At 40.1% G+C, this 72,089-nt stretch overlaps 2 protein-coding genes across 3 annotated transcripts; one reads left to right on the top strand and one right to left on the bottom strand.

Moving 5' to 3' along the window:
- Positions 1 to 1,134: 1,134 nt before the first annotated feature.
- On the bottom strand, positions 1,135 to 9,153 carry LOC126092657 (raf homolog serine/threonine-protein kinase Raf). The gene has a single exon (XM_049908382.1). The coding sequence runs from the start codon at positions 9,151 to 9,153 to the stop codon at positions 6,949 to 6,951; it is 2,205 nt and encodes a 734-aa protein (XP_049764339.1). The 3' UTR covers positions 1,135 to 6,948.
- Positions 9,154 to 24,678: 15,525 nt separating this feature from the next.
- LOC126092639 (HMG box-containing protein 4) lies at positions 24,679 to 69,918 on the top strand. 2 transcript variants are annotated; one of them, XM_049908372.1, is made up of 3 exons: positions 24,679 to 24,809; positions 62,338 to 63,816; positions 66,583 to 69,918. In XM_049908372.1, exon 2 carries the CDS (start codon positions 62,348 to 62,350, stop codon positions 63,800 to 63,802), a length of 1,455 nt encoding a protein of 484 aa, XP_049764329.1. In that variant the 5' UTR covers positions 24,679 to 24,809; positions 62,338 to 62,347; the 3' UTR covers positions 63,803 to 63,816; positions 66,583 to 69,918. The 2 variants fall into 2 exon arrangements, with proteins under 2 accessions (XP_049764329.1, XP_049764322.1); XM_049908365.1 differs by having other exon boundaries at positions 62,338 to 63,821; positions 66,583 to 69,917.
- The last annotated feature ends 2,171 nt before the right edge of the window (positions 69,919 to 72,089 follow it).

The following is a 72,089-nucleotide window of genomic DNA, read 5'->3' as shown; positions in this document are numbered from 1 at the left end:
ATTGAAAGCAGCAAATTTATCCTTCAACAAACAGTCAATAAACTTACTCAATTACTTTAGTATCCTCCTAACAATAAAAAATTCACAGCACACAGAGATTTTACCACAAGTCAGCACTTCACTAAATACATTATTTACATTTCACTATGTACATTTTACATGAGAGTACAGGAGTACCGTGACAAGGGCCACTTAAATACTACTAAAGTCACAGAACTTGAGAGTATTTGCATTTGAATTCGCCTACCCAAAAAATAATACTAGCATTCCTGCTGCTATATACAACGTTCTTTATCACAACACCACTTCTACATCAATAGACAAATAATGTCCACAGCACACGCTAGGCATGAAGGAATGAAAGACATTTTTTCTTCTTGTAAATTGAACATTCATTAACATGTCAGTCTGTTTTCATGGCCATAAAACAATCATAGATGCTACCCATCAAAGAAATTAGGACAATACCACCAGCAAGTAAAGCATCACGTCAAAAGATAAATTACTGAATATTTCTACATAAGCATGTACCAGCTTTCCAATTCACCAGTGGTACACAATTAATAATTCCTGCACAGAAATACTTAAAAGGACACCATTTTTAACATATTTATTATTAATCATAGTTATATTTTATGTTGAAGTGGGTTGAAATACAAGATAAATCACAATGATTAATTCCTGTGACATCATTTCCAAGTTGTTTCTAAAGACTAATGAAAATAAGTAACTCCATAAATTATTACAAATTTGATGACATACAATAAAACCAACAGTTTTGTCCACAACAGAAATCAAAAGCATGCAAATTTTCTACAGTATTTTGCTCCCGCACTATACTTTCGGATTCTGTCCATGTTATACTGACTACTGCCACAGCCAAGCATCACATCTCTCTATAACATATTAAATACATAGGAATGAACAACTGATGTCTACATACTTTACAGTAAAGCAAGATTTTTGTGGTTTCAGTCTGCATACGTGCTGACCAACCTAGTTGAAACAGAAACTGGAGTTTTTGCAATAGAAAGCAAACGGTGAATAAATAATGATATGCAGACAGACCACTACACCTTTCCACCAACTGAGGTAGTGCTGTGCAGCAGACTGCCAGTATACCACTTAATGTGTATGTTGTTCTTTAACAAACTTGGTAACTACTGAGCAGACTGCTGTTCATGGGAGCAAACTTTATTGAAAATATGAATGCCAATGGCATACATTAATATTAAATAAGTAATTAACTCACTGCACAATTACTTGCATTTCTTTTATATTCTTGTACATGTAAAATTTCTGAAACACTTAATACTAAGTAATTTCAAAAACATTACAACATTCTGTCCACATCCTCATCGAAATGCTGCCTATATTGAGTGCATCATAAGCTTGACTTTTCTTGAATTGTCTCTGCAAGGAAATACTTTCAGATGCAACTGTATGATAGTTAGAGACAAATTTCTTAGCAAATTTCTGGGAAAAACTGTGTCTAGGTGTGCAAGAGGCTTGGGTTCCTTCATCTGTAGATAAAAAGAAGCAAAACAGTACAGAATGGCACTCTGTGGTAGATTCCAGTGGAAAGTGCTACTTTTTTACCAGCACTTTTTTTCTGAATAAGAAAGAATGAATGAGACACGAAGTTAAGGGTTGTGCAAGGAGGCGGGTAATACTTGGAAAGATGTATATCAAAACAATATTTCTCAACTACTGCCTCATGCAACAATCAACTTCTCTAGATATGAGAACTCTATTTTGCACATTCCTATTTGTATTGAAGTTAAATGCTATGTGACACCACTAAAACACGTTTACCCTCTCTGGCAATAAAATACATCAATAATTTGGCATTAGTTAACTTTTGTGGAAATAAATTCATAACATTACTTAGAAAGCAGCAGCTCGTGAACAATAGCAGACTTGTAACAGAGTAAACTCTTTCACTGTATAAATTAATTTCTTTCTTTTTCATGTCATACACCAAATAAAATTATTGTAACCAAGAGAAAGACAGCAATAGCAGAATCATAGACAATAGTAGATAGTAGAATCATGACAGCACACCTTCCGTCCAATTTGCCTTGAGTACTAACCACAAACTCTGCATTTGAAAGTCTAGCTGTACCTCTCATTCTTGGCTTTTTGGTTTGTTTTTCTAGTCTTACTTCATATTATGCTTCCTTCTTTATAGAGCATTTATCATGATCACAGTCCAAATCAAACTTTAATGTAAATAGTGAACACCTATAAAATTTAGTTTAAATTTTAAAGTAAAGAAAAAAATGAAAAACTGTGATGCACCCAGTGTATTGCAGTCTCTCTTCATATTCTGCATCTCTACAAATTAATCTCTTAAACAATACACAATGTCATAAGATATTTATATATGAAACTTTTATTTAAAATACGGATACAGATTCTGATTAAAACCCCTCATTTTTTCAATCTTTCAGTCAGTTAATTAACGATCGGGACCTCTGGGTGACAGATTGTAAAGCAAACTGTCAAGATTAAAATGGAAACACAATATGTGGGCCTAATCAAGATTTTGGGATGATAAAAACAAAATAAAGAAGTTTTAATTTTTTCTATACTCAATGTAATGCAGAAAGAGTGATATATCATCTTTCGGCTCTTTCTGCAAATTCTAATTGTTAATCTATCAAACATGAGACCAACTGCAACAGCAAAATTTCCCCAATTTCAAGTTTACTTGAGTCTTTCATCTAGTGCGAAAGGCAGACGCATACGTCAATAAACAAACAAAAATAATGAAAAAATCCTTTGCTGACGCAGCAGGGAGATGACTTTGCCATAAGCTGAGCTGATAAATCCTGGAAACTTTATTTCCCTTTCTTATAAGGTAAACAGAATTTAATCTGTAAGTACAGAACAGAAGACTGATTTACTCTTGTATCATACAGTCTCACTGACTATATAAAGTGTTTTCATTTAGTAGTACCCCAACCATATGCAGTAAATATTAAAATGTGCAATTCTTTATCAAATGTAGAGCATTTGTTCAGTGGTTAGTTTTCTGAATTAAAATAATTAGAAATTTTATTATTAAATGAAACAATGATTAGGGCTGTAAGAAACATTTACCTGGGCAATAATGTCTTACATGGCAAATTAGATCTAGAGAAATATTTTCCACTTCAGCTGCATTTATAAATTTGTTCTAAGAAATATTTGGCTTTGGGGCTCTCAAAATGCAAAACATGATTGAAAATTAAAGCCTTGAAGAAGCGACAAGAGTGTGTTCGGCCACACTCACAATAATCGATTTAGATTCAAAAGTACTCAGTAACAGTGACTTTAAACAGGATGGTGAATAGAAGTGTACATACATAAAGTTTTGAATGCGCATTACTGAAAGCATCACAGATATACTCCATATGCAGTTTTCAGAATTGAAATTACTGTGCCTAGACAAATACAGAACCAAAGGAACAGTGCATAAACTGAACATCTAAAACTGTACCTAAAAATTTCCCTTCATTACACAAAATAATTTGCAACTTATATAACATGAACACAACATGCTCTACTATTGAAGGTTATCAGCCGTGAGCTGCATAGAGAATGGTATTTTACTTTAAAGAGGCAATTTCACAATTTCCAGCAATCCTATAGTAACATTACATACAAAATTTGGCATTTTGCTAATAAATCTTACTCACATGCCTTTGCTCACAGCTTAAAGCACATGTCTGGACTGATATTATTCATATTTAATTATACATAACTATAAACGAAGAGTCACAGTTTCCATCTCTCATTTATATACAAATAAGAACAGTATTTAATAAATTATCCTCCTCACAAATAAATGAACCAAGCAGTGTTACTGATCAAATTCTTAAGTCTTCCTCTTTATATGGAAATACAATGATGACTGACAAAAAAGACTTGTGAGTGACAACATAATTAAAATGTGCTTTACAAGTGATCTGCAATTCTTGAAGCAAACTCGGAGCAAATTTCTTTCTATTTCATCCACTGAGACTTTGTAATGTGTTTACTGTAGAGCTGTCATGCCACATGTAACAAAAAATGTGTGTGTTACCCATTTATAAATACTATTGCACACTTGACAATGACACTGTGATAAGTAGCAGGTTACCATCCACTAAACAGGTACCAAAGACATTGGCATGTGATAAGTAGCAGGTCACTGTCCACTAAACAGATACTAGGTTTTGTGATTTAAGCAATGACCTGATGATCTCCACATTTTGAGTCCACTAAAGCAGTCGTTCCCAGTACAGGAATAAAATCAGATTCAATGCTGGTGCTTGAAATCTTTGTGCTGAAAAAGGTTTGTACTTTTTCAGTGAGAGGACACAAATAGCTTATGACAATCAAGCAAGTAGTCAATACAATGCCATATTTTTCCATTGACAGTTTACCGTAGCTTGTTCTACATCGTATCAAGAGGTCACAATTATGATATACGGAACACGCAAGTAACCAAATATCACAGTTCTTGGAAAAGCAAGAAGTATTTGTTACACCAATCCCTAAACACAAAAAGATGTATGTCCTTAAGACAGCAAAAAGCCAAAATGTTTTCTTAACTGTTTATCGGTAAAGATTTCAAGCAGAATCTGCATTTTACATCCATCTTTATACATTACACAACATTGTGTTTCAACATATTAATGAAACCTCTTCCAATTGCATAAATTAGCTATCTAAGCATTACACAGTCCTGTAACATTAGTTTCAGAGCCTGCTGAAGGTGCAATCTACATTTGCATTTTACTACACACTGAGTGCTCAAAATCATACACAGGGATCTAAACTTTACTGATAAGCAATTACAATGGAAAAAATAAAATTACCTCTATACGCAAACATATCTTGCGAAAGACAAAAATAGTATCAATACACTGTCTCAAATAAATGACATTTGGAACTGTCAGTCAATCCAGTTCACATTGAAGACTTTTTCATAATGTGCTCATAGTCTTTTAAGCTACTGTGAAAACATCCAAGTTCATATAATGAAATAGTTACAAACAACCAGAATATTTAATATTAGCATTCAATCAAAAATTCAGCACAACTGACGGAAATACAAGAGCATGAAACACAACTGCAGGTAAATATGAGCCAGGCTGCTTAAAATGAATAATCCATCACTGAGTTAAGTTCAGAAGATAAACATCTAAGTCTTCAAATGTGGCATATATTTTCTTAACTGGTAAATGTGAGAGGGAACCATAAGTGCAATTTAGCACTTGCTGTGTGACTTAGCCTCCTTTTCCCTTCTGTTTTCTGTGTATTTGGCCTAAACTGAATATGTTTTTCAACTGTATGGTACATTTTCTTTCAGCTAATCCATATCTTTTCTGTTGTTGCAAAGTGTGTCAAGGGCAGAAAAAGTTTCCATTTATGTGTTTTACCATATTATTCAGCACTTGTTTAGAAAGATTACAGGACATCATAAAAGAAGACACTATCCAAGTAATAGGAAACTCCAATAACCTGTGATATTTACAGATGAGAAAATGAAACAACCTAAATGTTCATTAAAAAAAAGTTGAAGGCTCATTTGTGGATGAACCTGCTAAATGAATGCTTTGACAGAAAAAAAGATAAATTCTATATCATAACATTTACTGCAAATATCACTTACACTATAAATAAATAACTCTTTCACATATACAACAGACTACAGAGAAATTCCTCAGCAGAACTGAATAGTGTAAGAATAGATACAGTTACAGTGAAATTCCTTTGTTCCTTATAAATATATTTCTTTATAATCAGCATAATATTATGAACATTAGGTCTATGCTGGAACACACATGCTGCCAATGCAAATGATAGCACTGGCTCTTTATTAATCCCATCATATAAATTCCTAAAGGGAGAGTTATGAGAAAAATGTGTCCTGTTTTCATTTCATATCCTGTATCTGGCATTCACTTATAAGCTGTCAAACAAGAGACCAGCTATCTGCTCTAATCTATTATGAACTCTCAGTGTAGCAGTATTTTACACCATTGTCACATAAATCAAATAATGCAACTCAAGAATGTGATCATTAAAAATGTGGGAAGATAATGGGCCCCCAGTAGTGTGATGGACACAAGTGACACACACACTATTGGTATTTTCTGCAATTATAACTACCTCTGAGCCTGAGGGAGCACTTCAGATGACCAACAAACAACAGTCTTCATATTTACTACGACTCAATGCCATTTTCTGCATTTTTATCTCTCAGTTCAGCAGTGAGAGAAGGAAAGGATTTATGAATAAAGATAGTAGTACATAATTTCATCTATTAACACACTACAATCCGCCGAACAGATTAAGATGTCCCTTCTCAACCCACATTTTAATTTTCAGTAAATAATTTTTGTCTTATTTATGAATAATAAATATAATTATGCATGCAATTTAACTTTTCAAAGTACTTGCCCTTGGATGGGCTATACTGCATTTTTACCTCCTTAAATACATTCATACAGAAATGTCTTAACTAGTGCTTTGAGAAAATGTAGCTAGCAAGCAATGAAATAGCACTGAAGAAGAGTAAAGAATTCATGCACACTACTACATACTAGGTATTTGATAAGAAAAATCCTAGCTTTATAAGTCCAACTTGCTGGCATAAATACTGAGAGATTAGAATGGCACTGGTTTTTTAGGAATTATTCAAAAGATCTATTCGTTTATCACAATTCTTTGGCAGATGAGGAAGATTGCATATATGCAAGTACTGTGCAGGCACAATTGCTAAATTCTACTCTGAACATTCTACTGTTGAAGACAATTGTGAAAAATAATTCCACAGTCATATTCAAATGATTTACGTTATTTTAGTATGGAAAGCTATGTTGTTCTACACAGCAATCGAGAAAAGTAAAAAAAAAAAAAAAAAAAAAAAGTAAAGGGGAAAAAGGAAAAGAAATTTACTACAGTCAAAGACAATTAAATGATACCACCAACAGAAAATGGAAAAGCTCCAAATTGAGAATTGATTGGGGTCTTAGGAGAGGCACACATATACAAAAAGTCATCTGACTGAAGCTGAGTACGGTTCAGGGTAGGTTCTGATGCTGATCTGTGTATTTTTGGTAATGACTGAAGAGCACTTTCTAATGAAGCAAGAATTTGTCTAAATAGAGGACGTTCATCCCTGTTCAATTTGATACAGTCCTCTGTAAGCCTACGAAGTGCTTTAGGAGTATCAGATCGCAAGTTATTGAGATCAGGTCGCAAATAGCCCCTACCAACCATGAACAAAATTTGATCTTTGTTATTTATGTTAGAGTATGGCAACTGACCAGCCAACAGTTCATACAGCACAATACCAAAGGCATAGACATCAGACTGGAAACTATAAGGGCTATCTTCTTGCATTCTGATAACTTCAGGTGCCATCCACAAAATAGAACCTGAGGGCTGTTGGAACTGTTGTGATCCAGACCACCTTGTTTTGACAGTGGCCAGTCCAAAATCACCTATTTTAACTGTGAGATCATCATGAAGGAATATATTGTTGCTCTTCAAGTCTCTGTGTATAATGTTTTTTGCATGGAGGTAGTCCATACCCTGCGCAGTTTGCCTCCCAATTTCAATAAGAGTCAATAACTCAAATTTTGTTTCTATCACATGTAAATGTTTGTACAAACTGGAACCTTCACACCACTGGGTAACTATTGCCAGCTGTGGCTTGCTCACACAACCCATAAACAGTAGGATGTTTACATGTCGAGTCTTCCGCAGGACAGCCACCTCGTTCTTGAAAGCCTGTAGTTGTGTAGGTGTGGGATCTTTCACATTGAGTGTCTTCACAGCAACTGGACCATGCCAATGTCCCTTGTATACAGTTCCAAAGGAACCCGAACCAATCCGAGGACCAATGAGAATCTCGTCCGCAGGAATCTCCCAATCCTCTATTGATTCTCGTGGAGGTCTCACCTTGTTACCACTCTCGTCGGCAGAACGTGCACGTGGTCTCCATGGTCGAAGAGTATTTGTTGGTGAAGCCTGCGCACTCTGGCTGTGGGATGGCTTTGTTGGACTGCCACCAGGACTGCATGTAGCACCTTGTCCACTGGTGCCTCCGAGGCCTTGGTGCATACCCACTGCCGACCGTGCCACACGACCTGCAAACTCATCCAGCAATGGACCTTCCACACCATGACCCACAAGGTTGTAACAAACGTTGGGGGCTGAGCTGGATCTCTCTCGAGCACCCAATGCTGGAGGGTGACGACGAGGCACTGACTGGCGTTGGGAGTGTGTTGACACATGCGAAGAACCAAAATCTGATGAAGTCTGCAAAATGCCAGCAGATGTCACAGGATTCTGGGCTAGTAAGATGCGGTAGTACGTGTCCTGCATGCGCACCTGTTGACACAATGCTGGAACACCAGTAGCGCATCGCTGATGAAAGCGGTAACCACAAGTCCTGCAGTAAAATCCTTGGAACAGCAAGCGTGTACAACACTCACAAAATGCCAGAGAAAAAAACGTTTTCCTTACAAAATTATGAGATATACTTGTCGTAATTGAAAACCTGTCTAGAATTTCAACAGTGATTTCTTCGCCCTCCAATGAGGATATGTCTGCCTCCCATGGAATGGAAATCTTACTTTGACCTCTGTACACTACGCACATTTCGGGAGTGAGCTTACGTAGTTTTAACGCTTTCGCCAATGCTTCCCTAAGAGTTTGGCCTGGTCTCACTTGCACTGTTGTTCTCTGCTGATTAGGTAGATGGGCACGCACCACTGACTTAAGAGGAGATCTTGGTACTAGTTTTGGAGAACTGTCACCACCACAACCACTGTTATTGTTACTGAAACCACTACGTTCACTTATATCCTGCGGGCTTTCACGTCCATTACTAAGTTGTTCGATTAATTCGTGTTCTTTTGCTTGGAACTCGTAAAGTTTGCTGGTCAATTCTTGGTACTCTGTCAGATACATTGACGGAGGATGCTGAAAACCTGCGAATTTTGCGTTGAGTGCGTCGATATTTTCGCGGGTCAGACGAATCATACTTTGAATGTTGTGAAGCTCGTCGTGCCTTGGGTCAACATCTTCGGCTTCTGTAGACTTCGATGGGCTATTTAACGATAATGTAGGAACTGTTCCATTAAACCTAGTCTCCCTTATGACTGCCATTTTCTCACCTATGTCACTGCCTTCTAGATAGTTTGTACTGGGCCTTCAACTGATGTAGGTAAATAACAAAGACGTTCGCTACTACAAAATAACGATGGCGAAAAGAGAACACATTTTATTTACAGTGAAATGTAACATTTGAAAGTAATGATAAATATTTCACGACGAATATACTAGTTTGTACCGCTCGTATGATTATATCTCCTGTGTCTCACAAATAAGAATACTGTATTCTGCAACCACGAAAGCAAGCTAGTTAATACTGGATTTCGTTTCCAGATACTGCATATAGTCTATATTTAAATGTAATTGCTACAGTTGAAACTGCGAAAGAGAAAGCATACACACAGGATGGGTTAAATGTTAACGGAACCAACTGGTCTAGCTACGACTCAATAATTTATTTGCACTGGGCGACTGATTGCTATGTCGTATACAGTACAGGAATGTAGGGCCTCGCACATCGATAATAAGAGTATGCAGAACACATCTAGAGTACTACTATATAACAGTGAAGGATAGCTAAACATCATCTACAGTAAAACATGACAACTCATTATTATGAGTCGATATAAACACTTATATCTTTTGTGAATAATTATATAATTTCATATTTTTTATCAACCACTTATCATGAAGACCTACAAAATATGGTGTACAATAAGAAGACAGTAGAAAATTCAGACCAGAGTAACTTCAGCGTAGTGAAACACAATGGTATCACTTTTAATAAAACTGAAGAAGTAGAAGACATTTTTAACCGCATCCCAAACTGGATGTAGTAGCTCTATTGATGAGGCCTTGGCGCTGTTTTAAAGAACGTGTCCCTCAGATGTCATGTGCAGTTTCAAATGTCACTGGTGTCACTGTAAATGAAATTGACGGGAAATAAGAGAAATAAGAACTAAAAACTCCACTGACATTGATGACAGACCTGTCAAAATTCTTAGACAGTGTTATCATCTTCTAAGTGGGAAACTTTGGTATGCTTTTAATGAATCGCAAAAACGTGGACTTAAGTATGCCACCGTTAAAACGTGTTGTAAAAACAATGATAAAATGGAAGCAACTTGTTATCATTCAGTTTCCGTTCTAATATGCTTCTGACAACTTGTTCACTGAAGGTCAGTTGACCACTTAAGAATACACAACTCACTGAACAAAATCTAATTTGATTTCCAGCGTGGTATATCAACTGAATATGGCATATTCTCATTTACCAACCAAACCTTCGAAATAATTAGAAGAATAATGTTGCATACTAGAACCTTTGGTGATCTGTCTGAAACTTTTGATGTCACACATCAGATTATTTCAAGGAAATCTGAGTTTTGTGGGTTATGTAGAATTAAATTCTATCTAAATGACAGAAAGCAGAAATTTTTGTTGAATGTCAGAAATGGAAAGCTGTATATTCAAGTGGAACGATGTCAATTATGGAGTCCCACAGGGCTCTGTGCTTCATCCCTTCCTGTTCATCACCTTTATTAACACTCATCCAGTCTGTGCTAGTTTTGGGAACCAGTTAACACATTACATTGATGACATGATTGTATGGTTATCAAACCAGTCAAAAACAATTTTGAGGCTATTATAAATAATTCTTGGAGACATTCTAAAATGGTTTGGTGCAAGTTGACTCTATAAATGCAGACATAACAAGTGCACTCATTTTCATGTGAACAAAAAATTGCGGGGAATAGGTTAACCATAAATGTAGTTGTCAAGACTTGATGAGTGTCATAACTTCTAATATCCTGGGCATATGTATTGACAGTAATTTTAAGTGGATGTATCATATTTTCCACTCCAAGAAAAGCTCAGCTGCGTTTCTCTGGGTCTAACAAGGCTGGGCCAACCAGGACAATGCATCGTTCCTCCTACGAACAAGATGCCCACAACAAAGTACGAGGGCTATCCACAAAGTACATTACGTTTTGGAATTAAAAATAAATAAAGTATTGGAAATTTTTTTATTATATACAGATGAAAGCCACACTTAAATACTACTTTTCTACATAGTTGCCATTTAAATTAAGGCACTTATCGTAGCGAAGGACGAGCTTGGAAATTCCTTCGTCGTAAAATTCGGCCGCCTGCGCCTTCAACCACGGGGTTACCTCTTCTTTTGGGACAGAAAAGGTGTGATTTTTGTGGATTTCCCAGAAAGAGGCACTACAATAAACTCTCAAAGGTATTGCCAAACTCTGCACAACCTCAGAAGAGCTATTACTCTCCTCATATACACATTTCTCATGTGATAACATAATCCAAAAGTACTATTTATCGACCGAAATACAATTAATTAGGTTATAGTTTCATAAAACACAATTTTTATGTCCATAGTATAAGTATGTTAGCATCTAAACTTATCACCAGTGTCATGTCAGTCAGAGAGGTTCGGACATTTGCCGCCCCGCTGTCTGCGCGCTTGTTCCATACCGAAAAGAGCGTCGCGGTGAAATACTGTGATTTATATTGTAGCCAATTACTCTCTTGTTATCGGACTTGACAATAAACCATTAATGTATTAGTTCTCGACAATAAATGTTCTTCTTCCCTTTACGCCATTGTTTCTTGTGTAGATGGGAGTAAAAACTGCTGTGACGAAATAATTTGCCAGCGCTCTTTCCTCTTATCGCACTCACACGTAACATGCATTTAGTTTGTAGCTGACTTGCACACAGTGATGACCCTGACGTGATCGTGTCCAAAGGAGTATGATAACAATGAAGAATATTTCCCGGCCGTGTAAAAGTGAGGGATGATGTCCTTAATATTTCGAGACACGCCGCGAGACTATTGCCCTTCTGGCCAAAGAGTTCCACCTTGCGGCTCGTGCTAGTGGAGTGAACACAGTTTCCATGAAGTTTGCACTCGTAGTGAGTCAATTGCAGCAGAAGTCCCAGACATCATTACATCCCCGCCACAGATTGTTGCATATGTCAAATTGCGAACTGAGCTCATATGCCGCGTATCTGCTTCATAAGAGGAAAGAGTACGCCAAGTACTCAAGCACTAAGGCGTCGGATATAAAAAGAGTTCGCAGCACTTACGCTACCTGCGAAGTACTGTGAATGCGAATACAGTTCCCGACGCATTGTTGCATATCTTGTGGAGCAGCAGACTGCCGGCGCAAGTCAAAGCAATAATAGCGACGCAGACGGATGTCTCCTTGGATAACGAAGCTGCCCTAGCCAACCGTATCCAAGACGCTATCTTTTCTGCCTCCGATACTGACTCGGCGGTAATTAGTGTGAGTACCTCAGTAGATGTGCGACGCGACTTCGATACACTATCCCAGAAGGTAAGGGCACTGGAGCAACAACTGAATAACGGCTTATGTAACAAAGTTGAAGCCTTGACAAAACTATTGAGCGAGCTTCTCGTCGATCGCGGTGCAAAGGACGATTGCCGACCGTGATCGCACAGCCCCTTTGCGCGCAATACTCCACGTCAGGATGACACGCCAATGCACGACATGCGTTGGCATCATCGGCGTTTAGGAGACGTATTTCTAGATTTCTGGAAAGGTTTTGACACCGTTCCTCACAAGCGACTTCTAATCAAGCTGCAGGCCTATGGGGTATCGTCTCAGTTGTGCGACTGGATTCGTGATTTCCTGTCAGGAAGGTCGCAGTTCGTAATAATAGACGGAAAATCATCGAGTAAAACTGAAGTGATATCAGGTGTTCCCCAGGGAAGCGTCCTGGGACCTCTGCCGTTCCTGATCTATATAAATGACCTGGGTGACAATCTGAGCAGTTCTCTTAGGTTGTTCGTGTGTGGCAGGTGGCAGTTGACGCTAAATAACGAAAAGTGTGAGGTGATCCACATGAGTTCCAAAAGAAATCCGTTGGAATTTGATTACTCGATAAATTCTCAAGGCTGTCAATTCAACTAAGTACCTGGGTGTTAAAATTGCGAACAACTTCAGTTGGAAAGACCACATAGATAGTATTGTGGGGAAGGCGAGCCAAAGGTTGCGTTTCATTGGCAGGACACATAGAAGATGCAACAAGTCCACTAAAAAGACAGCTTACACTACACTCGTTCGTCCTCTGTTAGAATATTGCTGCACGGTGTGAGATCCTTACCAGGTGGGATTGACGGAGGACGTCGAAAGGGTGCTAAAAAGGGCAGCTCGTTTTGTATTATCACGTAATAGGGGAGAGAGTGTGGCAGATATGATACACAAGTTGAGCTGGAAGTCATTAAAGCAAAGACGTTTTTCGTCGCGGCGAGATCTATTTACGAAATTTCATTCACCAACTTTCTCTTCCGAATGCGAAAATATTTTGTTGAGCCCAACCTACATAGGTAGGAATGATCATAAAAATGAAATAAAAGAAATCAGAGCTCGAACAGAAAGGTTTAGGTGTTCGGGAGTGGAATGGTAGAGAGATAGTATGATTGTGGTTCGATGAACCCTCTGCCAAGCACTTAAATGTGAATTGCAGAGTAATCATGTAGATGTAGATGTAGATGAAGCCCAAAAATGTAATTTACCCTGCGAGTACGGAAATACCAAACAGCAAGCAGAAATCGGTGCGCCTACCTGCGCCTCTACCCGCCTGTTCTTAACAGACCGCAAGTTGGGCCGTAAATTTTTGATAGACATCGTCTCCGATCTGAAAATTCTGCCGAGGGGTAGGATGCACAAATATAGCCCGCCCAGAACCTTCAAGCGGTCAGCAGCGAATAATTCAGACTTTCTGATTAATGGTACATAGTACGCCACGCGATATCTGTAAATTAATCGTAGCAGACGTCGCAGAACCAGTTATTGGTGCGGACCTGCACGCCCACTAATACCTGTTGCCTGACATCGACGACACCTGTCTCCGATGCGGAGTCACCGGGTTGTCAGCGACCAGTTACCGACGCCATGAGGCCAGCTCCGATGTCAAACTCATCCAGACGAACATCAGACGAGTGTGCCAGACTGCTCGACCAGTTTCCTGCACTCACAAGGCCTCCGGGGGGCCCTGATCAGGAATATCATGGCATCGTTCATTACATCAATACCACAGCAGGCGCTTTCGGTTTCGTGTGTACCTAGACGCTTAGCTCTAGACAGACACGCTATCGCCAAAGCCGAGTTTGATGCTATGCTTATACGTCCATGTAGTGGTCCCTGGTCATCCCCGCTGTATCCCGTCCCTAAGAAGAACTGCGCACGGAAACCGTGTGGCGATTACCTGAATGCTCGCATCGTTCCCGTCCGATACCCGGTTCCTCATGTCGAAGATTATAATCGTGCTCTGAGTGGAAAACGTGTGTTTAGCGTCCTTGACTGCGCCAAAGCGTACACACAGATTCCGGTAACGGAGGAAGACATGCCAAAGACAGCAATAATCACGCCTTAAGGTCTGTTTGAGAGCCTGTTTATCCTTTGTCCTCTGTAATACAGCCCAAATGTGGCAAAGGTTTATTGACTCCGCCCTACATGGCATGTCTTAGTGTTTTGCTTACCTTGAACACTTTCACATCAACTCCGACACTCCAGAATTGCACCAGCAACACCTGGCATAGGTCTTCGAGCGCCTGAGTGCGCATGATATCGTCCTGAACGTGTAAAAATGAGTGTTCGGACGACTGGAAGTGACATTTTTGGACCCGAATTTCAACGGAAAGGTCGCGTCCATTACCTGATAAAGTAGAGGCTGTGTTAAAGATTCCTCGTCCGGCAACAGCATAAGATCTGCCCTGTCCACGCTTGAATAAGGCGTTATCCTATAATTATATCCTCGCTTTTTTATGGAGAATTTTTCGCCAGCCACGACAACACGCAAACAAATGGAGTAAAAATTCAACAAATAACTCACTACAATCACATTTAATGCTCGCATTGGGTATGATGTTCACAGAAGAGCACAATTAGTGAACGCTCATTGGCTGCCAGAGGATGTGTGACATCAAGTTCGTGGAGCAAGCCCCAACTCCACTGCCTTTCTATCCGAACCCAAATATGGTTGTTCAGTCGCTCGCGATGGTCACACTTGGTGTTTATATCCAGGCTCATCTCTATGCGATGCTCGGAAAATCTGCTTCTCTGTAGATGACTCGCACATCAAGTTTCATTCCCTCTTCCTGCGTGCAACTCCCCAGCTTTGTAGTCAAGCCACTGTCACCTAGTGTAGCTATATTTACGCTGACAGTAATGGGTTTGCGGTATTGTGATGACCTGTGCAGACACAAAAGTGGCGACAGCGGATATTCTTAGAAGTGTGACGCTTTTCTTTTTCTTTCTTTTCTCATAGCGTTAATTTGTGGCTACTGTGGATCTGGCATTTTGCAATGCTGGCAGCAGCAGTTATGCCTCCAGGAGCACCAATGAAAGCTGCAGCATAAGTACATGCAGGAACTATTCAAACAGAATGCGGAATTGCTCTGTTCTTACGTTATAATGGTGGCAGGCAAAGTGCCTGCAGAGAAGCTTTCTTCCCTGCTGCCCCGCTGTTTGCCGGCTTCAACAAGTCTGCGAAAAGGTGGGAAAATTGCCTGCAATAGTTCTTGGCGCACTTCCAGATAAGGCATATCGGCAGTCCCACTGGTAAAGCTGACTTGTTGTTGTCCAACACTGTAGGGTTGTACGAAATCATGTAAAATTTGAAGTCCACGAACGAGTGTGAGAAACTTCACTTCTAGGTACTCTGTCAGTTACTGTAGCAGTATTTTCACCACCAGACCCCAGTTGCCTGGTTGCAATTTAACCAGCACAACAAGCACCCTGGGCAGTCATATGCAGCTTGGAGCGACTTGCAAGGTCTCTTGAGCAAGTGTCAGTTCGGATGTCCCTAGTGTGCTGTTATGTATGTGAACTCGCTAATTTGGGATATGTTTCTCCACATAGCACCTTATCACAGGGTCCAAACTAGGGGACTGGCCTTACCCAACTTCTGCTTAGCCAATGTTGCCCAGATTGTATGGTGGTGGCCAGTAATGTGCTTTCCTATAATTTGCAGCTGGTGAAGTTAGAAACACATGGTAAACAGCCCCCCCCCCTCCATGCCCCATAGGGCTGGCTAGTTGAACATGTGCTTCATTGAGTTGCCGTATCATCACTCCTTTGAAAATTTGCATGTGCCTTCGGCCACAGCATCATGGTGGTTACAAATAAGTCAAAGAGTTGTGGTCCTCGAGCGTGATGTTCTTTAGGGTCTCGCCATTGCTCTCCTTCTGCATGTGTTTCCGCTCAATGGGCCAGCTGGTGGTCTTGTCACAGCTGTCGTGTTATATATTAGACATGATTGCCCACAGGTAGGCGTAGTGTGTGGAGTATGTCAAGGACTGTGATATTTGACATCAGTTTGCGACAGCTGGCGAGACACTGGGCAGGCGTCAGAGGTCCCAGCGTTGGAGGCTATCTCTAACGCCCCAGAAGCATTTCCACAGCGTATTCTGCTAACACTGACTGTCGATGGGTGAGCGACGGTGTTTTAGATAGACACAGGAGCAACGATCAGCCTCACTTACTTAGACACATACAGACTCTTTGATTGCCCTGCATTGCAACAGCCACTACAATGAGTTGTGCCCTACAGTAAACAGTGTATTCCATTGAAAGGGGAACTTCTTTGCTTCAGTATATTATAAGAATGTGAAATGGCAACTTACATTGTTAGTGATTAATTCACATTGGCACCAAATATTTTTGGGTTAGATGACTTTCCTGTTTTTGGCTTCCAGATGGTAGACAAATTTAATATCTCAGTCATTCCCCTTTGTAACGCTATGCATAAGTAGGCGTGCTAATCGGCCACCTATAATTGGTATGAGGTGAGTTGAATTTGTTTGCAAACTTGTGCAGACTCAGGCATTAAAGCAAATCTGAATACATCTGTGATTCAAGAGAAATGATGTGCATCCATTGACACAATATTTTCAATATCTTTAAAACTATGTAAGTTAATATTTTACAGAGAATAAATACTTTCACAATGAACTTCTGAATTAACAACTTTTAAATGCTTCATGCTATTATAACATACGATATATCAGATGATAGCATTGCACTATAGCTATCATGTCTGAAAGCTACATATTGGTATCTTTTTTATTTACTGATTCATTATTTTTTCATATCTTCTCATTACGCAAATGTTTATCTGAATTGTATTCTCCACAATTACACAGTAAATAAACACAGCACGAATACCTCGTATATTGCCATACTCGTGTATTTATTTAATGAAGAGTTCACACACACGTGTGCACACACACACACACACACACACACACACACACACACACACACACACACACACACATACACACACACACACACACTAGTGATCTCTGGGCCATTTTCTGTACCGCAACTTCCCATTTGCTATCCTGAGAAACTGAGTCAGCACCCCTCCATAATGAATGAGATGTTGAGCTCAGAAAGAGAAAGAGGTGTTACTATTGTGTTATGCCTAGCTTGGGGGTAAGTATATGCAAAACGGGAAAAAAAGGGAAAAAAACGAAAAGTGAAGGTGTTATGTGGAATGTTGGATGTTTTATAATCATTATTGTTATTATTTATTTGATAACATTTTTTTTATCAAACAGCTACTCTCTTTTATCTAAGTAATACTTCAATGTATAAAATGTATTGCATAACAGGTAATTTTTAGCTGCCTTTTTAAATAAGTGTATTTTATTCAATTTATTTAATCTCTTTTGGTAATTTATTGTACAGTTTTATTCCTTGTTAGAAAATGCTGTTTTGAGTTTTATGTTTATTTCTTCTAAGTAAATGTAAGTTGAGTCTGTCTCTTGTTGCACGGTCACGGACAGAGCTGTTTGTGCAGTAATTACCAATGTTATTTTTGATGTGTACAATTGACTGGTAAATGTATTCACACGCATCAGTTAAAATCCCCAGTGTCTTGAACAGATCTTTACAATGAGCTCGACTAATAGTTTTGGATATTATTCTTATGGCTCTTTTCTGGAGTTTGAAAATTGTGTTCGTATTTTGTGCGTTTGTTACCCAAAAAAGAATGCCATAGCTAAGAATTGAGTGTACACATGAATAATATGTAACTGAAAGACACCGAATGTTACACACAGATGATAGGATTCTAAGGGCATAACATGCTGATGACATTCTGTTTGCAAGTTCCTTTGTGTGTTCACACCACTTCAACTGAGAATCAATATTCATATCTAGAAATTTTGCAATTTGTTACAGAGTCTACAGACGTCTTATACCATAAGGCATACTGTAAGCTGAGTAGCCTAAACGCAAAGCCCACTAACTGCATGATAAGTAACACTGAGATAATCACGAAACACTCTTCCCATCCAAACGACAGCACATTGTCAGCGAGAATGTTATTGTTGCGTATAAATTTGTTACAGCACAGCCAGTCTAAAGCTGAATAAGAAAAATACCCATTTTCGTCGTAACAGACTGAAAGGTAGCTTTGAATGTCTAGATTGGTAAGTCTGATGTCTGTTCATATGCTTTGCGCCCAGAGATGGCAGGGCAAAAGCCACGCCTATTGGGCATTTAGCGGTTGCACCCGAAGACAACATGCGGTTGGCTGCTTTTGAAACTGAACACGATTTTCGACAGCCATGTTGGTTCATGCAGTTGATATTGCATGTGTAAATGCATGAGCAGAGTACAAGAAAAACGCATCAGAATTAGATGTTCCTAAAAATAAGATACTTGATTTGCCTCGCTTTAGGGCAAGTGTGGTCAAAGTACTGACAAAAATAGATAAGCCAGCTGCCAGGAAAAGGGGTGTCCAACTAGTGAAAGTCTGTCATCTACAAGTACTTCAAAATGAGTCAATGTGAAAGTTCGTCCAGAAGCTGATGTTCATTTCGACAATGCTGGGCATCTTACAGTGTTCAGTGACAAAAAAATCATTTGACAGGTGCAAGAAACTGGATTGCAAAATCAAATTTTATTGTGTAAAATGTAACATTGACTTCTGTCTGGATAGAAAAAAGTTGTTTCTTTGATTATCATTCTCCACAAGGGTACAACCATAGTTTATGTAGATAATCGTTAAGTAAGCCTTTTGTAATTTATGTATTTTGATGAAATAAAATCAAACAAAATACTTTGAGTTTTCGACTTATACTGCACCCACTTGAACACAATGTCCTCATTTGGGGACGCATTGTACCCCTCTTGGGGGGCACCTCGGAATATTTCATACATCCGAAAAATCATAATTTAATTCGAAGAACTGGATAGCAAAGCCACGATTTTTTTTTCAAGAAAAAATAATTCGTGACCGAAAAGGTTAAATAAAGAAATGTTATAAACATTTGGTGACACTCAGACCATTCATGACAAATATAAATAAAGGTTTGTCCATAAACAAATAAGCTAGTATTCTTGTGCAAGTGCATTGAGAATAAAATTGCCAGTAAATACGCTTTACACAATTATTTAGACCTGCTTGTCAGAAACATCTTTTAGCATTCTTTTACAAAGTTGGTGTCAAGTAACACATGACTGACCATTTCTTAAATTAAGATGATTTTTTTATTATAAATTGTAATTAATATTTAAATAAAGTTACTGGCAAAATAGTTAACTCTTCATTAAATAAATACACAAGTATGACAATATATGAGGTATTCATGCTGTGTTCATTTGCTGTGAATATTAAGACCACATTCTGCCTGCCTTCACACACCAGCTGGCGAGCGTTGCTACAGCATGCATATTTGTATCGTGCCTTGTGCTATAAAAAAGGCTATGGATTTGAAAGTTCTGCGCTATGTATGTAGCTCCACGTCCCATGCACATAATCCATGATCTGTGCTCGTGACATGTATACATCGAGGTCAGTGATCACATGCACAGCTGGTGATATACAGCTGGTGGTTCATCATGCCGCTCTGGGCACCTAAAAATTTTGGATTTCTCCTTATCACTTTTAAAAGTTGTAATATTTTGTGGTCCTGTGCGAGTTTTGGATACCATAGCCTTTTACAATGGCCTGAAATTATTTGTGCGACAACCAGAAGGCAATGGAGAACGTGCTGCTCAATAATCATCAGTCCAAATCTCCATACTTCAGCTCATTGAAACTGAAATAAAAGTTCTTATACTCTAAGAATAATTCGGAGGAATCAGGAATAACAGTGATAAATAAAAAGTCTACTGTCATTTATCTCAGCAGTATATTCTGACGAAAGTTTTGAAAGTCATTAAAGCTTATTCTAACATACTCAGCACTTCACACTGCTCAGAAACGATTTCTACTCTTTGTTTCTAAATTTTAATTACTTAAATATGGAGAACTATCTCACATATTCGCCATGTGGTTTTCTATGATACAGCTGGTAGCACAAGAAACAGAACTTCGAATATGAAACATGGGCTTTCAGTTAAATTATTAAACCAAGTAAGTTTACTTTTACACAGTTTCGCAAGACATTCGACCGAAAAACAATCTGCCTGTAGTCATTAACGCCATCTGAGGAATAAGGAGACGTAGACATGGACAGAATGAGGGCACATTCTGTAACAGAGCGGAACACACTTCCAAAAGTGCTTCCATCATCTGCAACAGTGCTCATCTAGCACCCTTTATGACTACAAAATTATTTATATCGATGATAGTGAAAGACCGACAATGATTTCAGTTTTTCTCTAAGTAAGTCTATAATCTGTTTTTACTGTATAACATTATCAGCCCAATAACTTTTAAACTTTCACCTCCAGAATTTTTTCCAATGGAACTAATGGTAGATAGCGGCTATGAACTGTCTCTTCCTAATTTTCTGTTCGTTTATTACATTACAATATCATAGTAAAAGTTGGTACAGTTTCATTATTACTTCCATCAATTATGGTGCTATCATTTTAGCTTAGTAAGTTACGTTTTTCTAGTTTTTGGCACAGAAATTGATTTTTAGCTGCTATTCAAAAAGTAAAGAAAAAAGCTAAATGAAAACTTCTGCTAATGTAGCGATGGAGGGTTGGTGTGGCCTGCTTGGTGTAGTCAGAACGTTGACAATATTGGGGTTTGTTTGTTTCCATAACTAAACTTTATAGTGGAGTTGAGAGACCGTAGAGCCTCCTTGGTTGCTTTAGGTTTGTGGTTCCGGCGAGCAGAAGAAGAGGAGAAGTCTGACAAGGGTGCTAATCTGTCCCTGTGATATAAGGATTGGTAGTTTATTTAAATTTAAACTCACTTATATATGTGAGCTGTCTGACCAGTAAATCCACTAACAAATATATACATCTAGCTTCATCAGCTGGATCTCCTTTCACTTCTCTTATTACTATGAGACCAGAGCCACTTTGCTTTTGGCTCTACTCACTGTTAGATACACTATCTTCGGAACCTAATTCAAAGACAAGTACTGTTGCAGCCACTCATTCTGCCGTCTATTAACTCAGTGGACACTTGAACTATTCCACAGGAGACAAGTGCTTCTGCAGCTAGTTGTTCCTGCTAAAAACTGAAAACAAGGCACTACTATTTGAGACAAAGGCAAACTGTCTTCATTCGAGAAGATGAAAAGATGAATCAAACGTTTTCTGCATTGCTGAATTATTGCTTTCTCATATGTGAAATTCTATCGCTGCATCTACTGCTGTTGTGGCTACTACTCATAGCTGCCATCCTTTCACTGCATCCAGTTGCTGGTTGATGCTCACTGGATACACCATCTCCTGTTGTATTGGACTTCCACCTGAACTGCTTTGGTACTGCCTTCGTTGCCCCTTTTACATACCTCTCGAAGGTCTTTCTTATTTCGGTACAATGCTGTGTATATGCTTTCCCCTTGTTTCCAATTTATTTTTTGGTTTCCTGGAAGGTTCTGAGTCCGTGTGCATTCTCGTAGCCAGAGTCCCTGGTTAGAACTTTCTGACATGGAGTACTTGAAGGTTCCCGGACATACGATTCTTGTGGCTCAACCAGCTGGTCTTTACCCTTTACACTGGTGTTATTCTCAGCGCCTCATCTTCTCTCAGAGCACCTGTGTGACAGAGCGCCTGTCCGCCTCTGTCGTTAAGTAGAACAAGCAGGTGTGCTTATCTTAGGACTTTATAATACGTTTGCTTAATATCGTTAATATTCAATTAATCTATAGTCACGACACTCACTTGCAAACATGCAAATTTGCATGCATGTAATGTTATGTACAGACAGAGTCAAACCATCGCTATGACCTCTGTATAGAGGACCACGTCTAGTTGTCAAAAGAGGAAAATGTAATGGTAAAGCTACTACAGTCTCAATCGAAAGAGTAAAACCTGCATATATTGTACCGGAAGTGTCATGTACGTTCCCACAGTGAAATCAGCTTCAGCCTCAGGTAGAAGTAGAACTCTCTGAAGCAGACTCACTGGCAGAACAAAGAACACGTCTCGGATGCAGAGTGAACTTTCTTGCAAGAAGTATGGACGACGCTCCGTACCTCTCTAGTGACTGATGCAACAATCAAGATCTTCGACTGCTGCATTAACGTTTCACAACTATCAAACGATTCTTGCACCATCTACCAGACGTACTCTTGTTCGGTAGTAGTGGTTGACTTATTTTCTTTGTTTTTTTGTGACTTTCCATGAAGTGACAGAGGGAGAACTTCCGTGCGAATAGAGACAGATTTAGACTAGCACTAATCCAGAACTTAACTACTTTTAAGTTCTTTTTGAATATATTCTTCTGTGTTCTGTATTCGTTAATTACATTCAGGTGACAAAAGTCATGGGATATCTTCTAATATGGTGTCAGACCACTTTTGTCTGGCGTAGTGAAGCAATTCGAGGTGGCATGGACTCAACAAGTACTTAGAAGTCTCCTGCAGAAATATTGAGCCATGTTGTGTCTATAGCCGTCCATAAGTGCTGCCGGTGCAGGATGTTGTGTTCGAACTAATGTCTGGATTATATGCCCACCAACACCAATATTAGAATATCACTGACTGGAATCATGTTGCCTAGTCGGACGAGTTTCTAAAGCGAAACGTTTTTTTTAATATTTGTAATCTGTTTATTAGCGATGTCCAGTTTGCCTTATAATGTCGTAAAATATTTGTACTCAGGCAAATGGATGTATATGGGTATGGCCACAACCTCATAAATTCATGAACCCTGCATGTCAGCAGAGGACTGTTCAAGCTGGTGGAGGCTCAGTAATGGTGTGGAGTGTGTGCAATTGGAGTAATTGGGACTTCTGATATGTCTAGATACGAACCTGACAGCATCTTGGCTGGCCACCTGCATCCATTCATGTCCATTGTGCATTCCAACGGACTTAGGCAATTACAGGAGGACAATGCGACACACCACACATCCAGAATTGCTTGTGAGTTTAAACCCTTACACTGGCCACCAAACGCCCCAGACATGAACGTTAGTGAGCATATCTGGGATGCCTTGCAATGTGCTGTTTAGAAGAGATCTCCACCCCCTTGTACTCTTACGTATTTGTGGACAGCGCTGCAGGGTTCGTGGTACCAGTTCCCTCCAGCACTTCTTCAGATATTAGTCGAGACCGTACCACGTCATGTTACAGCACTTCTGCATACTCACGGGGGCCCTACAGGATATTAGGCGGATGTGCCAGTTTCTTTGGCTTTTCAGTGTAACATATACAGAGAAACTGTATGTAGTATTCTGACAAGATGGTGAAACCAAAGAATGGCCAACATCACCAACATGTTCCCTGAAGGGTGACTTGAGTCCTCTGGCCCCCAAGGTCCTGAGACTTGACATTGTGTGATTCTGATTAATGGGCACACTAAAAAGTAAAGTGTATGGTGACGATCCTTGCACACGGATGATTAATAGAGATATTAACAAAATCACGCCTGCAGAACTCCTGTGTGTTTGCTGGTTATGTCATCACAAGACGTCAGTGATACTGGATGGCCACTGGCCACCATTTCCAGCATCTCTTACAAACAGATAACTACATGTTTTTAACCTTACTGTTATCTATTCTTTTTTAGTTAGTTGTCTCTTACTTGAATCTCGGAGAAGACGGGTAGTGGTTGTATGTTGGGTACTGTTTATTTCTTGTGCCATTTCGGCTGATTTTCTCGGGAAAGCAAAAGAAATGTGTAGTTGATATTCGAAGTTTTCTAGAATCAAACCCAAAAAGTGTTTAATGATGTTTGACGTTTTTTATTTTAGAGAGTTATTGGAAATGTACATTCGAAATTTATATTTTCAGTCCTGGAGAACACTTTTTTTTGTTTCTAAAGCGAAACGTTTTACTTAAATATTTGTAATCGGTTTCTGAGCGATGTCCAGTTTACCTTATAATGTCGTAAAATATTTTTGAACCTGTTAAATTATATGCGAACAGACACTCACTTCCTCTGATCTAATTGCCTGGTAGTGTCGGTATGAAATATGTTTATAAAATTTTACAGATTTTGTTCTGCTCTTTCTTTGCGGTAAATCAACGTAACAGATGCACGAAGCCCTAAACAGATGTATCCTGAAAAATACTGACACAGATGGAAAGTAATTTTTTAGGGTGGTTTCGATATCATTTCATTAATGGTATTGAAATATTTTTCCTGAGGTAGTCTTTGATGAGTCGCAGTTGTGTGTTTTGAATGTAGTGGAGGCGTAGTTTCAATAACTTCGGAACTTTTTGTCATGGACACTGTGTAGTGAATGTGTTGTAATAACATATAGCAGTTTGTTGTCATTTGCTGCAACGTCGCAGGTAATTTGATTTTAAGTTCTAGTCGCAAAAACTCAGACTGCCCGTAATATGCAGTTAATAAGTGGTAATATAATATTTTCAAATGGTTTTTGGCACTAGACAGCAGGCACAAAATATATTTTCATTGAGCAACGTTTGAATATATAAATGAACCAAATACAAAGGGAACGCTGTTTCAACGTATTTGATACCTTTTTTATAATATTTGCAGTTATGCATTACCAATTTTACGATTTAACTGTCGTTCATATAAGTATTATGCTACTTCATAATGCCATAATCAAAAACAAATTATTTATTGTAGATGGGAACAATGGCAGGAGGGTGTCCACAATGAGGAAATCAAAGAAAAACTGGGAATGAACTCTATAGATGTAGCAGTCAGGGCGAACAGGCTTAGATGGTGGGGTCATGTTACACGCATGGGAGAAGCAAGGTTACCCAAGAGACTCATGGGTTCAGCAGTAGAGGGTAGGAGGAGTCGGGGCAGTCGAAGGAGAAGGTACCTGGATTCGCTTAAGAATGATTTTGAAGTAATAGGTTTAACATCAGAAGAGGCACCAATTTTAGCACTGAAGAGGGGATCATGGAGGAATTTTATAAGGGGGCTATGCTCCAGACTGAACGCTGAAAGGCATAATCAGTCTTAAATGATGATGATGATGATGATGATGATGATGATGATGATGATGATGATGATGATGATCAATAACTGTAATTTTTTAAAGTCAGTATTGATTTACATTTTGGTTCCAACATAGAAGCGAATGAATGATGAAAGGGTAATTAAAATATTGTGTGCAGACGCACGCTCTGACTTCTTCCATATTTGAAATAAGTGTTCAGTGTGTTGGACCATAAATCTCAAGGCGCGAGGTTTAAAGCTAAGTCTAGAATCTTTTTCTTTCGCCCCTGAGAGTGATTTGTATATGTTTGAAGTGCCCTGTTCTAGAGGTGCGAAAAACTGAGAAGGAAATGAATATACAACAAATAATATTGCAGCATACTCCCCCTCCTTTGTAATTATAATCGTCTACTGTACATACTTAGCCGCCTTTGCGTTTGAAAGTAGGATTTTTCAAAACTGTACATACTTGTCAGCATAGAGCGTCATTACGTTGTTATTTGTAAGGAAAATATATGAAAAAAAATTCTGTGTCTGTCACCGTTTATCATTTCAAGGTTACCAATTTCAGCCCTTGTCGACGTCATATTAGTAGTTAAGTAGTAAATCGTCTTGCAGAAATGCTAGCAATTTTTTTAGTACATAACACTTATGTAGTAGGGCCTATATACCAAAGTGAAACTGATAGTGTTTTCTTAAGAATCTTGAAATAATTAACAGCGATTGACACACCGAAAAGAGGTGCTTTTGTAGGTGATTACCTCTTCTCTCCTCTCCTCAGAGGTTTCCACTCCATGCTGTTTTTCAGTCTTTGACCCATCCAACCATAATAATAAATGATGGTAAGATAAATGTCAGGAGACATGTTATCAGTTGACGTAGCAGCCCCAAAAATTGTATACTTGACAAGAGTTTTGGTCCTTTTTGATTCATGTAACTACCTTCCTAAATGTGCTGTGGCAGTGTAATAATCATAGAGTTTTTGTTTTCAAGCTCAGTGTGGATACTGCTCAAAGCCTCCAGATATGCAGAAATATACCAGAATTTAAATCTGTTCATCACTGTGAAATTACTCATCACACATTATGCGTTGTTTGTATTGTAACTTTTTTCTACATGTGAATTTATTGAATTGAAATTTGATGCTGGTTCAAGGACCTAGTAATGGCACTTATTGAAATCCATACCTGTGCAGGATTCAAACCTGCGACCTCCACTATGGTAGTGATACCACACATGGGCAGACAGTAACCCAGTGCTGGCATTCACAAGTATTTTTGAGACACCCACAAATATTATTGCCAACTACCCTACTAGTCTTAAAACAAATTAATTATTTTGAACAGAACTTGTTTTGAAAATATTGTACCCCTTTTCATTTTAATAACCATTTTTTTTAAATTAATGGAACATTATGTACTTGTTATTACAAATACACAGTATATTGTAAGAATCTATCAATAAAGTGAAGAGCTCAATGAATTTGCCCAAATCCCTGTAAAAAAAGGTGGAGGCACAGAATGGAAACAAAATACAAAAATTTGAGACCCAAGAACAGAGGTCTCGGTTTGTGAACTGAAACGAATACTCATCTGAGACCTAAGAAGCTAGAACTGAAGACTGAGATTTAGTAAGCAGAAACTAAGAAATTTTTAAATCACTCTTTGAGTCTTCTTGGTATTCTAACTACTACTTCTCAGTACATATACTCATTGATGTTCAATGTCATTTCCAACATGTCTCTTTTTTGCTCAAAATTGTGCAAAACATGAGTATAATACTAGAACCAAAAACACTCTCTATAAGGACCATAAAAAACTTTACATTAGTACAAAAAGGAGTCAAATACATGCATACTCGTATATTCAATAACTTACCAGAGCTTATCAAAGGTATTGTAAGTGATAAAGATCGGTTTCAGTGTTAACTAAAGAGCTTCCTGTTGGCCAACTCCTTCTACTCCATCGATGAATATCTTCACAAGGATTATAGCTGGGATCCATGAAAAATGATAAATGTAATGTAGCATGAAAATGTAGTTTATTCACAGGAATAAAGAAGATGATTATGTATACCGTTTTATGCTGTTTGGTAAGTGCAGGTGGGCTGGGGAAAAGGCATTGTTGGATGCACTTTTTATGTAATTCAGTTTCCTCAGTTATGATAGATGTCTTTCAGCAGTTGTATGGTAGGATCAAAACCTTCGTCTTAGGATTTGTGGAAGGTTACTATGTGTTATCCACATTACAGAAAATGCATTGTTGTTTATGCTCACTGCACAGGTTAGCACTTCAGTTCATTAAGTTTATTCCTGGAGACAGTTATTGTCATTTGTTAGAATATAAGTTAGCCTACTGTATGACAAACATGTTCTTTATATTGTAGTCTGTGCAGTAGATGAGTCAGGCACATTGTCATAAAATTGTTTCATTGCACACATGCTCTCCCTTTGTGTATGAAAATTGTGTATCAGCACAAATTACGTCCGCCCCCAGTAGCTGAGTGGGCAGCATGACACACTGTCAGTCCTAAGGGCCGTGGTTTGATTCCCGGCTGGGTCGGAGATTTTCTCCACTGAGGGACTGTGTGTTGTGTTGTCCTAATCATCGTCATTTCATCCCCATCGACACGCAAGTCGCCGACGTGGCGTCAAATCGGAAGACTTGCACCCGGCGAACTGTCTACCCGACGGGAGGCCCTAGTCACACGAAATTTACATTTTATTTAGCGCAAATTATTCTGACAGGGGGAAAACCTTCGCAGTTTTAATCGTGGTTTGCATTATAAAATGTAGGTTGTAGCTATTTGTGTTAGCTATTGAGAAACGGTCTTTCAACTCTTACAACACTTTGAAAGGCAGCACATACGTTTTATCAGTGAAATGCTCGTAGCCTTCAATAGTAGGCTACTTCTAAAACAGAACTTAGTACTTCCTTAATTCTCTCTTCAATTCTACCCTTTTCTGAATGCCCCTCCTCTTTTCTTTCCTTTTGAGGCTTCTTGATTATACTATAAACATTTTTCATATTTTATGGCTCCACTTTTAGTTTGCCAACGATTTGTATGGTTAAATACTCTTTAAAAGCAAAGCTAAATTTTGAGAGTTCAGTTCCATATTTTCAAATGTATATGGTAAGAATTTTATTTAAACAACTGTTTAAAAAAAGTAAGAGAGGCATTTTTGTGTAACAATATGGAAAAATGTGATATAGTCTACAGATTTTCATACATTGACTATCCAGAATGATTTACCAGGATGAACTTATCATTGTGTATACAACTTTTGTCATAATTCCTATACTTAGCCACCTGGAATCTTGGTCATCTGTTGTTTGTAGTGGAATCCTATGTTGCAGTGCAAAGATTTTTAACAAGCTACTCAGACATAGGCTAAAATAGGAAATAAGGGCTCACACCAACGTCGAAAAATGAGTTGGAACAAGTTTCGTTATTTGCTTCTCATGTGTTTTCTATGAATATTTAGAATTACTTTAAAATCTTGGATGGAAAATATTGAAATTAGTGAAGATTAGCATTTATCATTTAGTACAGAGAGCTGAGTTGAGCTTAGTTGTAAAAATAAATTAAGTTCTTCAGTCTAATAGCATAACTTATGGATGTGCAATTTTCTTTGTACCACACAGAGGTGTCATTGTCTGGGCACTATGGCTCATTTTGAGTGTAGTGGGTGAAGTAAACACGGCTAACCCTGTGCCAAGTCATCCAGTCAGTCAAAAATTTTGATAAAACTTCACTTATTGGTTCTTTGTAGAGAGATAAATAATGATTCAAAATTTTAGCATATTAACTATCTCTGTCTATGTTTTATTGCACTACGAAGTTTAGAATTTTGTTGTTTTTAACATTGTGAAGGCAAAAAATGACACTTGCTAACATATTGAAAATAAGTTCCCACATTTTCATGTATCATCTGAAGAGGGTAAAATTTGGAAATTGTGCACACTATAGTAAAGTACTGTTGGGAAAAAAATCACATGCCTTTTACTTAAAGCCATCAAGACAGGAAAAAACTGCATACTTTGACTTGACTTACTTGACTTATTTCCTGTTGTTCCTGTCAGATCATAGGGCAGCAACAAAGACCTTCCATCTTGTTCTGTTGGCAGCCAAACATTTCACTTCACTCCATGTTTTACTAACTTTCAGAGCTTCTTCTTCCACCGTTCTTTTCCATGTCTTTTTCGGACAGCCACATCTACATGTTCCTTGTGGGTTCCAATCCATTGCTGCCTTTTCAACAGCTCCTTGTTGTTTGCATATAATGTGACCAATCTACCTCCATTTTCTTTCCTTTATTTGTTCACGGATTGGTCGCTGAATTGTCATCTCCCACAATTCATCATTTGATATAACGTCTGGCCACCTCACATTTATAATTTGCCGAAGACACTGGTTTATGAAAACTTGAGACTGGTTTACAATCATGTTTGTTACCTCCCATGTTTCGCAACTATACAGGAGGACTGACTTTACATTGCTTTTGGACAAGCGCAGCTTGGTTCATCTTGAGATGTTCTTATTACGCCAGACAGGGTACAGTTGTACAAAGGCTCCATTTGCCTTCCGTATCCGGCCCTTTACATCCTCCTCGGCCCCTCCATCTTTACAGACGGTGCTTCCTAGATACACAAAGGAGTCTACTTGTTCCAATTCCTTTCCATACACTGTTAGCTTTGCTTGTTTTCAGATTGTGTTCTCATTTCCTTAGTTTTCTGAACATTTATTTTAAGTCCTGCAATTTCTGCTTCCTCTTTTAGTTTTTCCGACTTTTCTTCCATGTCACACAATCTTTGCAAGAGCTGACAGATATTGTCAGCAAAGTCGAGGTCTTCAAGCCTGTCTTGCATTCCCCACTGAATACCTCTTCTCCTGCCATCAACTCTTTTCATTATGCTGTCCAGTGCCAACAAGAACAAGGTAGGTGATCGAATACATCCCTGCCCCACCCCAGCATTTGTTTGGATAGATTTAGTAAGTTTCCCATTGTGTAGCACCCTAAATTCATATCCATCATACATATTATATTTGATGGTATTCCATATTCTTCCAAGGTATGCCACTTATCTCTCCTATTAAGAGTGTCAAATGCCTTTTCAAAACCAATAAATGTAAGGTAGAGTGTGTTCTGCACTCTGCTCAAGTATTATACGCAGTGTTTTGATGAGATCGACACAGTTTCTGTGGTCTATAAACCCAGCATGGTCTTTTCTCAGTCAGGGTGTATATGACTCGGGACAACCGGGAGATCTGGGAAAAACCCGGGAATTTTTTCATCCGGGACAAAATCGGGAAAAACCCGGGAATTTTTTAGAATTCCGGGAATTTTTCATTGTTTTAGTTTTCAGTTAAATTTTTGTGATTTTGAGTGGTAAGAACCAATACTCTATCAAAGAATATTACTGTATCCCGCTTCTGCAGAATAATACTGCAGCAACAAAACATGAACGAGAGAAAAAAACGGAAATAAAACTTAAGTCGCAAAGGAAATGCACCATATACAACAACAAAATAGTCATACAATAGTCTGCCAAGAGCAAAGCGTGCCAAAGGCTTGAGGAAGACTATGCAGTGCTTCTTAACAACAAACTGCCTCCGATGAGCGTGACGTGTGAGCTGTTTACATTAGATTCGTTTTAATGCAAAATCTTTTAATGTTTTACACGTACGAAAATACGGGCTTCCTGCGTCATCGTAGCTGAGCAAGCGCAGTGACGCCTGTTATCTGGCACTCTCTGGAAACTGCTGAAACGAACTTATTTCTAACTGGTCACGGGAAAATAGTGCGAATAGTGGTTTGAAAATCTGTATTTTCAAAGAAAATTTCCTTTTATGCAAGATGAAATATGTGCAAGAATGTGCGACGAATTTCTTAAATCACAGAGCGACTCTCATTTAAAAATCAACTCTTTGGGAACGACCATCTAGAAGAATTTTGAACCGATATCAGACATTTATGTCATTAAAAATTTTACTGCCACAGTTATGTGATGTATCTTAAAGTGTAACACGCGCAAAAAAGGTTAACATTATATGTGGAAGCTTAACTTCTGTTGCAGCTTATTAATCTTAGAGACCAATATTATATGTGAAAGCTTTGCTTTTCTTGTAGCAACAATGTGTATATTAATTTAAAGCATTAACTTTTCTTATTTGTGTTCGCGCTACTTAAGAGTGATCTTGCTATTGGGTGACTACATCACGTGTCTTATGCTGTCATAAGCTGGGCGAGATCACGTGACACGAGCTGTGCATGGCTTACAAAAGGACGTCGTAATCTCGATTTCAATGCTTCGGAAAGTAACATGCGGTGTTCGGTGGAATTCGAATTTATACCTTTGTAACACGAAAACATGTAGCGTACATGTTGCTGCACATTAAAGATCATTCCAAAATGTGTTTTTCCCCCTGAATTTCATTTTCTAAAGTGCCGGTGTGTAAAACCATAAACCATCAAAGGACTGATAAGTTTTACAGTGCCGAGGAAAAGTATACTGTCACTTAACACGGAAAAAAATGTATTTTCACTTGGGAGAAAGTGTATTTTCGACCGGGAAATCCGGGAAATTTTTTTCCTACTCCATGTATACACCCTGTCAGTCGTGTCTCGACTGAGTCCTTGATATGATTTAGCATCAATCTACAGAGTACTTTACTTGGTACACGTAGGAGGGTGATGCTGCGCTGGTTATTACAGTTGTTAATATCCCCTTTCTTTGGCAACTTAATAATCAATCAGCCCATCTTTCCAATCCTTTGATATTTTCTTTTCTGACCATACTGTCTCAAACAGTGGATGCAGTAGATTTACAGTGGTGTCAATGCCTGCTTATTTTGAGAGCTATTTTAATTTCAGTCTTAGTTGGTGTGTTTACATTGATTCTGTCACTGGCATCTGGAAAATTCCATTGCCTCTCCCTCTCATCAGGTTGCTCTCTGTTTAAGACTTCAGAAAGATGTTCTCTCCACCTTCTAAGATGGTCTTCTTCTGTCATCAACAGTCGACCCTCCTTGCTTTTCACAGGTCTGTTCTTGTTGAAACCTTTTTTGGACAACATTCTAGTGATGTGGTACAGTTCTTTTGCATCATCCCTTGCTGCGGCTGTCTCTGCTCTTAGAGTTGCTCATCCATCCACTTTCTCTTATCATTCCTCACACTCCTCTTTATTTGAGAGTCAGAAGCTGCATACTAAGTTTGCATTCGAGTTTTCTGCTGTCTTGTTTTACTCATATTTAATTTTGCCTTAATCTCCTTCCTACAGCTGATCAAATTTCATGTACGCTTAGACATCCAATCTTTTTTCAGATGGTTTTTAACGCCAAGGACCTGTTTGCTCACATTGCAGTAGACGTCCTTAATCTGAGTCCATGTATCATCAATACTATTTTCATAATTTTCCTGTGCTTCTTGGAGTGTCTTGTAGCGGTTCCTTAGCTCAATACAGAAACCTTCTTGTCTGCTGTTATTGTAAGTTTTCCCACATCTTATTTTTTGTTTCGTTGTTCGAACTTTCTATTTGAAGCCATTATTTTTAGTCTAAAATTTGCAACAATAAGGTGGTGATCACTGCCAACATCAGCCCCACGTTTATTTCTTACATTCATCAGCGACCTTCTAAATTTTTTGCTTAGCGCTATGTCATCAATTTGGTTTTCCATTCTGTGATCAGGGGATATCCATGTAACCTTATGGCAATTCTTGTGTGGGGATAATGTACCTCCAATCACCAAATTGTGACTGGCACAGAAATTTGTAAACATATCCCCATTTTCATTCATTTCTCCGATACTATGGACTCCCTTTACATGCTCTAGGCATTCATTGTTCTTTCCTACTTTTGCATTTAGGTCTCCCATAATAATCAAGATGTCTTTCTTGCTGGTACTTTTAATGGTGTCGCTTAAGGAGAGGTAAAATGCTCTTTTTCTTTGCAGTGTCTGAGGATTCTGTAGGAGCATAGCATTGGATGACAGTGACATTTTGAATGTTTGTCTTAAAATGTGCTGTCAGTAGTCTTTCTGAAACCGGTTTCCATTCCATAAGGCTCTTTTTCGGTCCTTTGGTTAACAAAAGTCCAACTCCATTTCTGCATCCTCTCCAGCGGGTCCAGAGTATAAAAAGGTGTATCCATTTTGTGTTTGGATTTCTCCAAAATCTAGCCATCTCACCTCACTAAGTCCGAGAATGTCCATCCTGTAACTCATCATCTCCTTTGTAACCTGTTTCAGTCTGCTGGCTTCTCTCAATGTTCTAATATTCCAGAAACTTATTTTCATTGTCCTTTTCATACCAAAAATCGTCATCCTTGGTTTTGGGAGTGCTGGTGATTGGCCCACAGCTCCCTAGTCTGGTGGTGGGGCTGCCACCTAAGAGCCTCCAGACTTGCCCGATTTTCTTTTAAGGGTTTACTCCCCTAGCACGGCTGGCTTCCCTATGCCTAAGAGTACCCCCTTATGCTTTGTTATGATTTGAGGTGACAGGACAAGGATAGGCTTGAGATAGGTGAAAAGGCCCAGTGGGCCGTTGTGGGACACACTTTGTCTGGCTCCTCTCCCTCGGCCAATCCGGCATGGGTGACCCTGCTGGTAGCTAAGCTACCGTCGGCATAGCCCTCAGGATCCAGAGCACGCAAATCCCCTCACCTGCATGGTCAGTGCTACTGTAAGGCGGTGTCCACTGAGGAGAGCATACTTTCACTTTTGTATTTTATTTTGCAAAACACAGGATTGACCATTACATCAAATATCACATAAAGAGAAAGGTATAATCCCTGATTATTATTATTATTATTATTATTATTATTATTTCAAAATAATCCTCAAAACACAGGCTCTCACTTGAGAAAAGTATTGTAATTAATGAAGTTTTTGTTCCTTTGTTGTTTTTTGTTTTTGTAACACACAATAGTTTTTAATTTTTTTCTAAGGACATAAAATAAACCATTGAAATTTCAAGGATCTCGATAATATACTTATGACGTACCGGTAACTGAAATTTTAAGTTATTAAACTTATTAAAGGTCAAATGAATGTCTTTTTAAATAGCAGTACATAGAACGACATAATTGACAAGAGTAACTTTTTTCTGAGTAGAGCACTTACACTCATCTGAAAATTAAATTCTTCCAGTTTTTTCAACAACAGCAAACACCTGAAGAATGGGAACAGGCCAAATATCCTCTTGTAGCAGCATACATCAGCACACATCGTCAACAAGCTTCAGCTGATTTGTTCTTCGTAGCTGTCAAACGAGTTCACACACCAGCCATCAGGATTGCTGTGATTATTCTCTCTCTGCTGCAATGCAATGCCTTATGACTATTGATTTTCTGATGTAGAACTGCAGTTAGTTACTGTTCGATCTTGAGTTTCTGAATATTGGTTTCTGCCCTTATTCCAATTTACATTCAAATTACAGCTCAACATGACTATTTAGTGACTGTGTAAAAGTTTCTGTAGTTTGCTCTACTTAAATGATTTGATCAAAGTACACTGGAACTGATATTTCATGTCTGTGCCTGGCTAAGTTTATGAACACTTATAACATTTGGCTCAGACGTCGGTGACGCCAATGTGATGTAGTCAGTGTGAATAAGCCTGTGTTACCAGATTCAAAATTTTCTGAGATTATGGAAATACCCACCATATCACAATTTGCAGTGTGGCTACTCCCATTTTGGCCACACAGTCCCGCCCTACATTTGCTCAAGTCAAGGAAAGTTTTCTCTGCGCTGTAGTAACAACAGACTCCACAAAATTTGCTCTAGTGGTTAGCGAACAAGATCGTCGCTGCAGAAGTCCATGATATAATAACTACACCACCTGCAGCAGCTTGAGGCAGAGTTGATGCATAAGGTGTCCAACTTTTAGGAACAGTGTGAGATGCAATTACTTACTCAGGAAGACATCGGAGACAGAAAACCATCTCAGTATCTCTGACATCTGCATGGCAGGTTCAATGTGAGTATGGTACTGAATGCACTGCTGTGCATTTGTGGAGCAGCCGGCTGCTGGCTCAAGTAAGGTTCTTGTAACATCCCAGACAGAGATGCCACTAGATGCTATAGTGGGTCTGGCTGATAGAATTCAGGATGCAATTGTGCCATCCCCATTCAATATAGCTGCGCTGGTGGGCAACAGCGACAGCGTATCGACAGCTACAATGATGTGTGCACCTTATGACTAGCTTGCGAACAAGGTTGACGCCCTGAACAAACAAACCAGCAAGCTATTCTCTAGCCGGAATGCTAGAGGATGCTTTCATAGAAGGTAGAGAAGTCGTTCCTCCACAAACTTCTTAGCAGCGTATGGCACAGCACAGAGGTCATTTGACATTTGTTACTGTCTTCCGAAGTTTAATTAGGTGTGTAAATGCACTTCACCTCACACCTTCCCAAATAGCAATGACAATCTGATGTAGGTGCACCCGATTGCCAGTTCCCGTCCCTGCATCTGTTCATAACAGATCAGAAGACAGGACAGTAGTATGTGGTGCTCACGGGATATGATTTATGTATATACCCATATACACTGTTGAATAAGTATCTGCAGCTGATTTCGTAGTACATCTACGGCCAACAACTTGACCATAGAGACACACAGCATGCAACACACAGATTTGGGTTTAGGATTATGCTGCACTTATGTTTGCAACTTGATCATAGCAGATGTGACTGAACCCATCATCAGGGCTGACTTCCGGCGCAATACTGTCTGCAGCTGGACATTACCAATTCATGTCTCATCCATAGCATCACTGGCCTAGCTGGTGCTGGGTTTTGACACAGTGCAACGAAGCACAGCACCAAGCTTATTCACTTGGCAGGTAGCAGATACACTCCTGGAAATGGAAAACAGAACACATTGACACCGGTGTGTCAGACCCACCATACTTGCTCCGGACACTGCGAGAGGGCTGTACAAGCAATGATCACACGCACGGCACAGCGGACGCACCAGGAACCGCGGTGTTGGCCGTCAAATGGCGCTAGCTGCGCAGCATTTGTGCACCGCCGCCGTCAGTGTCAGCCAGTTTGCCGTGGCATACAGAGCTCCATCGCAGTCTTTAACACTGGTAGCATGCCGCGACAGCGTGGACGTGAACCGTATGTGCAGTTGACGGACTTTGAGCGAGGGCGTATAGTGGGCATGCGGGAGGCCGGGTGGACATACCGCCGAATTGCTCAACACGTGGGGCGTGAGGTCTCCACAGTACATCAATGTTGTCGCCAGTGGTCGGCGGAAGGTGCACGTGCCCGTCGACCTGGGACCGGACCGCAGCGACGCACGGATGCACGCCAAGACCGTAGGATCCTACGCAGTGCCGTAGGGGACCGCACCGCCACTTCCCAGCAAATTAGAGACACTGTTGCTCCTGGGGTATCGGCGAGGACCATTCGCAACCGTCTCCATGAAGCTGGGCTACGGTCCCGCACACCGTTAGGCCGTCTTCCGCTCCCGCCCCAACATCGTGCAGCCCGCCTCCAGTGGTGTCGCGACAGGCGTGAATGGAGGGACGAATGGAGACGTGTCGTCTTCAGCGATGAGAGTCGCTTCTGCCTTGGTGCCAATGATGGTCGTATGCGTGTTTGGCGCCGTGCAGGTGAGCGCCACAATCAGGACTGCATACGACCGAGGCATACAGGGCCAACACCCGGCATCATGGTGTGGGGAGCGATCTCCTACACTGGCCGTACACCACTGGTGATCGTCGAGGGGACACTGAATAGGGCACGGTACATCCAAACCGTCATCGAACCCATCGTTCTACCATTCCTAGACCGGCAAGGGAACTTGCTGTTCCAACAGGACAATGCACGTCCGCATGTATCCCGTGCCACCCAACGTGCTCTAGAAGGTGTAAGTCAACTACCCTGGCCAGCAAGATCTCCGGATCTGTCCCCCATTGAGCATGTTTGGGACTGGATGAAGCGTCGTCTCACGCGGTCTGCACGTCCAGCACGAACAATGGTCCAACTGAGGCGCCAGGTGGAAATGGCATGGCAAGCCGTTCCACAGGACTACATCCAGCATCTCTACGATCGTCTCCATGGGAGAATAGCAGCCTGCATTGCTGCGAAAGGTGGATATACACTGTACTAGTGCCGACATTGTGCATGCTCTGTTGCCTGTGTCTATGTGCCTGTGGTTCTGTCAGTGTGATCATGTGATGTATCTGACCCCAGGAATGTGTCAATGAAGTTTCCCCTTCCTGGGACAATGAATTCACGGTGTTCTTATTTCAATTTCCAGGAGTGTACATTGAGCTGCTGGGGCAGCTGCCAGGTATTACATAACCTCCAGACGCTCCAAAAGAGGTAGGCCACAGCAGTGTGTACTACATTTAGACTGCTGTGGGTGCACCAATATCCTGTAGGCTGAGATGCCTTACCTTGGACTGTCGTTATTCCCAAGGCAGAATTCAATTTTCTGCTGAAGGAAGGCATCATTCGATTTTCTAGTAATCCACGGTCGTTGCCTGTACAGTTAGGGCCCACGAAGCATGGCATCCACATGGAGATTACCACATCCTTAATGCTAGAATGATACCAGATCATTATCCAGGACCACTGATGATACACCATAATTGTGCCTCACATGGCGCAACTAAAATTACTGTGCTAGACTGTATCAAGGCCCACACACACACACACACACACACACACACACACACACACAAATTCCTATGGCTTATGTGGACATACTGAAGACAGCTATAATAACCCCATTTGACCTCTTCAAGAGTCAGTTCATGACATTCAGCTTAAGCAGTCCTGCCCAGACCTGGCAGAGAATTATAGGCTCAGTGCTGCAAGGTTTGTTTTTTGTTTTGCTTACCATGAGATGACATTGTTGTCTTTTCAGCCATGGCAGAGCAACACCAACAACACCTGCCAAAATCTTTAAACATATGGACCAGTATGGGGTTGAATTAAATCTTCCAAGTGTGCTTTTGGCCAATGTGAAATTATCTTTTTAGGCCATCTTATCTCTCCAGCAGGGTCATTTCCACTTCCTGGAAAGCTATGAACAGTATTGAGGATTTCACTGTGAGAAGCCGCAAAAGGAACCATTAACTGCAGTATTGTCTGGTCCTAAAACCGCGGGGAAAATGCAAACCCAGTGGACGGAAGCTATGAGCTCTGATTTTGAAGCAGCTGAACAAAGTATAGCAAATGCAGCACATCCCGTGTTAGAAGCACCCCTTGTGCTGATGATGGATGCAAGCCAAACCACAATCGGTGCAACATTGCAACAGCATGTAATTGGTGCATACCAGCCACTGGCGTTTTATTAACACAAGCTTTCTCCATCACAACAGAAGTGGAGGGCATTTGATTGTAAACTTCTTGCTGTATATGAAGCTATCAAATACTTTTGCTCACGGTTGGAGACAAGGGTGTTTACAATTTTTGCTGACCTCAAACCATTCATCTGTGCTTTCCGACAGAATACAATAAATGCTCACAACAACGACATAATCAGATGGAATTTATTGCTTCATTATTCAGCACTGGTGTATGCCACATATGAGGAATTGATAACATATAAGACATATCCCACATAAATAACATAATGAATGTGATAGATTTTGCTCAACTCGACAAATCACGAGAGTCGGAGTAGGAGCATCAGGACGTTCTGAAAGATGCTTCCTCCAGCCTTCAGCTAAAACTGTTCATTGTTCCTGCCACAAACGTAGAGCTTTATTGTGAAGTCTCAGACGAGAGATCTCATCTGATCCTACATTCCTCATTCTGCAGACAGGTTTTTGAGAGCCTTCACAAGTTATGCAACTCTGGCATCAGATCTTCAGTTCAACTGTCAAGCTTGAGCTCATGCACGTGTTCAGTATCAACGTAGTAATGTGCCTCACCACATAAATACACCTATGGGAAATCTCCCTGACACAACACAAGATATACACATTTTCACATTGACATAGTAGGACCACTGCCTTCATTGAATGGTAAATGATACCTGTTAACAGCAACTGACTATATTACACCCTGGCCTGGAGCCATATCGTTTGACAATATTTCAGTAGAAACACTGTTCTCCACCTTTGTTTCACACTGGATTTCACTATTTGTTTGTCCACTACATATCACAACAGACCATGGCTGAACAATTTGCCCAGCTGAGCAAATTCTGTGGTACCATACAGCAGAAGACCATAAGCTATCACCCAATTAGTGATGGCATGATAGAACGCTGGTGCTGTTCATTAGAAGTCACACTCACGTCACTTGATTCAAATTGGACAACAGCTTTACCATTGGTCTTGCTTGGTCTGTGAAGCACTTACAAACCCGACCTCTACTGTTCATTGGCTGAACTCATTTATAGTGAAACACTGTGACTGCTTGACAAGTTTATTGATCCAAGTGCAGTTGAGATGGGTGACACCAATCAAACAGATTGTATTTCCTGCCTGAAGGAACGGATGACTCAAAACCAGCCTTATCAAGCCTGGAACTTCACACAACAATGTGCTCTATGAGTTACAATCGTGCAGACGTTATGCTACATGGGCCCTCAGTGTGTCGTTGGCAGAGGTGAAAGAACCATTGAGATTTTGAATAACAGCAAACTCTGTACTGTTTCAGTTGACCAGGTTAAGCCAGCCTTTTTGTTACCAGAATTACTACAAACACTTGCACATTGTAACCAGCCATAGTCTGCCCATCGAGTACAGCAACCTCCACTGGAAGATGAAACTCAGCTAGAGCACTGAGTTCATTCTGGACGGTGCATATGCTTCCTGTTGCAATTCATGAATAACCCTCCATTTTCTCCGAGGGGGCTGGTGTAGTGGCATACATCATCATCTAGCCGTCAGGTGATTTATTCTTTGTAGCTATCAAACGAGTTCACACAATGGTCACCAGCAGTGCTGTGATTATTCTCTCTCTGATGCAGCCGACACGGTAGCTCAGCGTGTTCGGTCAGAGAGCTGGTTGGCCTCTGTAATAAAAACACTGAGTGGAAGGATCAATAAATGAACTTGAATGGATGTCATGTGATGTCCGCAACGACCAAAGACAACGAACAAAATGAAAAAAGAAGGAAAAAAAAGATGCAGTGCGACACTTTATTTGCTGCTCGAGCTTGGACTTCCACAGCAATTGTATCTGCCCTCGTTCAAATACATGTCATATTACAACTCAGTGCAACTATTTAGCGTGTCTACTTAAGTTTCTGTGGTTTGTTTTAAATAAATGTTTTGATAAAAGTGCACCAGAATTGATATTTTGTGTCTGTGCTTGGCTGAGTTTATGAACACTTATAACATTTTGTTCAGAAGACTATCAACTAGTCTTGTGACACACTCTCTTGGGCAAATGGAATGATGTAGAAGGATCCATCAATTGTGCAATAACATTATATTCTGTTGTGTTCAGTTCAATGACTATCCAAAAGCCGGCCGGTGTGGCCGTGCCGTTCTAGGCGCTACAGTCTGGAACCGCGTGACTGCTACAGTCGCAGGTTCGAATCCTGCCTCGGGCATGGATGTGTGTGATGTCTTTATGTTAGTTAGGTTTAAGTAGCTCTAAGTTCTAGGGGACTGATGACCACAGAAGTTAAGTCCCATAGTGCTCAGAGCCATTTGAACCATTTGACTATCCAAAAGTACCACAGAGTGGTTAGTGTATTTAAGATCTACAAGTCTTTATGGCGTATGTCCTTGATGATTGATTACATAAGAGACAATTCGCATCAAGGTGCAATAAAGGGACAGGTTCAGTTGCTGACAGTATGTGATACTGAACTAGTCTCAGTACAAAATTCAAAATAGTTTCAAAGTTTGTGAAAATTTGGCAAAGTTTGTGAAAATTTGGCACAGCAAGCACGGAATTGTTTTAAAGATAAAGATTTCTCAGCAGAACCAAGTCTGAAAAGAGGGTACAAACTGATTCTAAAGCAGCTGATTTAGTAATAAATTTTTACCATTGTGATGAACGGTCTGAAAAAAATGTCAAAATCACAGGGAAAAAGCAATTTGAAAGAAAATTGTTGAATTTAGGCAGTTTACATGAAATTTATTCAAATTTTAAAAGCGAATAACCAGAAACTATAGTTCCACCAGGGGGCTCACCACTCCACCCGCCTTTGCAGTGCTACTTCCCTTTCCGCATTGCATGTCTATCATCTTGCTATCCTTTTCCCCTCCCTTGGTGACCAAGTTGTTCCTGGTAAAACTGTGTATGAATTCATCCTGTCCACCCATCTTCCTTTCCCCATCCTTCCTTTTCTTACCCTTCCGCCGCTTAGGTATTTGATGTCTCTCTTTTGCCTTTTCTTCTTCTTCTTCTTCTTCTTCTTCTTCTTCTTCTTCTTCCTCTTCCTTCCTCCTTCCTGTGCATTCATGAAGGCTGGCCCAAGGTTTGATACTTAAAAGGTGACTGGGTAACGCGTAATTCCCAGCGCCAGGTTGACAGGTAAATTCCCAGCGCTAGGTTGACAGGTAGGGCTCGTACATACCCGCTAGTACAGGCCAGGCCCAGGAAGGATTGATTGCTTGAGCTGGTCCCTCTGTCTGGAGTTAAGGAGGTGTGGTCAATCACCTAAAGTGGGTGAGGCCCTGCCCCCTGAAGGGGGGGGGGGGGGGGTGTCAGCAGGCAGCAGGAAAGAGTGCCCATGGTGAGTTCCTTATCTCAGAAACATAAATGAGTTGTGTTAAAAGAATCAGTGCCTCTCTCAGCTGCACACCGATACCTCATGGTGTCACACATTGAAGATGATCACAGTTTCACAACAGTTAATCGATTTCTTATTCAGAAGGGTGTAGATGTCGTTACCAATCCTGTGTAGTTGTGATCTCAGTTGCCTAATGGGTCCTTGCCTTTGGAGATGGATAGAGCTTTTCAAGTGTAGAAACTGCTTAATGCTACTCTCCTGTCAAAGTAGGGGCCCACCACACTCTAAATTCCTCTCATGGTTTCATATACATTCAGCTGCTGCTTGATGTCTTGACTGAGCCTGAAATAACAGTCTGTCTCACTGACCAGGGAGTGACTGCAGTTCACTGCATCATAAGAAGGGTTGTTGAAGAAATACTGCCAACCTGCACTCTATACCTCACATTTGACCATGTGGTACTTCTGTCAAAAATTAAGCTATTACTGTTAAACCATGTATCCCGAATCCCACGCGTTGCTATAAATGTCAGTGCTACTACCAAACACGTGAATCTTGTAAAAATTCAGCCAAATGCCTAACCTGCAGCAGGGAAGCTCGCGAGGGTGAGTGACCACCTCCTTCTCCTCACTGTATCAGCTGCAATGGTGATCATGCTGCTTCCTCCATGATTGTCCAATCTACCTCAGTGAGAGAGCCATTCAGGAGATTCGGATGAAGGAGTAGGTTCCCACTCACATTGCTCAGAAAATGTTGGCTAGCCGCATACCTTGTACACCACCCTCTGCCAATTATATTACAGTCTCACTATACCCTGACCTATGAAGGATATGGCAGTGCAGACTTGCAACTTCCAGTTCAGTGTCATGGCTGTGAAATCGTCCAGCTCCAAGGTCACACTCTCATCACCCCCTGCTACGGGTGCACACCACACCAACAAACCTTTGCCTTAGCCTGCAAAATTGCATGCCTCACAAACAGAAGCATGTAAATCCAAAAAGATGTACTGTCTTGATGACTTTCTGCTCACATCTAGCCAGTCATCATGTGGGTCTGCACCTGACAAACGCCAAGGTTCTAAGCAGTCAAAACAGGCAAACACTGTTCCCCTTCTCAACCTCGGAGTTCTTCTTCAGTGGTGTCACCATGCGATATACTCACCCAGCAGTCCTCCGTTTCACTGGGATGCACCAACAACAACCAGTATGCTAGGCAGCCAAAGGCAAATACCGACACCTCTGTCGAACTAATGGACCAGGATCCTCCAGCCTCTGAACCTGGTCGCTGTGTTTGTTTGAATTCTGGCATTTGGAAGCCGCCACAGTGACTAACCCCCCCCCCCCCCCCCTATTTGACTTACCTTCTGTCCATCATTGGATATGGTGATTCTTCGATCGAACATTTGTGGCATCGGCTCCAGTAGGGTTGAATTACAGCTCCACTATCGTACTGTCCAGTTATTTTCTGCCTCCAGGAAACAAAACCCTCACAATCACTTTCACCTTCCACACTTCAGTTCGTTTTGTCCTTCCCATCTGAGGCACGGCCTCTGGCTCATGGGGAGTCATGTTGCTCATTCGAGAAGATATAGTCACATCATTTCCTTGCACACCCAGCTTTGAGCCGTTGCTGTCCATATTTCCCTTCAAGTTCTCTCTTTGCAATGCCTACTCACCCTCATCTTCTGCTGTCACCAGGACAGATATTTTGTAACTTATTGCTCAATTTCCTCCTCCCTTTTTGCTGCTCGGTGACTTCAGTGCCCACCATCCCCTTCTGGGCCACCCATCAAAGAGGTACTCTCCTTATAGATGTCTTCAGCCAGCTCAATCTAATCTGTTTGAACACAGGTACACCCACATTTCTTTCTGATTCCATGCACTCCTTTTGCCACTTGGGTCTTTCGATCGGTACTGCTCAGCTTGCTTGTCATCTTGAGTGGTCCATTCTTTCCAACACATACTCGAGTGACCATTTCCTGTGTGTCATTCATTTGCTAATGCCTATCCCATATGTGTGTCCAGCCAACTGGCAGCTTGCCAAAACTGATTGGCAGCTGTACTCATCACTGGCCACTTTCAATGAACACCATTTTCCCTGCATTGATGACGAGGTAGAGCACCTTACAGATGCTGTCCTTACTGTTGCGGAATGTTCCGTACCTTGCACGTCTTCCTTGCACAACATGCCTAATCCACTGGTGGACCGAGGTATGCCATGATGCAGTCTGCGCACGGAGATGAGCTCTTCATGTTTTTAAGTGCAATCCCATGATTGCAAACTGCGTCCATTATAAACAGATACTTGCAAGTTGTCGCCACATTTTGCGGGATAGAAGAAAGCTAGTAGGCTTTCTTTTCACAGCTCTTTTAACACTTATATCACTTTTCTGTTGTTTGGGGTAACCTCTGTTGGCTTTCAGGAACTGTGGTTAATTTCCCAGTTATTCGTCTGACCCTAGTGAACAACGTCACTGTAGATCCTCTTGGTATCTCCAACACTTTAAGCAATGTTTTGCAGACATTTCAACTTCCCCCCACTACCATCCTCCCTCTGAAACAGGTGGCAGAGGCAAGGACAATATGTCTCTCCTCCCAGAACCGTGAATGTTACAATTCTGCATTCAATATCAGGGAGCTTAAACATGCACTCTCTTCATCCTGGTCATCCACTCCTGGAGCAGGTGATGTTCTGATATTGCAACACCTGTCTCCCGAGGGCCAACGCTTTCTCCACCATACATATAACCGTATTTGGAAAGGTGACACATTTCCTAGTCGCTGGCCACAGGCCATTGTCATTCCCATACCTAAGCCTGGTAAGGACAAACACCTACCTTCCAGCTACTGCCCAATTTCCCTCACCAGTAGCGCCTGAAAGATATTGGAATGTATGATTAATGGTTAACTGGTATGGTGGCTCGAGTCTTGGAACCTCCTCACCAATACCCAATGTAGATTCTCTAGACACCGCTCTGCGGTTGATCATCTCATCATCCTGTCAACACGTATTGTTAACAATTTTTTGCAGAAGTGCCAACCTGTGGCTGTGTTTTTTGATTTGGAGGACGGATATCCTCCGTATTATGTATGAGTGGGGCTTCAACGGTTCTGTGCTCAGCATCATCTTATTTGCGATAGCCATTATCACTGTTATGGATTGTCTCCTGCCAGGCATCTCAGGCTCTGTTTTCATTGAAGCTGCAATAGATTGCAAAGTCATCAACAAATGTGTCCACTTGAGTGGCATCTTGAGAGCGAGGTCTTGATTATCTTTAACCGTGGAGCATCAACCATGGCTTCTGCTTTTCCACTAACAAAACTGTCTGTATAAACTTCTGGTTGCACCGGGAGTTGCTTCCCCCATGTATACATCTCGGCCCATTTCTTCTTCTATTTGCGGACACAATGAAATTCTTGGGACTCATGTTTGATAGGAAACTCTGTTGGACTTCCCACATGTCTTACCTGGCATCTCATTGTATTCGCTTCTTCAATGTTCTACGTAGTTTATGTGGCACCTCATGGGGAGCAGATCGGACCACCCTTTTCCTTTTATACCGATCCCTTGGCTGTTCGTAACTGGATCATGGGTGTATTGTATTTTCATCCACATGTCCATCTATCTTAAATCGTCTTAACATTATCCCCCGTTGTGGGATATGTGTAGTCACTGAGGCCTTTTGTATTAGCTCCATCGAGAGTCTTTTTGCTAAGGCTGCTGCTCCTATCAGCAGGATGTTCTCCTCAGTTGTTATGTGTGCCGTCTGTCTTCTATGCCTCGTCACCCATCCTATGCTCCCTTTTTTGATGATTCCCTTGACATCCGATATGGGCTGCGCCCATCTTCTCTGTTACCCCTCAGAGTTCACTTTTGTATGCTGCTTCGGCAGCTTTGCTTTATGCTTCCTGCCATGTTCTCCGTGGGTGCAAGCTCTCCACCACCTTGGCATTGTGCTGAGGTATGCATTCATTTCGGACTCCGTTTGCTTCCTAAGGATACTACTGTGGTGTCACTGCCAGACACCACACTTGCTAGGTGGTAGCCTTTAAATCGGCCGCGGTCCGCTAGTATACGTCGGACCCACGTGTCGCCACTGTCAGTGATTGCAGACCGAGCGCCGCGACACGGCAGGTCTAGAGACACTTCCTAGCACTCGCCCCAGTTGTACAGCCGACTTTGCTAGAGATGGTTCACTGACGAATTACGCTCTCATTTGCCGAGACGATAGTTAGCATAGCCTTCAGCTACGTCATTTGCTACAGCCTAGCAAGGCGCCATTATCATTTGCTATTTATCTTGTGATGCATGTACCGTCAGACCGATGTTCACCAATTATGGATTAAAGTTAAGTATTCCAAAATCTACGTACCTTTTTTACTAGACTCAACTCCTATTACTGTTACAGACCTCACGCCAGCCTGCGTGAGCTTAAACGCGTGCCTTTCGGCTACCAATCATAGTGGCTTGGCTGTCTTGCCAAGTCACAACTACTACTGGCCTGGTGTATCGCAGTGAGTTTTTTGCACTTTGCACACAGTTTGGCGACAGTGTCTTTGTCTACACCGATGGTCTAAGATCAACCAAGGTGTTGGGTGTGCCTTTGTACTAGGTGATGATCCTTTTCAGTATCAGTTTCTTGACCAGTGCTCGATTTTTTACCTTGGAGCTCTACGCCCCTTATCAGGCCACCCAGTACATCCCTCAGTGCTCCCTTTAGTACAACAGATCCAAGAATATCTCCACAAGCTTACTGTGTGTGTGTGTGTGGGGGGGGGGGGGGGGGGGGGGGGAGGCAACGTGTTGTTCCTGGTCACATCAGCATGCCAGGGAACAAGGGTGCTGATGCTGCTGCTGCAAAGTCGCAGCTTTCTTTCTTGGGCCTGCTAGTCATTCTGTTCCCTCGGATGAGTTTCCTGTTGCTGTCTGTCGACATGTAGTATCACTTTGGTGTCCACAATGGTCTCCTCTCCAGGGGAACAAACTCTGGGACATTGAATCCCTCCCAATAGTGTGGTCGACTTCCCCTCAGCCCTCACATTGTGAGGAGGTCATTTTAGCCCAGCTACATATAGGACACTGTCGTTTTAGTCACTGCAATTTATTAAGTGGCGACCCTGCCCAACTCTGTGCCTACTGCCCTCAACCCTTGACAGTGTGCCACTTTCTGATCTAGTGCCCATTTTTTAACTGTTTACATTTACGTCTATGTTTGCCGTCTACTTTGTCAGTTGTTTTAGCAGATGACAGGCATTCTGTTGATTGTGCCTTACTTTTTATTCGCAGTAGTGGCATGGTAAAGCAAATTTGAGCCCTCCTGCAGGGACCTCCGCCAGTAAAGTAAGTTTTTCTACACTGAGTTCTGCTTGCCCTGAAGCGTGTGTTTTAGCAAGTGCTAGTGGTTCTCTCTCAGTAGGTGTCTGTGTCATTCATTGGAACATTAATTTACAGATGAATGCAGTACCATTTGAAGAGAGCTGTAAAGATATCACAAATATAATAGTATATGAAAACTTGTATGTTATGGTGCTGTTATTGAATGCCCTCCAAAAGAAAAACTACTAAATTTTTAAAAGAAAATTTTGAAAATGTAAATAAATTATACACAACTGCAACCAGTCACTTTTTCATTAATAATGCTTTATTACATTAACCGATTTTCGAACCCTTTCAGGTTCATCTTCAGATGATTTCGGGAGAATCCGGGAAGTTACATCATTACTGGTAGTAGCATAATGCTGGGTGCTGGTTTGCGACAGTATAGGCGGCTTTTTTCGTATCTGTCTGCCTCCATTTTGATGTCCAGAACACTTTCGCACGAACTATATTAGTTCACACTTTAACAGTGACACTTTACCAGCATCCAGCATGCGCTTTACAACTATTGCTGGTTGCAGTTGTGTATAATTTATTTACATTAATATACAGTCACGGTTCTAAAATATCCGTAATGGATAAGCATAATAAATTTTGAAAAACTGTAATGGAAATGAAACCATTTATTTTCCTTAATAAATTTTAACTGGCATAACATGAATGATCATATGCACTGCAAACATTGTGGACTTTATATTTGGAATCTTTCATCTAAATTGGGAAAGCTTGTTCCACATTTTTACACTGCATTCTACCAATCAAAATATTCAAAGACACTTAAACAGTTATCTGATAATGTAAATATTGCCACAGCATAAGTGGATGCAGAAAAAAAGTACTTTTTTACTAACCAGGATAATGACAACATTGGACACTCTTGTACTGTAGATCATATTACAATTAATCTAAAAAATACTGAATGTGAAAGATTTGTTAAATATGTGACATTGTAGTCTTTCTTGGCATAATAATTCTTGATAGTCTCCTCAGGTTTTCTGCCTGATCCTAAAGTCAACACAATTCAGTATTTTGGCAATCCATCAGACTGCTATTTTCAGAAGATGCTGCTGCTGCGTCTAAATTGTACTGAAGACTAATGCCAAGCTTGCTGATCATCATTCCATATAGGCCTCCATACATACAGGGTGCATGCCCCACCCACGGCAGTTGCTACTCTCCGAGACTGTTCTGGTAACACCATCCTTAGTTGAACACCAATGTGTCACACTCGAAGACTACTTTCAAACACTTGGGTTGGCACCCTGTACTATCCCACAACAAAATACAGTGTTCGTTGGTGCGGCCATCCCATGTGTTTGAAAGTACTCCTAGAGTGTGATATATTGTTGCTGCCCATAATCCCAGATATAGACCTTTCACTGTTTCTTCTTTGTTTTATGGTGAGTGAGATGGAGTGATGGTGAGGGTCAATTCAGGTGATGTGTGAGTGAGTGTCATTTAGTAGATTTACTCCTTCTGGTGTGACACCATTTTTAGCCCCTTTTATTCAAATTAATTTTTTTAAAATATTTGTGAGGGTACTGGTAACCTCGCTGTTGAGCACCTGTAAACCCCCAAACACACACACACACACACACACACACACACACACACAGCATCTGTGGTGGTCTGCGCATTCGCTGTGTATCGTATGGAGGCCTGTTTGGATGAAAATTTGCACCCTGAGCATTAGTTTTCAGCGGGACTCAGCAGCAGCAGCAGCAGCAGCAGCAGCAGCATTCTCCGGAAGATGGTGAACAGATGGATAACCGAAGTATCAAATCATGTTGATTTTAGCGTCCGGCAGGAAACCTGAGGAGACTATCATTTGTCTTTGCACTACACCTGATGACATCAAACAAGGTGTCTGCATGGTGCACAAAATGCAAGAAACTGTGCCTAAACTCATCAAAGAAACACATTCAAATGCTAAAAAAGGAAATGCACTGTTGTTGTGATGACTGTATTGACCAATAAAAATAATTTTACAAACTTGTATCTTCATCAAAATGCTTTTAATATATGTGTTGAATGATCACACTTTGCAACTAGGCATGGAAAAAAATGAATGCACACTTTGCAACAAGCCATGGAAAAAAATGAGTGTGATGGCATGGTGGGGCCAGTTAAAAGATTAGCACAAAAGGAAATTTTACAAAGACCCTTAAGAAATCAGCTGCTATTTGCATCCGAGTTGTAATGTTAACATCACCAATTGGTAAGGTATAGGATTAGTAAGCACCGCACATGGGCTGCTGGAGTGGAATGCTGACCCCGTTTGGGGATACAAAAATTTATTTTCACCACATTAATTAAAACAGAGCCCTGGTAACAACACAATGATTAATTAGCATTTGCAAATTATGGTGATCTACACCAATTATTCAATTATATAAAAGCAATGAGAATAATTCAAAAGAAATTAAAAGAAAAACAGCCTTCTTGCCCCAACTTTAAATTAATAAAAAAAATTGCTTTACACGAGTGTAACATAACTGCAGATCTGAGCTCAGAAGTTGTGAAATTAAGTCAATTATCACGCTTTGTAAATATGAAAAATAACGATTTGTAAAAGCTTTTAGGTTTCAAAAAAACTCAAATAGCAAGATTTCATAAATGCGTTAATTAACTATCATGAACAATATTTGGCAATATGATGTTATGATATTCTGAAAGATCTACACAGTAATCAGCACATTCTCGACGTTTGGTGTCCACGTCAGCTTCATGTCAGAATTCTGTGCTCGAGAGCTCAAGTGACAGCAACAGGCAGGAAGGCCTGTGCACATCAATAATGGCTTCCAGAACACATAAACCCAGTATTAATATATAGGTCACTAAAATACTAAAACCAACAGCCAAGCACTGGGTAGTGTCAAATGCAGGAAGAGATGTTACACATCATAGTATGACAACTGCAGTTGCTATTAAAGCAATAATTCATTAAACAATCTCCAATGACATGAAATTTCACTTGATAAATTTATAAACCACAGCTAGCCCAAGGTGATAATGACCTGACAATCCACACACAACCTTAAATACAAAGCACTGTTTGACGGTGCAAAATTGTTACTGTTATAGTTGCCAACAAGAAAGAAGTTTACATTTCTAATTAAAATTGGTGGCTGAAGTTTTATACAGAGAATAAACTTCAATTAACATAATTGACCACATATTAACAATAATATTAGGTCTACAACTTTGCTTCCGCTGTTTTACAATATACGGCAGTAACAGCAAGTGGGGTTCGGGTGGTTGGCCATAGGTGTAATACACTAAGCTTAGGCATCTGTAAACATAATGCCATAAAAATATTAGTCAATTTGTGATTGCATCATAAGGTTATTCTTGATTAAGTACGTCAACTTACGTTCCCATTTCTCACCATTTGCGGGAAGTTTTAATTTTCTGCTTGAACATGAAGAAATCTGCGGCTGTGGCTCTTAAAATGCTGGGTAAGGCGAATGGTGAGGGAACTATTAGTGGAAGAACATGCAGAGGATGTTTTCAACACCTTAACAATGGTGATTTTGATGTCAAATACCAGCATGGCAGTGGAAGACAGAACATTTTCGTAGCTACTGAAACAGACGAAGACAGTCACAGGACATCATAATCGAAAGCAATTAATGCATTCGAGTCCAGCACCAAAACACAAACGGCCACAAAACAGAGATAGACACGTAAAGGTAATTTTGCAGTAGGTCAGTGCTCGACCTCATGTCGCAAAACTTGTCAAAATATACATGGAAACGTTGAAATGAGAAGTCCTACCTGTCCTGCCATATTCTCTATACGTTGCTCTCTCTGGCTACCACCTTTTTCGATCAGTGGAATACAGTGTGGCTGACCAGCACTTCCGATCATATGAAAAAGTGCAAAATTGAATCGATTCATGGATCCCCACAAAAGATGCCCAGTTCTTCTGCCATGGGATTCGTGTGCTATCTGAAAGATGGGAGAATGTAGTGGCCAGTGATGGGCAATACTATGAATCATAATTTTTTTGTAAGTGTTTCACAAAAAAGCCCTGAACTTCGAGAAAAAACGGCGGAAGCAAAGTTGTAGACCTAGTAATAAAAACAGGAATCACCAAATATTGGCCACACTTCTAATTCAAGATAAATGCAACAGAACCAGGGCACTGCACAGTTATATGGACTTGCATTACCAAGTATCCTGGAGCCATGTCCAAGTGGTTTAAGGAACGACCAGTGAAAATCAAAGTGGCTACATGGAGCTGTCACATCCAAAAGTTCCACCACAAAATGGCTCACCATTTAAAGTTAGTCCAGGAGCTCATTGTTAACACCCACGCCAGGTTGTACTCCCGCACTCTTCTCGGGATTCAACATAGACACGACTCTTAAACAGAGCCTATGTTGACCGGTGAGTGCTTCCGCACTCCAGTTCCTCTCGCTGCCAGACCCAGGTGTCAGAATGTCAACACTGTGCATCATTGCAGGACACCAAGTGCTGACTGACTACTTGTGATGCTCCATGTGCTGTCTTCTCTCTGTCACTGCTGCCGACCATTTCTTTGTCACTGCCCCGACAGAGTCTCAGTCACTGCCCCCGACCGAGTCTCACCTCGTGAGCCGCGGCCATCCTAAATAGAGGTTGCTAGCCAACCAGGACTCCGCAGAGTGTGTAACTTCAACACAGGAATTGTCCTGCCAAGAGCGTCGTAGGAGGTCACTGCTCACCGATGTTTAATGTTGTTTTAGAAGAGTCTATAAATAACACATATTCGTACCTTATAAAATGCTTTGCTGATCTTCAAACACTTTCTTGAACCAGAAGTTTTCATAACTTTAAGCCATTAGATTGGATATGGAATCTGGAAGCAAGGAAGATCATTAGTGATGTAGGACCAAGCATGAAGCATAATTTAGGGAATATATTGGCATCCTTTGGAGAGAAGAAAATGTGATCCCATCAAGACACGTGGCTTGTAAATGTTCTAACATGAGGTACTTTGGGATAATCTTTGAACTAAATAAACAGAACATGATGTTACCGTATGATTTGTGCATCCTTCAGGACCTTCACCATCATTCCATTGCCCGAAATGAGAGGATACTTGTCCAGTTCCCATTCCTCATGTGCTTGCTGTTGTTGAATGTTGTGAAACCACAGCTGGAAGATTTTAGCAATTTTCAGAGGAGTGTTTCAACACTTAAGAAAAAAAATCTTACTTTTATAAATTACATTTATTTTGTGTAGCGTTGTTTAAAAAAATCAGTCAGTTTTTTACATTCTCAAGACAAAAGTTAAAAACTGTTCTGTGTTAAAAAATAACAGTGGATCAAAATACATTAATTTTATTAGCCTGGTTGCTGATGTGTTCTCCGTTTTTTTTTTTTTTTTTTTTTGGGGGGGGGGGTGCTGGGGTGGGGGGATAAAGTAAGTATCCTTTTTGTTTTATGTAATATTTGATGTAATTGTGAACTGTGTTTTTTGCAGAATAAATTCCAAAATGTTTGTAAGAGCACATATTTTTCCTGCCTTGATGGTGTTACTTATAGGCATGAGATATTTTTTCTTCAATCCTCTTGCTATTGAGTAAACAGACTCTAACAAGTGTTGTTTTTGCTATCAAAATGTAAAAAATGAAAAAAATTCCAGATTTTGTAGTGCAATAAGATGCAGACAGAGAGAGATGAAATGCTAAAATTTGGTAGGGTTTCTTACCTCCATCAGGTGAACAAATATGAGTTGTTCCATGGGAAACTTTGTGTTTTCTGGTTGAATTGAAGATGAATCAAAGGGCAAGGTTTAAGGAGACAGTGTAGTGAAAGATAATCAAAAAGTGATGCCATAGCGGTAATGCTGCAGTGTTACTACGGATAGCTGCATGTTAGACACAAGAGAAAGGAGATAGGGATGCAGAGGTTGGGATGGAGATAACTGCTGAGAAAAGAGAATGGGTGAAAGTTTGTAGACATATAAATCTAATTAAAGTGTAGACAGAGTAGTAGTGAAAAAAATAAGAAGGTGGTAATGGATATGGAACAATGAGTAGTGGTGATAGCTGTCTGGAGGCTTGTGGGATTAAGGATGAGAGGGGAGGGGTGGGGGGTTTATGCATATTAAGATGTGTAAAATACACTGATTGGCAGTAGCATGACACTTATTTAACCTTCCCCAAATGATATAGTGTACTCACTGGACCTTATCTCTGTAATCCCATTCACTGCAAGATATGTGCCCTCCATATTGAATTTACTGTTAATTCTTGTACTAGTTATCTTGTGGAGTCATCTCTAACTCACACTACCTGTTTTAATTTGCCACATACCTAATGGTGATACTTCGACACAGCCTAAGTCAGTATCAAGCTACAATTGGTGATGCACCAGTAGAGTAGCATATTATATTTAGCTTTTTCTGTGAGCTTTCATAGTTTAATTCTTAATACCTAGTATGTTTTTTTATTTAAGAATTGTAATCTGCCATTTCAGTAACTGCAAAATGTAATTTATGCAGCCTGTAGTGGAGTTGTCATTTCTTTTGAATGACCAGCTACACAGCTCAGTAAGGTGCCAGCCTCCGTTGGTGACACACTAGGAAAGTAGCAAGTTAAATATTTAGCTTTTGTCTTTGTGCATTTATAGTTAATTCTTAAGTTAGTTGTACTAGGAAGGATAGGATGTGTGATGTCGGTCGCAGGAGCAGTGTGTCACTGTTCGTTAACAGCTGTAGACGCTTTTGGGTGTGGTGAGCCATCTTTAGACTGCTGCTTTGGATGTAGCAGTGGCAGTGAATCTGGTGCATCGCATGTGACATGTCAGGTTTTTTGGTTTGGTGACAGGCTCTGCTGCTGAGGTGCCTTGCAGTATACCTGATATCCATTCTCACTGCTGGGTGAGTGGCAGGCTGTAACACATTCCCGCTGCTTGAGGCAGAGAGTCAGTTAGCAGGCTGGGTGTCTGGCCTCTCCCCCAATCATCCTGAGAATGAACGTGTAGCCACTCCTTCAGCAGGATCGAAGCAGGTTGAGGGGGGGGATTGCTTGTTATTGGAAGCCCCAGTGTTAGTTGTGTTATGGAGTTCCTGATGGAAATACCATCCAGCATTGGAAAGAAGTCTAGTGTGCACAAGGTATGTCTACCAGGGTGGAAGCCTCATCTGAGATGGGGAGGAGGCCCTGCTTGCGGCTATGAGCGAGCAGGGTGCAGTCGTCTGCAAGTTGTGGCTCATTTCAGCCCTAATGACATCTGTTGGTTGTGTTCTGTGGCCATCTTCATTTACGTGGGCAACTACCAGAAGTGGTGAAGACTGCTGACCTTCCTTGTGGGGTTCAAGCAGAGCTCACAATTTGCAGCATCATACCCAGAGTTGATCAGTTTGGAGCTGAGAGTAGGGTCTTAACAAAAGGCTGTGTCGATTTCATGATGGTCTTGACTGCAGATTTCTGGACGTGCGTTGTAGTGTGGGAGGATTGTGGAGCTCATCTTGAGAGGTCACGGGTGCACTACACAAATGAAGCAGCTAGTCGGGTAGCAGAGTACTTGTGGAGTGCACGTAGGGGTCTTGTAGGCTGGGAGGTAGTTTTTTAGGTCCTTTAATGAATGTTCGCCAGTTGATATGCAAAGAGCAAACAGGCAGCATACAAAGTAATGACACTTTGACTGTCAAAATTTTAATAGCAAATTGTTGAAGCATTTGGAACAAAGGTCCTAAATTTACTACTCTCCAGGAGAGATGTCACATTCAAATTATTCTCAGAACTAAAAGCTGATGAAACCCGAAGTAGGAAGCTCCTACATATTTACCAAGACATGGAATGTATATTGAAAAGGCAGATTAGACTCCATAGAAGGGGGAAGTGTTCATCGCAGTTGCCAAAAATATTGTGTTTACCGAGGTCAAAATTGAGTCTGTGAAGTTATCTGAACACATGTAACAGGTCTAGGTGAACTCAAGCTAATTATATAATGTCTTTACCGGCCATCTGCTTCTGCTGTGACATTGTTAGTATCATTAAAAAAAAGTCTACAGTCAGTAGTGCTGAAATATCCAGGCGACTTTAACTTACGAAGTACAGAGTGGGACATATATGGATTAAATCAGGTGTTACAGACAGGCAGTCTTGTGAAGTAGTTTAGATTATGGTTCCCGAGTCTTGAGCAGTTAGTCAGACAGCCCAAATGTAATGGAAATACAGTGAAACCCCACTTTTACACTTTTCAATGGCTTAAAAAAAAATTATGTAAAATGTGGGAAATAATTTTTAAGCTGTAAAAGTTGTGTACAGGATTCCCCCTGGCACTTTATGTGTTATGTATACATAACAGGCATCAAAAGACTTGTCAGGAGATTGTTTATTATCTAATGAAGGTTTATTATCTAACAAAAACTGCTGATGTTACTGGAACTGATAACTGTCTGGGAAGTATGAACGTTTGCCTCAGTTTCATACGGCATAATTATGTTTTTGAAAGCCAGCAGCTGTAATTCATTATGTAAATAATTAAATACAGCACTAGTTACGTATTTTTTCATGCTTAGCACGACGCATTTTGAGAATTTTTTCTCGTTGTCAAGTGCAAATATGTACATAAGTATTTTGTGTGGTGTTTGAATATGTGTGATTCTGCGTCTTTTGCACTGTAGTCATATTTTTGAGCTATGAGGTACTGTGCCTCATCAGTTATGTAGAAAACGAGACACACACGCAAACTTAACACTCACATCGTTTGTTCGTGTAACATCATAAAAAATACGTATGTAAATACTACACTTGACAACGAGAATAAACTCTCGATACACGTTTTGTTCAGCGTGAGTAAAATACGTAACCGGCGCTGTATTCACACTAAAAACGTTTGAGCAGCTCAAAGTGAATAATGGCGTCAGCTATTGTTCCAAGTGGCCATATGCTGAAACACGCTAAATATGGTTCGACAAATGTGTCACAATGATCACAACAATCACGAAACTGCGTTTGCACAGTAGAGACAGTTTATAAATGGTTGTGGTTATAGGTACGGCACGAATTGTTCCAACTTTTACATGTTTACTGGTTCAGATCTGCTGAGTAGAGTGCTCTGGTGTCAAGAAACTTAATCATATTTGTAAATTCTACTGGATGGCCAACATCATGCCAATGTAATTTTTTCTCCACAAACGTTTTTTTGTAATGTGTAAACCGTGGGAAAATTATAAATATGTTGACACAAAATCGGGTGCAAATTAACATTGCGGGCATAGGAAATTTTATGAGACTGATAAAAAATGTCGTCAACGTCGGGAAAATGTTAATTCCAGGAACGTAAAAGTGGGGTTGTACAGTATTTTAGACCTTGCAGCTACAAATATGCCTGCCTTACTTTATTGACAGTGTCAGTATAGAGACAAGGAGTTGTTACCATGATATTATCATAGTGGTGATGTTTACTGAAGTTAATAAATCCATCAAAAAGGCTAAAAGAATGTTTTTGCTAGAAAGAGCAGATAAGCAGTTGTTTGCATTCCACTTAGACAATCAATGGACATAATTTAGTTCAAGTATGGTGAACATAGAAGAGCTATGGGCAAAGTTTAAACTGATAAAAAATCACACTCTGGAGAAGTATGTGCTTAGTAAGTAGATTAAGGATGGAAAAGACCCACCGTGATTTATTAGCAAAATTCAGAAAATGCTGAGAAAGTGGAGACTGTTGCACTCTCAGTTCAAAAAAGAATGAGCAAATGAAAACAAGCAAAAGATAGTAGGAGTTGGTGCATCTATAAAAAGGTTGATGTTTAAAGAGTAACTTCCACAACTGAAGACAGTCAGTTGCTCCTCAGAATGACGATGGAGGATATCATTGAAAGCTTGAGATTTTATCAAGAATTGACACGGCAAGAAAACTGAGAATGTTTAACATATAAGCAACTTCCACAGTCATACCTTAGCAAAAGATCATGCCAAGAACCCAAGGAAATTCTGGTCCTGCATTAAATCCGTAAGTGTTTCAAAAGCTTCTGTCCAGTCACTCGTTGACTAGTCTGGTTTGTCAGTACAAGACAGGAAAAGAAAAGCTGAAGTTTTAAATTTTGTGTTTAAGAAGTCATTCATGCCCCGGAGGATTGTACAAACATATGTACAGAATACCATGTGGAGCACATAGTACAAGGCATAAAAAAGTAACTGAAAGAGTTGGAAACAAATAAGATGCCAGGTCTGGATGGAATCCCAATTCGGTTTTACATACATAGAGTACTCTATGGCACTTGTCCCTTACTTAGCTTGGATTTATTGTGAATCTCTTTCCCAGTGCAAAGTTGCAGGTGACTGGGGGGGGGGGGGGGGAATACTCTTATGACTCCTGTATATAATAAGGGTAAAGGAACAGACTTACAAAAAACTACAGACCAATATCCTTAACATTTGTTTGTTCATAATTGTTGAACATACTCTTTGAGTCCAAATATAATAAATCTCCTTGAGATGGAAAAGCATATGGCCACAAATCAGCATGTATTGAGAAAACATCTCTCATATGAAACTCAGCTTGTCCTTTTCATCACATTTGCTGCGAACCATGGATGAAGGACATCAGGCAGATTCCATATTACTAGATTTCAGGAAAGCTTTTGACACAGTGCCCCATTGTAAACTAGTAACGAAGGTAAGAGATTATGGAATAGGTTCCCAGGTCCTTGAGTTGTGCGAAGAACCCAGTATGTTCTCCTCAATGGCAAATTTCCATCAGAGACAAGCGTGTCATCAGGAGTGCCCCAGGGAAGTGTAATAGGACTACTCTTGTTCTATATATACATCAATGATCTTACACACAGGGTAAGCAGCTGTTTGATGAGATGATGTGGTGAAAATGAAGGTACATCTTAGAGTGACTGTAGGAGGCTACATGATGACATAGGCAATATTTTTAGTTGATATGATGAATGGCAGCTTTCTCTAAAGTTAGAAAAATGTAAGTTAATGCACATGCGTAGGAGGAACAGTTATGCAACATTCGAGTACAGTATCAGTGGTGTGCTGCATGACTCAGTCACATTGATTAAATATCTAGGCACAATGTTGCAGTGCAATATGAAATGAACCAAACATATAAGGATGGTAGCAGGAAGGCAAAAGTTGACTTTGGTTTATTGGGAGAATTTTGAGGAAGTGTAACTCACCTATAAAGGAAATCATGTACAGAACAGTAGTATGAATAGTTCTAATTAGTGCTTCTGTGTTTGGGATCTCGACCAGGTATGATTAAATAAATACATTAAAGCAGTTCTGAGCTAGGCTGCTAGATTTCTTTACTACTAGTTCTGATCAAGTATTATGGAGATACTTTGTGAACTCAAATGGGAATCCCTGGAGGCAATACGATGACATTTTCAAGAATCGCAGTTGAGAAAATTTAGAAAACCAGCATATGAAGCTGAACGCAGAATGATTTTGCTGCCTCTGACGTACATCTTATGTAAGGACCACAAAAGTAAGATACGATAATTAAGGCTCGTACTGGAGCATATAGACAACTGTTTCTCCATTGCTCAGTTGTGAGTGGAACAGGAGAGGAAATGACTAGTAGTGGTAAACTGCATAGAGTGACTTCACTGCCTGATCTAGAATTTCACATAGCCTCTCAGGCACACACCACTGCCTTTCTCATACCTCTCTCTCTCTCTCTCTCTCTCTCTCTCTCTCTCTCTCTCTCTCTCTCTCTCTCTCTCACACACACACACACACACACACACACACGCATGGACATATAATGGAATGATAGTGAAAGTCCTGAAGGAGGCATTTTTTGTATGATATCATCATGTTCTGTAGTATTTATTTGTGAAAATTATGGGTGTGTTTTCTTATTTAATTTTTATGTCAATCAATTTTATTTTCCTCTCAGGTCCTTACTGGGTAGAACCCAGGAAACTTAATCTTCAGCAATCAACATTCTTGTTATGAAAACCTGTTGATTTACATGGCAATTTCAGTTTTGGTTTAATGAAACATTTAAGTGTTCATCCAGTTTCTATATCAATGTTAAATGTTACTGCTACTCCACACAAAAAGGGGCATTAAATATATAAGGCCGAGATTGCTCCTTTCATACTGAGTTCTCCGTATCGCACAACACTGCTGCCCATAACTCTTCTATATCTATACTTTGCAAACTACTTGATGGTGACTCGGGAAGGGTGCAGGGAGAAAGGGGGGGGGGGGGGGGGAAGGATTGTACTGTATACCCTCCTTTTTTGTCATAGTGGTATATGATTTGCAAGAAGAACAATTGTTGGTAAGCTTCTGTGTGAGTTCAAATCTCTCTAGTTCTACATTATAGCCATTTTGTGAGATGTACAGAGGAGGTAGCAATATATTGATTTGTCTCTTCTAAGAACATACTCTTTCTGAATTTGAAGCCTATCTTGTAGTGTCAGCCATTAGAATTCGCTGAGAATTTCTGTGAACCTTTGCAATTAGTAATTGAACCTGTTGTGAAACACACTGTTCTTCTTCAGATCTTCTCTATTTCCTCCGTCAATCCTGTCTGGTAAGTATCCCAGACCAGTGAGTAATATGCCAGTATTGGGCCAATGAGGGCATTGTAAGTGGCCTCCATTGTGGGTGGACTACACTTCTTGAGGATCTTTCAGATGAATCTCAGTTTGGTGTCTATCTTAGCCAGCCGGAGTGGTCGAGCGGTTCTAGACGCTACCACTAGGGTCGCAGGTTCGAATCCTGCCTCGGGCATGGATGTGTGTGATGTCCTTAGGTTAGTTAGGTTTAAGTAGTTGTAAGTTCTAGGGGACTGATGACCTCAGAAGTTAAGTCCCATAGTGCTCAGATCCATTTGAACCATTTCTTTTTGTCTAGTTTAATGTTGTTGTTCCACTTTAAATTGCTCAGTAACCATACTCCTAGATATTTTATGGCTGTGACTGCTTCCAGTGATTGTCCTGCAATTCTGTAATCATTCAATAATGGATCTTTCCACCTCATCATCTGCAGTGTGCTATATTTGTTTATAGATCTGCCTGGATAGCCTCATGTGTTAGCATGCCACTTCTGGGCCCAGATCAGATCTGCCTTGTGGATTGACAATGAGGGAGAATGTGCTTAGCCACCTGGATGTGGTTTGTAGTCTGTTCCCCACATTCAACTAGGTGAATGAATATCAGGCTGATATCCATGTGTCATATCAGTTACACTATTTGCAAACATTTAGAAGACGTTTGCACACTTTCACCTGGGATAATATTAGACACAGACAGATGGTGGTACACAAATTCAACTACAGGAAGGGCATCTGGCCACCCTCTGCTACTCAACATACTGCCTAATTCAGAATAAGATGCTGATCCCGTGAAGACCTGGGACAAGGTTGTTTAAGTTGGGAGCCAAGTGTCCAGCCATGTATCAGGCGTTGTTTTCCTGCATTTTGCTATAATTTTCTAGTGTTGCAACTTTTCTGTATATTACAGCATCGTCCACAAAAAACCTCATGGAAATTCTGACACTACCCTTTAGATAATTTATGTATATTGCCGAAAAGTAATGGTCTTATAACGCTCCTTAGGGGTGCACCTGAGGTTCCTTTTATATATGAAAGTTTCTGCCATTGAGACTAACATGCTGCGTTCTGTTTGTTATGGACCCTTCATGCCTTTGGGATGTCAAGGCATATGGTATCAATATGGACGCCTGCATCTGCTGTTTTCTTGATCCTGTAGGTGATTAGAGCGACCAGGTTTCACACAATAATTGTTTTTGGAATCCATGTAGATTCCTAAAGAATGAGGTTTTCGGTCTCCAGAAATGTCCTAGTACGCGAGCATGAAACCCGTTCCTAAATTCTACAACATAGTAATGTCAGCGATACAGGCCTATTGTTTTATGCACCTTGTTGATGACTTATGAAAACGGGAATGACCTGCATTTTTTTCTGATCGCTAGAAATGTTTTTCTCTCCAGTAACCTACTGCTAGAAGGGGAGTTAAGTTATTTCACATACTCTTTGTAGAATTATATTGGTATCCCATTGGAACCAGTGGCCTTTTCTCTGTTGAGAAATTTCAGTTGATTTTCTGTCCTGTAGTCACTTATTTTGTGATCTGTTATTTTGACATTCATATGACTATTTAGGGCAGTGTGATCTTCCTCAGTGAAACAGTTTAGGAAAAAGGAATTTAGTATTTCAATCTTCTCTGTGACATCCTCCATTTTGATGCCATTATGGTCAAAATGTCCGAACAGATGGCTTCAGTCTTTTTATTGATTTACTGGAGGAACCAGAAGTTCTTTAGATTTTCTGTCTGATAAGAAGACAGATCTGTTATAATGTAGGCTGGACACCTTTCAGCATCTTTCTTTGAAAACAGTAAAGAAAAACTTGCACATAATAAGTACACCACTTCTTCTCTGCTTTAATGACAGTGGCAGTGGCAAACTGTTCAAATGTAGACGCTGTTCAAGACCATTCATTTAATGAAGCAACTGTAGAAAAGGAAATATGAAGCAGATTTTTGTGTTATTGTTGCATGTTGTAACATAAGCTCACAACCAGTCTCTTTCATTTGCATCATGAGCAGGACAGGATGTGAACTTTGAAAAGGGTCAGATTTCAAAACAGTTTCAAAAATAAGAAATAGTTACTTAAAAGTAATATATTTAAGTAATATTCTGTTGCCAGTTGTTTGTTATTTTCGTTCCACATTGCTTTGTTTCCCATAGGCCTAAATCAAATGGACTGCAACAGAGACATAAAACACAAAATGTTTTAAAAGTGAAACAGCCTGTAATAACTTACCAGTACTTTATTACAAATAAATGCAGGGCTCATTATGTACCTGCTTTTCTTTCTGGTACACGTTGATCCATCTGCAACACTAATTACAGTATGTTTTTTGTTTCAGTACGAAAGCTATGTCCAAAATGTTGAAGAGGAAATTTGATGACGACATGGACTCTACCTCTGGAGGAAGAGCTAAGCAAGACGAATTGGAGGTGACAGGTGTTTCGCGCTCAGGTCGAGTTCGCAAGAAGTCTTCAAAACTGATGGATTTTGAATCACCTGATGATATTGACAATCGGTATAGGCGACGTGGTGGCGACTCATTTAGTTCTCCTGTTGCCGGTAGCAGTGGCGGCAGAGGGCGAGGCAGGGCATCGTCCACATTACACTCAGACCGCACAACATCCAGTTCCGGTGTCCATCATCGTGATACCTTGTCAAATGATGGGGGAGATGATATCTATTCAAGTTCAGATGAGTTCACAGGAGATGTTCAAGATGATGAGTCCAGTTCCAGTTCTTCATCATCTTCTGATGATGAAGCAGCATCTGACGAAGATCGACTTGTGGAAGAACGTAATACAACAGCCATCCCCGATGAAAGCAACAGCCGGACAGGCGATGAAGGACCTTCAGGCTCAGGAACAGCATCTCGTGGAGGTCAGTCATTGTATATGCTCGAGAAATCAACGAAGAAGAAACTTGTGGTGCGAGATGGTCGTGTAGTTGGACGTACTAAAGCACAACGGAAGGATAAAGGCAAAACACGGTTCACTGCCTACATGCTTTGGGCAAAGGAGGTTAGGCAGGAAATACTACGTGCTAATCCCGACACAGACTTTGCTACTATTAGTAAGCGTCTTGGTGAGCTGTGGGCAACAGTACCCAACAACGAGAAGTATGCTTGGAAAAGGCGTGCTAAACGTGTCGCTTTGACCAAGCCTGGATCAGATGCATCGGCACAGAGTTCTGTAACTCAAGGAGTTGGCGGATCAAGTCAGCAGACGGACGGTGGTCGCTGGCGGACTTCTGGGTCCCGCTCGAAGTTCATCAATAAAGCTGGTGGTGGATCCTCATTATCGGGTGCAACATCGGGGGCAGCCGCTAGGCAAGAAAGTGGCACTACTACTGGAGGAATGTCAGTGACTGGCGCAGTTGGAAGTGGTTCACGCAGTAGTGCAGGTACATCAGCATCAAGTGGAAGTGCACGCCACCACCAGCAACAGCAGCAACAGGTTGCAGATTCAAAGGCTGGAGCTGCAGCAGGAGCATCTGGTGGGCGGGGACTGGTAGCTGAGCCTGCAGTGGGACCCGGCCTATACAAGGTTGTTGGCACACAGCCTGTGGACGTGGCAGCTCATCTGAAGTTGCTCGGGGAATCACTCGGCATCATTGGTGAACGCCTGAAAGAACATGAGGGTCAAATTGCTGTTTCTGGTAGCCTATCTGTCTTGCTGGACTCACTTCTGTGTGCTCTTGGCCCTCTCATTTGCCTGACGCGGCAGCTGCCAGAAACCAACAGCTGTCCACCGGAGATGCTGTCGAAACTGCTTGACAACATTGCCTACTTTATGCCAGGCCTCTAGTGGTAAAAGGAAAGGTGTAGTGAGTGTTTGATTTATCACAAACATAATTCTAGTATTATGGACTTACTATAATCTTCATTTAGACTGGTATAGAGTAAGAACACTTGCCTGCCCATTCCAAACAATTTTGTGTGTTCTGACATTTACTATCCCCTTCCCCCCATTCTTGCATCCCATAACCACATTCATGTTCGCAGTTAATGGTAATAATTTTAGGTTTGATAATTTCACTGTCAGTAAAAACACAATGTACAGGTCTTGAAGTTTCAGTTTGCTTAAAACGTTTGCATCAAGAAATTATCATAATTACATCCTGCCACAGGTCTGCATGGAGATGTGAAACAGTTAGATTTTATCATGGAGAGTAATTGCTTTTCGAACATCCAGACAAGGTTTGTGTATCATTGCATACATAAGATAAAATGCCCATATCAAAATCTTTAATTCAGGAACTTTAGAGTTAAAGGTACGTAAAAAAGGGGGAGAGGGGGATCTGAGCGAGTAAATGCTATAACTGTTAGCATGATTCCACTTAACAAATGTTTCTTCTGTAAGAGAAGGAGATATAAAAGATTGCTGATTTTCGTCTTCAAAAAAGCAGTGTCCTAATTATCCCCCCACTCCTTTTTTCTAGTTATTATCAGTCCATTTATTCTTAAGGAGAATTTGAGTAACACAGAGTTAAGAACTCATGTGATAAATATAAATAAACAAGTGTTTACTCTAGACGAGTGAAAGAGAAAACTGCTGAGAAGAGCATTGATTGTGTGAACCCAAGCAAACAGTGCATTTTTGTTTATATGGCACTGAAGTCATATGCACAGATATAAGATCAAATGCTGCCATAGCGAAGTAGTTGCAATGAAAAACAGTGATATCCAGACAGGGGTGTTGTGTATGTCAGCTGCACTGTTGGGGATGCAAAAATCAAAGCTTTAAAAGGGGGGGGGGGGGGGTTGAATTTTTGCAGTAACATCAGACATGTGCTGGTAGTGCACTAGTCACTGAATTATAGTTTACAACTTAATTAGGCCAAAATTTTGCATGTATGTCGGTGTAAAATTTTTGCTGGCTGCTTACTGGTATTGAGGGAAAAAATGCGAAGCAGGACAACTACGGACGAGCAGTCTTACCTGAAGAAAGATTTGCACTTACAATCTGGCTCTTAGCAACTGGTTGCACTCTGATTCTCAGAAACTGGCAGCAGTTACACCATTCTCGAGTGTTTATTTCACATTTCAGCAACAGCTATATCACTTACCAGAGTGAAAGTTCCTAAGTCTGGAATGCTATATGTAAAGCACGAAAGAATTACATTAAGTAAGGAAAATAATATCAATAAATATGAATAATGTAAAGTAAAAAAATACAAATGACCTGTCATAGATGATAAAACATCTATTACTTTATGTCTCTGGTTCCCAACCATTCTGAGATCATTACCACTGAGTGCAATAAAATATTAGCTAATTTCCCCCACTCCTCCTCCAAAAAAGTTATTGTCAACCTTAACTTAAGTAGAAAAAATTCTTTGATCGCTTTTATTTATGAAATGATTCAAGATAAACAGTATTTAGTTCTTGTTTGTGTCTTATTAAACCAAGAACTAACGCATCAATGACAGGATGGTACTGCTTATTTCTAACCATCTCTTCATATTTGGTTTCTCAGGAAATGCACATAATAAGTCATGCTCTGAGTCTATTCAGATCCTTTATGTTTCATTGATGTCGTTATCAAAAATCTCTTTCAGATATGTACATCTAGAATTCAGTGTTTCTTTTCCTGAGCTTTGTTTTGGTAGTCTGTGTGCTAGAATGAATGATGAAGCAATACCCAGTGCATCACAAGTGCTATCAACTCCTACTCAGAAACGAAAGCTGCGCCACTGCCCTACCTAGTGACACTTGCTTCTTCCGCACCCTATAAACCAAACTAAAACCAACCCAGTTAAAATGTGTTGACTGTACTTATGTTTGTAAATCACTTGATTGCTGGATCTTCTTTTCCAAGCTGGCAGAAATCAGAAGACTTAAGCATACCAATGCTTCATGTCTGACTGTGTAGAGCAGCATAGTAGCCAGTATGTAGTTACTGTCTGTTGTATTACCAATTAATTAGTTTCTCCATTTCAAAGTGAATATTGAAGGGCTTTCTGGTGCATTCCAGGAACTACATAAAACTCAGACAAGACATTTTCATATATTTAACATTTGTTACTTGCATGTCTCACTCATAGACGCATAGCACAAAACAGAATATACGTTTGTAGAGATTGGACAGTGTGAAAAAGCTGATGATGATTAGACATTCATTTCACAAGATGTAATTTCTGCAACACCATGTCGTGCTTTAATGATAATATTTGGAAAAAAAGACATTATTGGTATCTTATATAATCAATAAAGTCTTACAAATTATAGTGGCAATAATAATATTCTTTCAAAAATAATTTAGTTTTGTGACTGAGAGAAAGTGAAACCCTTTTGGTTTCTACCCCCTCAGAAAGATTCATTTTATGCCTCAGGGAATAATTACCTCCACGTTGGAACCACTGTTTTATATAATAAAATCTGCCTTGTAGTTTCTATTGATAACACGTGATGAAGATAAAAACTTACATTCTTACATACAAACACACACTTACAAGATAGTGTAGTAAGCTCATCAGTGATATACTACTTATGAAGCATTGTGTGTCCAATTTCTGCTTAACAAGTGCAATTTATAGATATGAAGGCCAAAACAGTACAATAATTTAATTATTCCTGTTGTTTCAGCTTCCTTGCCAAAGAAGAGAATGGCTGCAGACTGTGAAGGTTTATAAAGACCTGAGAAACTTGTCACACTGCCTTGGAGATGTGCATGGAAGGCACTGTGAAATTAGTGCACCTACCAGTAGTGGAACTGATTTTTATGAGTACAGTTATGACAGGTTTTTCAGTGTAGTTTTGTTAGGAGCCACTTAATGTATGCAAACATCAGTCCTAAAGGATGCATGTCAGATGGTGGAATCTGAAAAATACTTCAGTTTTGGAAACAAGTTGATGCTAATGTTTTAGGTGTACTAGAGGAGGTGCCACTAGTAGGGAGAACAACAAATGTGCTTTAAACGTTCAAGGGAGACCAAGCACTTGCCCTGCGTGAGTATATGTTGAAACCATGCTTTGGTGAACACACATGACAGCTGGATGAAAGTGTTTTCAACTACAGAGTCGGTAGAGCTAGGGGGGTGGTAGTGAACATTTTGAGAATTACGCCTGCAGTTTTCCCGATGTTGAGAAAACTTTTGCTTCTGAGTTCATAGACAGCATGCACATATCTGCATAAGAAAAATTCAGAGCTCGATACACTTGTACACACTAATAGGACCAATTGACAACAAACTGAAAATTGAAGTGTGGTTCTTGCCAGCTGGTGGCAAGGTAGTGAACACAAGAGATCATTTTTGTGTGAGACCTGTGCCTTGAAAATCTTCAAAGACACATGCAGAAATTTTAAATAGATTTGCACAACATTTTAACTCAGATGGGTGAGTCACCTGACAAGACAATTGTGATTAATCTGTATTTATGTTTGTGCAAAGGTTCAGTTAAAGAGAATAACTAAACTGTGAATCATTTTTATTCATACTAGTATGAATATACAGTAGCATTTGACCATGTGATAAATGTAAGTTCACTGAACTACATGGGATTGTTAACCAAATTTCCCATGTCAGCTTGAACCAGCAGTTCATTCATTTTATACTGTCATTGTTTTGTACATTTGTAGTGTACTCTCTTAATTTCACTGTCATATATTCTTCATAATAATGACTTGCTCTCTTAGGCTTTTCTGCATCACATGCTTTAACAGTGTTGTCGCACAAATATTCTTAATGTTTGTGATACCTCAATAACATCATTATTCCCCAAGTTGTCTTCTGCTACCTCCTGAAGTCTACATTCATCTTCCTCTACAACAATTTCTTCAACAGCATATTTTGTTGGCTTGACACGACTTTTTCAAACAAGTTCTTACATGTACAAAATCAAAGACCTATTTTGGGTGGAAGAAACATTGCTAGTATCAGGGTATATACGTGGACAACGAAAAAGAAAATCCTGGATTTCCATGTTAAAAATAAACTTTTTCCTTATTGAGTGACAGTATGCTTTTCCTTGGAACAGTAAAACTTATCAATTTATTTATTTTATTTATCCATCCATTGACAATAAATATTGTATGGATGTTGTCAAGGGTACATGTAAGCCATTTCAAAGAAATGGGACACAAACAATATATACGTAAAAAAGTACAAAACAAAATAGTACAATGAAGTTAATAGTAATACAATGAAATTAATATAGCCTATATACATCCCTGCTTGTTATTTTAAATGCATAGTCTGTTTTTCATAAGGCTTTAGTTTTGTCCTCCCTAAACGGAAAGTCCTTATATACACAACATTGCTTAAGTATATATTTACATCACACAACAGCTGTCCTCTAAGTATGTAAATGTAACGGATGATTAGGTAATGAATGATTAGGTACAGATAGAGTATTTCCATTGTGCCTTTATAAATATCATCAGAAAAAAATTTATTGACCTACATAGTCATTTACAGAATAAAAACATTGTTCTACTAGAAATTTTTTAAATTCTGTTTTTTATCATCTTCTAACTGCCTGATGTTGACTGGCAGTGTGTTGTACAGTTTTTCACCGATACGGCTCACATGCCTTTGTGTATTCGTTCTTTTTGTTCGCTGAGTATGGAGTGCTGCGCTATTACGGGTATTGTAGTTATGAAAGTTGGCATTTGTCTGAAAATCTGCAATGTGGGTCCTGACATACAATACATATTTGTATATGTATAATGATGGTATAGTAAGTATTCTAAGCTTTTTGAATATGGGTTTGCATTGTGTCTGTGGATGACTGTGAGTTATTATTTGGATGGCCCTCTTCTGCAGCAAAAAAATTTGTTTTAGGCGACATGTTGTGGAACCCCAAAATATTATTCCGTATGTGGCAAGAGATTGAAAATAGCCGAAGTATGCCATTCTGGCACCCTCTGAGGTACAAACATATGCAATAATTCTGAGGACAAAACAGGCTGAATTAAGTTTCTGCGCAAGTTTTATTACGTGGTCATTAAAATTTAAGTTTTCATCCACATGAATCCCCAGCAATTTTATGGATGTCAGTCTGTCTTAAGGCTTTGTCACGCCACACCAGATCGAGGTTTACATTTTGACATCTTTTCCCAAACTGCATATAATTTGTTTTATTTACGTTCAATGTCAACCTGTTTGCATTGAACCAAGAATGGATGTAATTTAGTACTTTATCAGCAGTTGTTGGTAGCAATTGCTTTGGTGCACTTTTCATCACACTAGTATCATCTGCAGATATTATTGCTTTGGCTGCATCATCTGAGGTGTGAAAATCATTTATATAGACAAGAAACAATATGGGCCCTGGGATGCTGCCTTGTGGTACTCCTATTTCTACATTTTTTGCCTCTGATACTGAATTTATTTTGTGGTTGGAGTAAGTTGATGTCAGTCCTACAAACTGTGTTCTGTTTTTTTAGGTAAGATTCAAACCATTTTTTTCCTATCCCATGTATACCCAACACTTCCAATTTTTCTAAAAGAATGTCCTGGTTCACAGTGTCAAAAGCTTGGGAGAGGTCTAAATTTACTCCTACTATACTAAATCTTTGTCTAGATTTTTGATTATTTGTTCAGTGTAGCACATTATTGCTGTTTCGGTATTTTTACGTGCTTGGAAGCCATGCTGATTCCTGTTTAGTAAATTATGGTCATTTAGATATTTGTTGATTCGGTGCTTCATCAGTTTTTCTAATATTTTTGAAAATGCTGGGAGAAGAGATATTGGGCGATAGGTTTTTACCTTATACTTGTCGCCGTTTTTAAATAATGGCTTCACTTTTGAAATTTTCAGCCTTTCTGGAAAAGCTCCTTCACTGTATGATAAATTGGCTATGTGTGCAAAGGGCTTTGCGATTTGTGGTGCTGTCCTTGTTATGATTGACACATGCACCTCATCTATGCCAACCGACATTTTGGGTTTCAAGCTTTGTATCACTTTCAACACTTCACCCTCATTTGTTGGCTCTACCCTCATCCTGTCGGCGAATTAAGGGAGCTATAAAGTTTCATTTAGTTGTACATTTGTTCGCTTGAGGCGCTGTTGACTAGGCGTCAGCGTCAGTTGATGCTAAGATGGCGACCGCTCAACAGAAAGCTTTTTGTGTTATTGAGTACGGCAGAAGTGAATCAACGAGAATCCACGGGAAACAACTCAGTATGAATGTGACTCGCCTAAGGTGAACGTTTTCTGTGCCATTTCAGCCAATAAAGTTTTTGGTCCCTTTTTCTTCGAAGGTGCTACTGTAACTGGACTACAGTATCTGGAGATGTTAGAGAATTGGCTGTTCCCTCAGCTCGAGCAAGAAGCACAACAATTCATATTTCAGCAGGATGGAGCGCCATCACATTGGCACTTATCTGTCCGTAACTACCTGAACGTCAACTACCCGAGGCGATGGATCGGCCGCCAGGCAGCCCGTGACAGAGCACTTCATCACTGGCCTCCAAGAAGCCCTGATCTTACCCCCTGCGATTTTTTCTTATGGAGGTATGTTAAGGATATGGTGTTTCGGCCACCTCTCCCAGCCACCATTGATGATTTGAAACGAGAAATAACAGCAGCTATCCAAACTGTTACGCCTGATATGCTACAGAGAGTGTGGAACAAGTTGGAGTATCGGGTTGATATTGTTCGAGTGTCTGGAGGGGGCCATATTGAACATCTCTGAACTTGTTTTTGAGTGAAAAAAAACTTTTTTAAATACTCTTTGTAATGATGTATAACAGAAGGTTATATTATGTTTCTTTCATTAAATACACATTTTTAAAGTTGTGGTATTCTTTTTGAATCACCCTGTATTTCGATTTTTGTAATTGTTTTGGAGCTACAAAATGTAGGCCTAACTGTGCTGTTTATTTCCTCTTTCTTTTTCACACAAGCCGATAATCCGTCAGAACTACATAATGTTGGCAGATGTTTGTTTACTAAATTTACGTTGGATTTCTTATTTTTCTGCGTCAACGAATATTTTTTTGTTCTGGCTTATTTACAAGATTCTTTTGCTTTTCACAGTGTTTCACTAAACACTGCACTTCCACAATCTGTTGTGGAAAGTACGTGAAATAAGTTGTCGTGCATGAAGCTTACATTTATTTCACAATTCTCTTGATCCATCTTGTACTTTTTATTCGCGGCCGCTGCACTTCAACTTTGTCCACTTTTCGGAAACTGTCGAACTATCTTGCAGAAAACGTGGCGTGTTCACTTCAGTTTTTCTTTCTTGAATTTGAGTAATATCCATTTTCAGAGCATTGATTACAAACTGTAGGCTACTAATTCGTTCATTTAGCTTCATAATTTCGCCCTTGCGGTTTTCACACGATTTCCTTTTTGTCGCAAAATTTACGTTTTTGTGGAGAGACACATTTCGAACTTTTATCTTCGACACCATCTCTTATACACTAGTGTAGAACTTCCCAGCACTTTAGAAAATGAGCTCCAGGAAAAAAAAAAAAAATAAAAAAAAAATAAAAAGTTTCAAAAATATCTTTGATGTACAGCAACATGTAAACTGCATATTTTCGTATTATGGAAGTATATGTTTGAATTCCACTAAATGCAGCATGTTAATTTCCAAAGCACATAAATCAAGATTGTGCCGTGCTTTTGTAAGCCAATCATAGCTCACAACAGCCATGCTTTTGTAAGCCAATCATAGCTCACAACACATGATCTCGCCAGCTGATGGTAGCAGAGATTCAGAGCAAAGGATGTGATGTAGTCAGCCAATACCAATATCACTGTTAATTAGTGCAAACACACAAATAGGAAAAGTTAATAACATCCCACAAAAATGCTAGTTGTTGTTGTGGTCTTCAGTCCTGAGACTGGTTTGATGCAGCTCTCCATGCTACTCTATGCTGTGCAAGCTTCTTCATCTCCCAGTATCTACTGCAACCTACATCCTTCTGAATCTGCTTAGTGTATTCATCTCTTGGTCTCCCTCTACGATTTTTACCCTCCACACTGCCCTCCAATGCTAAATTTGTGATCCCTTGATGCCTCAAAACATGTCCTACCAACCGATCCCTTCTTCTAGTCAAGTTGTGCCACAAACTTCTCTTCTCCCCAATCCTATTCAATACCTCTTCATTAGTTACATGATCTACCCACCTTATCTT

This window comes from Schistocerca cancellata, chromosome 1, assembly GCF_023864275.1.
Source record: "Schistocerca cancellata isolate TAMUIC-IGC-003103 chromosome 1, iqSchCanc2.1, whole genome shotgun sequence".
NCBI lineage: Eukaryota > Metazoa > Arthropoda > Insecta > Orthoptera > Acrididae > Schistocerca > Schistocerca cancellata.
This window is presented reverse-complemented; position numbering and strand designations above follow the sequence as displayed.

What these genes read in the sequence shown, in the direction of transcription:
- LOC126092657 (XM_049908382.1), bottom strand. Translation starts at nt 9,153, where the DNA reads ATGGCAGTCATAAGGGAGACTAGGTTTAATGGAACAGTTCCTACATTA.
- LOC126092639 (XM_049908372.1), top strand. Translation starts at nt 62,348, where the DNA reads ATGTCCAAAATGTTGAAGAGGAAATTTGATGACGACATGGACTCTACC.